A 56,542-nucleotide genomic window follows, 5' to 3' on the forward strand; every position below is an offset into this window, starting at 1 on the left:
CTCCAGTTCCCCCTCGAGTCCCCTCTCCAGTTCCCTCCTCTAGTCCCTCCTTTAGTCCCTCCTCGAGTCCCCTCTCAAGTCTCCTCTCGAGTTTCCTTCTCTAGTTCCTCCTCTAGTCTCTCCTCTAGTCCCCTCTGTAGTCCCTTCCCTAGTCCCTCCTCAGGTCACTTTCCTAGTCCCTTCTCTAGTCCCATCTCAAGTTCCTACCAGAGTCCCCTCTCAAGTCTCCTCTCGAGTCCCCTCTCAAATATCCTCTCGAGTTCCCTCTCCAGTCCCTACTGAAGTGCCGTTGGAGGTTCCGCTTGGGGTCCTACCAACTCCATGTCCTGTGCCGTTGGAGGTCCCGTAGACTACTCTTCTGCCGGGGGTCCTGCCAACCCCATGTCCTGTGCCGTTGGAGGTCCCGCAGACTGCTCTTCTGCCGGGGGTCCTGCCAACCCCATGTCCTGTGCCGTTGGAGGTCCCGCAGACTACTCTTCTGCCGGGGGTCCTGCCAACCCCATGTCCTGTGCCGTTGGAGGTCCCGCAGACTGCTCTTCTGCCGGGGGTCCTGCCAACCCCATGTCCTGTGCCGTTGGAGGTCCCGCGGACTGCTCTTCTGCCGGGGGTCCTGCCAGCTCCAGGTCCTGTGCCGTTGGAGGTCCCGCAGACTACTCTTCTGCCGGGGGTCCTGCCAACTCCATGCCTTGTCCCGTTGGAGGTCCAGCAGACTACTCTTCTGCCGGGGTCCTGCCAACTCCATGTCTTGTCCCGTTGGAGGTCCCGCAGACTGCTCTTCTGCCGGGGGTCCTGCCAACCCCATGTCCTGTCCCGTTGGGGGTCCTGCCAACCCTATGTCCTGTCCCGTTGGAGGTCCCGCCGACTGCGCTCCTGCCGGGGGTCCTGCCAATCCTGTGTCCTGTCCCGTTGGGGGTCCCGCCGACTGCCCTCCTGCCGGGGGTCCTGCCAATCTTGTGTCCTGTCCCGTTGGGGGTCCCGCCGACTGCGCTTCTGCCAGGGGTCCTGCCAATCCTGTGTCCTGTCCTGTTGGAGGTCCCGCCGACTGCGCTCCTGCCGGGGGTCCTGCCAGGGGTCCTGCCAATCCTGTGTCCTGTCCCGTTGGGGGTCCCGCCGACTGCCCTCCTGCCGGGGGTCCTGCCAACTCCTGGTCCTCTTCCGTGGGGAATCTTGCCGACACCTGTCCCACCGGCTCCTGCCCGGCCTCCGGAGCTGTCCGGTCTTCGCCCTCGAGCCCGGCCCCCTGAGAGCCGCGGTCTACGCCCTCGAGCCCGGCCCCCTGAGAGCCACGGTCTTCGCCCTCGAGCCCGGCCCCCTGAGAGCCGCGGTCTTCGCCCTTGAGCCCGGCCCCCTGAGAGCCGCGGTCTTCGCCCTCGAGCCCGGCCGCCTGAGTGCCGCGGTCCTCGCCCTCGGGCCCGGTCCCCTGACTCTTCCTGCCGTTGCCTTCGCCCTCGGGCCCGGCCCCCTGACTCTTCCTGCCGCTGCCTTCGCCCCTCCATGGTCCCCACCTTGGACTCTGTCTTGCCCCCGGGCCGTCCGCCCGAGTCCCCCTTCCTGGTCCTCTGCCTTGCCCCCGGGCCGTCCGTCGGGAATCACATCAAAGATCTTTTAGATAGCTCGGTTAGAGAAAATACTTGAAATACAATGGTTAATTACGAGCATTGATTAGTATGCCATGTAAGATACAGTCTAATTGGATGGCACAATGTAGTACTATTTTTGTTTTTATTTTTGTTTCTGTGCATCGTAATGAAGTCTGTTTGCTAGAAAGGCTGAAATGTTCAAGCAATTTTTATGTTTCAAGAGATCAAAATGGTGGCTTATACAAAAGTGTGTTATACAAGCAGTCATATGATAGGGGGTTGTTCTTATTTGATTAAAAATAAGCTATTGCTATATCCATAAACACTGAATGCAAAATACATTTTGTGATAGAACCGATTAAGATGATGAGGATTAACTGATGTGTCTTAGAGATATTGTTTTGTCAAATGTTGTTAATAAGTCAAAAATGATGTCTGAAGTTTGCAACTGAGAAAATGTAAACAGCAATAAACAGAAATCGGTGGTCAGCTTTAGAAAAAGCAATTATTTGCCTTTTAGGTATGATTGTAATTTGTGATATTACCACAATCTAAAATAAGCCAATGTGAATAATGATGCATCAGTGCTCTTTCGAATAGAACATGCTTTACACAAATATGTATTATAGTTTTGTTTTTATATAGTGGGCGGTGCATGGTGGCGGAGTCCATAGGGACTTGGCAACTGGAAGGTCACCAGTTCAAGTCCCGGAAAGACCAAGTGCTACCGAGGTGTCCCTGGCCTGAGCAAGGCACCGTTCCCTACACTGCTCCCCGGGCGCTGTACATAATGGCAGCCCACTGCACTAGGATGGGTCAAATGCAGAGAAACTGTTTTGTTACATAGTAGGCCTACCTGTACTACGTAATGACAATAAGTTAAATCTTCAATACATGTTTGTTAAGCTACACGAAATAAGGAACCAACAGATGTTCCAATTGGGATGTTAAAATACTGATATACTCTTCCAATTCCTTGGTGCTATTTTGTTCTCTCCTGACAGCCATGTGAAGATCACATAAACAGCCACCTGACTGAATCACTTGTTGTTACTAAGGAGATCTGTGAGACAGAGACAGTGAGACATAATGGAAAATCAGGGTGAACTGATTTCTATAACGAATAACGATCCATATAAATAAGACTGTGTATGGTTACATAAAGGAACACATAGCCACAAAATAACAACAAATATGCTTTATGTAGGCTATGCCGGTATTATATCCTTATTCTTCACATCTGGAAAAAATGACACGTAGCCTATCACTATTTAATAACATGGAAATAACGGTTCTAATGATTCCACCATGTAAAAAAAGACGTGTCAGACAGCATCGTGAAACACGACTTGCACATTCACAACAAAAGGGAAAAAGCAGATGGGAGGGGTGGATGACAAGCTCCAGTGGGGGGAGATTTCAGTGCAGGTATCCTTGGGTTTTTTTCTGACACCTCGGAGACAGGACCCGAACGTAAGTAGCCTAAAACTGTTGCGGAGGAATCAAAGCTGATAAAATAATAAATGTTTGATCTGCCATGAAATCCGAAAGGAGCAGCGAAGGAGAGATATCTGGATGAGAGACCCCCGCTGGGTGAAGACACGCAGCGTATGTTAGCTGAGCCGTGAAAGCTCGCTGCCATTGACTGGAGCTGAGGCTGAAATGGAAGCAAAACGATGAAAACCGAGCACCTATCATCGCATCAGTGATCATACCAAGGTATCAAACATCATTTACAGATTACATATCCGAGATTTTCGCCACTGTCTACTCTGGACATTGTCAGTCGATACTCGATGCTGACAGGTTGAACGGTGGGATTTATGGTCGCTAGGCAAATTCCATTTTTCACTCGGCAGATGTGGTCTGCAAGAAGAAAAGGGCCTGTTTTGTGGATAAAGGGATTAATCACTGATCACGATGAACAGTAAATCAGTGTTGATAATCGCTTGCATTACAGGCTTCTCATGGAGTTTGCTGGACTGTTTACACAGATAACAATGGATGTTATCCACGTAGACGATATGCAAATGTGAATATGTTGAATGTTCCCCCCATGAATTCCACTGAATAAGGAGGAGCTGTTATAACAGTTGAAAGCGAACAAATTGTTGAAAGCAAACAGTGTTATCTATCCTGACATACTGTTAGTCAGAATGGGACTAACCTGACAGTATGTCAACACTCTGCTGGATGTGAGACTATACATGCAAACAATGTCGAGCTCTCAGGCCCCCGATGTGGGCACAAATTTCACAGATTTCCCCTGGGACCCTGGTTTCATCACTTCCAGGCAAAACCTAGTCTGGTCCTCCACATTTAACAGCGTGATGAAGATGGTGTTCATATCTCTCATTGTGTGTGTGTCCTTGTTTGGGAATGTGGTGGTTCTGCTGGTGTTCCAGAGGAAGCCTCAACTCCTTCACGTGGCCAACCGCTTCGTCCTCAACCTCCTCTTGGCAGACCTCCTCCAGACCATATTAGTCATGCCCTTTGCCATTGCAGCCACTGTGCCGGGTGTGTGGCCCCTGGATGCCCGACTGTGCCAGGCTCTTGTGGTGCTCATGCATCTTTTCGCATTTGCTGGAGTTAACACCATTATTGTCGTCTCTGTGGATCGCTACCTGGCCATCATCCACCCTCTGTCCTATCCCACCCGCATGACCCCTCACCTGGGCACCAACCTAATCATCTGTACCTGGGTGCTCAGCTTCCTGCAGAGCACGCCTCCCCTCTACGGCTGGGGGGCCATTGACTTTGACCGCCATCACAACGTGTGCTCAGTGGTGTGGTCCTCTAGCCTGTCCTACTCAGCTGTGGTGTCCACCTTCTCTTTCTGGCTGCCAGTGCTCATCATGCTCGGATGTTATTGGATGGTGTTCAGAGCGGCCCGGAGGCAAAATGCTCTTGTGCACCCCATACAGACACAATCCTACTCTCAGCCCTGCCCACAGGACTCCCAAGGACAGAGCAGTCCACAGCGGCAGGCCCAGCCCCAGCAGGCCGGCTCCCCTGATGGCCCCGACACAGCCCGGGAGTACCCTGTTCGAGTTAGGCACAGACGCTTCCACTACCATTGCAAGGCAGCTCGTGTAGTTTTTGTGATCATGGCCTCCTATATCCTCAGCATGGGGCCTTACAGCATACTAAATACTATATCGATGAATGCCAAAGCAGCTGTACCTCCCTGGCTATCCTCCCTGGCCCTTGTGCTCTTCTTTTTGCAGTGCTGCCTCCACCCCTACATTTACGGATACATGCATCGCAGTGTGAGGAAGGAATTTCTCGCGTTGATTTGCGGTCTGTTCTGCAAAAAGGGCCGTCCCAGACAGAGCTCTGCCGTGGAGAGCTGCCTCACAGCTACAGAGGGACATTTTGGTGCCCAACATCACCTGCCCAGCCTGACTGCTCGGGTCTTCCCTCTGCGTACCTGGGAAGAGTGCACCACATCCTCCTCCCCCACGTTTGAGAGGAAGTCAAGGGACAGCCGCAGAGAGACCACCTGTACCAGCGTCAGCTCTGAGAGGGAGCTCACAGTCCACAGCAAACAAAGCACATAAGCTGCCTTGAGGATTCATCGGAAAGACATTGACATCCTAGTGTGTGCAAATATAAGCTAATATGCCTTCTTGACAACAGGGTAATTCATTCTGAAGATACTAGCATTAGGAATCGTTGTGTTACCTGGTTGGTCATCAACATCATGTTTTGGGTTCAATGTGTAAATGCAAAGGTACCACATTTCAGATAAGTCACAATGTGTGCAGCTGTGATATACTCATTTTTGTTTCATTCTGTAAGCAATTATTGTACTAGTTGCCGTTAAATTAAACGGGCATTTAAACCACATTTAAAAAAGAATCATGGAACCAAATTCAGTTTTGTAGTTTACATTTTTGGCTTTGGGTCTGTCATTTTTGTTTTAGTTTTTTTAACTAAACTTGCCATGTTGAGATCAATATTATGTAGGATCAAAGTGTCTGGTGTTCTGACCAATTGGCCCAAATCATGGAACTTAAATGTATTGACAAGGCACTGTTCTGCAGTATCTGCACAGTATATATCCTTTAAACGTTGTATGTTGTATTCTCTGTGATCCTTCCTAAGGGCACAGGACTTACTGTACTTGTGTTAGTGCAAGCAAGCTTCAACTGCAACTAATGAACTCAGGGTATGCTTGTGGAACAATGTGTAGTGCCCATCTCTGTTTTTGAATCTTGCAGAGCAAGTTAACTTACGTGTGTTTTCATCCTGGTAGCAGTAATGACTTGGTTTCTAAGCGCCTTTTAAGTAAATGAGTATAGTAGTTATTTATTGCTTGCCAATTACAGAACAAACAAAGAGTTGCAACTGAAATGTTATCTTAACTTCTTTGTTTCCTTCAATTCTAGCTCAATCAAGGTCGAAATTCTGAGTGTCACTGCAGTGGACCACTGTATATATTGACTCGGTATTTGTTGCCTTACGTATTGTCGGCCTTTCTCTGAGAAAGCACAATATTTGTGTTGATAAAATGCAGAGCATAGAGTGCAGGGTATGATACAAACATTAGTCTAGTGTACTTGTTAAACCAGTGGTTTAACATAGGCTGCATGCCGCAATATCTTATGTAACAGATTTCTTACATTCCACTGAATACATGTACATTTGTAAAGATACCTCCTGATATAGTATTTGAAATGAAAAAACCGTGTGTGCTGAAAGAGTATGAGTTCTGATAGAAGTGTTATATGATTGCAATGACTCATTTCAGAAAAAGGCAATCCAACTGCGTAGGTGATGTGTTGCCAAAGGATGTCATAAGTGCATTACTACATTATGTGCATTATTTAAAATGTATGTTAAGTCCCAAATGTGTCCAGTTTTTGTAACCTTTTGGGAAGAAAAAAAACATTTAGCCATGAGCTGGTGCACCTGTTGTGTTGTTATAACTGGATTGTAATAGTTTTGTGGGAATCAATTGACAAGTTATAGGACCTGATTTGACTGGCTTAGATATTAGCCTTGGTTTATTAAAAAGGTCACTGTAGAAACGCATACCACAGTATTATACATGACAATCAAACTTGTGTAAGTTTGTTAGTGTTGCTCTTTAAACAAAGGGATAAAGGATGTAATAAAGTAAATGTCAAATAAGAGAAAGTAATGTTTATAAGTGCTTTAAAACTACATATTTTTGTGATTTCTATTGTGCTTTTGTATTATTTCTGGTTTCTTTATTCAACATCAGAAGTCGTCTGTTAAATAAAGGTGAACTTATTGTAACATGTGTAAAGCTTTATATTATCATCTGTTTTTCATATGAATATTCCCCCTATCAACATATGCTTAAGAAATCTAAATATGATGTTTGGACAGTTTTTGATCCTCAACTTAACTAAAGCAAACAGACATTTGAGTTTGGCCAAAGGTTCCTTAACTAGTAGTTTTTGTGCATAATGTTGAAGTGTAAACAATTAGATGTTGAATGTGCCAATGCTTGTTTGTGACCTTTTATAACCACACAGATGTAAAGACTATAATCTACTGAACAATGAATCCAATAGACTCATGTCCGGACAAAAAACATGTGGCCTTTATTTTTGAATGAATTGCATTTATTTGGAAAAAGCGTTATCACCTTGGGTGATGACTCCACACTGTGCAAAGCAAAAGGCAGCAGTGTTTTATGAAGTAACTGTTCAGCAAACTGCTTTTTAAAATCTACAAGTGTGCATCTCAACGGTACATATGTTCTTAATCAGTAAAATCATGATCTGCGTTATGATGACTGCATTAGAATCTCTCCAGTGGCTGAACAAGTCAGGAATATTGGTGAGAGATGATCCTTCAAATTCAACACACTGTAGCTGTAGCATAATCTTCTATGATACAGATGTGCTTCTCAACCAAGTGTACCGTTTGATTCAATGCAAAACTAAATCTAGCCACCAAAAAACAAGAGAATGGACATGTATCATATTAATGTCAGTGTTTTATATAAGTTCTGAACTACAATACAGGCTGATATTTAAAGTATGTATAGCCCCATCTTTACCTTAAAAAAAGAAAAGAAACTTCTACAAATGATCCATTCATGGTGACAATCTTTAAGTAGCATTCTCTTGCTCACTCTCTCTATACATTATATGTACACACACATGTTTATCATTACATTACAGGTAATGAAAAACAAACCATTTAACCATAAGGGAATAGAAAAGCAAAAAATACAGAACATTTAACTTTCTTTAGAAAATTAAAATTATATTGTTTGAGATTTTTCTTCCACCAAAACAAACGCTTCACTATGACAGCTAGATAGATCAATGGAACCCACACTGATTCTCAGGGTGCCACTCAAACATTACTGGTCAACAGTGAAGACAAAATTATATATATATTTTAAAATAAAAATAAAAGACAATAGCAACATAGGTTTAAAGCACAAAAGAGGACGGGCTCTGCTCTTCAGGTCTTTTTTATGATCAGTGATGGTTTCAGTTCAGGACCATTGAGCCCACTTTATAACCCAGCCGGCACTGAGGAGGCCGGCACTGCGACAGGAAGGAATCAGTCTGTCCCTCAGTCCTCTAGTCCACCTTGACCACACTGTAGATCTTATTTACAAACCAGAAGCAGGCGAAGAAGCCAATTGTACCTGAGAAGAAAAGGCAGGTTAGAGGAGGATTTGATCAATGTCTGAAAAAAGATTCAAATCAACTAAAACAAACATCCAAGGGAGAACAGCTGATTTTGGGAATCTGAATGAATGCAGGCAACAAAGGTTTTAAATTAATGTGTGCAAGAAGAACACAAATAAAAATAAAAAGTGTTTTACAGCTAGCTTGATTTCGTAGCAAACCAATTCTGTCAGACCATTTTCTCCCCCAATGTTGAGAATTGGTCAAAATCCTGGATAAATTCAAGTGGGTATGAAAGTCCTAACTGACTGCTCAACAGGGCCTCAGTCCAATCCTGAATACATTTAAATCAAAGTTGAGATGAGGTTAAAAATGTAAAGATGGGGTACGAGAGAGATTAGGATTATTTAGATCAACTGAAAGCAAGGAGGGAAACTGATCATCTTTTCCTTGAGTCCTTGGATTATTTCTTAGTGATAATCTTTTGACATCTCGTCCCCTCGCTACTTACAGCTCTGTGTTAAGATAGTGTCAAGCCGCACTGCCGTGACGAGCAGGGCTACAGGCTAACTTCTTATCTGGCCTAATGACAGTTTAACACCAAAAAAGAAAAAAGTCATAATCTGGCATCATGGTGAGCAGTATATTTCTGGTTGACAGAAAAACGACGCTGTTATCCAGTCCCATATATTATCCTTTTCACCCCTATTGTCATCTGAGTGGGTGTGCAAGAGAGCTGGACAGGGCCGTAGAGTGCGGTTGCCATGTCAACATGCGCCAATCTTTGTCTCCTTTAACATGGAAACAAAAGCAGCAGTAATGTTGTGTTCATCCTATCCTTGTGGTAATGGTGTGGTACATACATCTGCACAACCTTAGTCACACAGCCGGCTGGACTTTATGAGCAGGCATAGAGAAATTCAGCAATGGTCAGGAATCCTGAGTGCATATAGGCTTATTATCAGCCATGGCAATAAGTGAAAGTGGTGACTGTTTCTTTTGATCAACTGAAGAAAAAAAAGAAGCTCGTCGATGAAACTAGGCTCTGCCATCCACAGACAGGTGAAGTGACCCAAATAAATCGACAAAAGTAGATCTGACCCGGAGGGACTTTGAACATTCTACTCAAATATCCAATAGAGTCTGTGAGTTCAACTTTAAACAAAAAGGGACTTAACCATTAGATGCACGAGTGACTGGACCCCACACTCTTCCATAAGTGGGTCATAATGGACCCGTATTAGAATAATATGTGATTTAATGCAATTTGTCATTTTGGTTAAGAAAAATCACTTGTATAATATTTAGTATTATATTTTGGTTCATACTAGAAATATTTTGTATTTAAAGGCAGTGTCCGGACTAACGCGTTACACACGCGTTTTTTTTATATAGTCAACAGCCAGGCGAACAGAGATGAGTACTGTACTTGAGTAAATGTACTTAGATACTTCCTGTGTCACATGCTGAGACGCGCTGTGGGCGTGTTTGTGTTGTTTACTAACAAGACTATCATGGCGGCGGCGGCGGAGCTCAAGTCTAGTTTCTCCACCTGGAGATATTCTCACTATTTCACTTTTGTCGAGCACAAAGAAAATAACGTTTTAGTTAAATGTAAGTTGTGTCTTGGCGGGTCAAAGATCCTATCTACTGCCCAAACCAGTCATTCAAATCTCTTAAAACATCTGCAAAAACAACATGCTGGGACGAAGCTAGTAGCTAAGACCACAGAGACTCAGCCGACGCCACTCCACCTCCACCTAAGCAACAGCGGCTGGATTTTAACCAAGGGACTGCTAGCCAGGGAAAAGTCGATAAAGCCATCGCACGGTATGTTGTAGAACACATGCAGGCTATTGCTACAGTGGAGTCACCCGCTTTCAGGGAGCTAGTTAGCATGATAGCATGTCCGGGCGGCACACGGCATATGGGACGGAAAACTTTTTCCAACTACCTGGAGAAAGAATATACAAAAATGGAAAGCCAGCTAATATCCATGCAATCCAGATTGCATATAATGCATGTCAAGTTGATCAACAGATTGTATTATTCTCCAATGCAATAACAGTACTGAAATGAAGGCTATAAGGGCATTAATGGGAGCCCTTTTTTCAAGTAACTAAAACGTTACTTTTCACAGTAACGCATTACTTTTTTGTGTAAGTAACTAGTAAAGTAACTGAGTTACTTTTGAAATGAAGTAACTAGTAATGGTAACTAGTTACTGGTTTTCAGTAACTAGCACAACACTGTTTAAAGGTGGGGTAGGTAATTTTGGAGAAACCAGCTCGAGTGCGCTAGAATTTGAAAATACACAACCGGAAAAAATCTGCCATTTCCTTACAGAGCCCCTCCTCCAACACACACGAACGCGCACATGACCAATGAGGGCACGAGATAACTTTGTGCACAGATGGAAGGCTGACAGGCAGGTAGGCCATCCAGTTACTTTAGCCGGGCTGGCTAAAATGATTGGTCGTGCTTTTTACAGCACCACGGCTTCCACAGATGACATTTTTTTATGGATTTGTTGTCAAAGCACTTCAGATATTCATTGCTATCGGGATGTTAAGTGCATTCCATGGAATATAACAAAAAGTGTATCTCGAGCCGGTTTCTCAAACTTACTACTACCCCACCTTTAAATGTGTCAGTATTTCTAATTTTAGGAAAAAAAATTACATTTTGAAAAAACCGTTTTGAACATATCGATGCAAAGATCTCCGTTATTCTGAGACCCTCACAGTATTCCAGTCCCTTTTCAAAACTCATCTCTTCTCCTCTCGTCTACTCATAGCCCACTCCCCATTAATCTATGCCGGTTGATCAAGTTTGATAGTCCTATACCCCCCACCCTCACCTTCCCTTATATTGTAAAACGATTTTGAGTCCTTTAAAAGCCCTATACAAATGTATTATTATTATTATTATACTGAGAGGTATCAGATCTTGCTGTGTAAAATAAGAGGTGTCACTTGTGATGTAGTCTGTGTGGTCTACAGTGAATGTATTCCTGACAGCAACAGGTGATAAGAATCAAAGGTTCCCATAGGATCCCATAGGAAATGCATGCAGGTCATTTTTGACCCACTTATGGAAGCTTGGGGTAGTAATACAAAAACTACAATTTCTTAAAATGTATACAATTTAAATAAAAATGTTGAATGGCAGGATATCCAAAACATGTTTCCTGAGGAATAGCTGGAATATGAAATGATAAAAGAAATGTAATTACAAAGATACTCTAAGAAAACCACCTCACTGGGTCAAAAAAGACCCACTTATGCATCTAAGGGTTAAAATCCATGACAGTGTCTAGTCTGCACTGCCTGTATAGAATTCAAAAGAACAAGGCTTTAATTAAATGACAAGGACAGTAAATATTGCACCGTGGGTTTTATTCTCATTGGAACAGGATGGAAGTCCTGAATTGTCACATAGCAGCTCAACTGGCTAACTAAGAAAACGACTAAACGTAACCACACACCTCTTTCTGCCATGCAATAAACCGTTGGAGCTCACAAGTCATAACAAATAAAGATTGGAGTGAAACTAAATATGCAAAAGTGTATATAGATGATTTGTCTTTTATAAATAATGAGCTCCGTAACTAAAGAAACCAATTATTGTGTTATGTATCTAGGAATGATTGCAGGGTGGAAATAATAAATAATCTTGAGTGAATAAAAAGCTCATATATCACTTATCTCAAAGCCTCACCTGTGAAGAGGAAGAAGATGAGGACCATAATCAACGTGTATCCGAAGTAGAGGAAGGTGCTGGCAGCGCCGACAATTTGTAGCTTTGAGAAGAAGTAATGCACAGAGTAGATGAAGAGATAGACTGCTGTGAAGCCGCTGGTGAGGAAGGAACGCCACCACCAGTGGTAGTCCTGCACACACATCACAAATAATAACATGTTAGGATATGTGTACTTGAATTACTATAGGCAAAAAAGTATGAGTATAACATTTATTTTTAACTCATCTTATTCTATTTTACTTGAATATAGTTCACTTAGTCTTGCAACATTCTCTTGCACTATTTCATTTCCACCTGTTTCTTCTTGCACTATTTTTATTGTTGTTTTATGACTTATATATATTTATATTGCATTGTTGGAGGAGCCTGGGTCTTAAGATTTGTATTGCCATAACTACAATGTGGCCACTGTGCAGATGACGATAAAGCCTTTGAACCTTTAGACCTTTAGTCAGGAGAGTGACATTAAATAACATATCTTCAAAGGCAAGATCTAGAGAAGAATACTAACTTAAAATATATGAATATATTCATTTGGATTTCTTTCATTTCTACAACAGTGGGACTATGATATTACAATTATAGTATGATTGAAGTATTTTCAAGTTTCAATTGTTTTTCCAGATTCAAGTTTGTGAACTGAGACAAAGTTCTCTGAACATGTGGGTACCTCAGCACACAGGTGGAAGTAGCAGAGCAGGACTGTGGCCTCGGAGCAAGTGATGAGAAGAATAATAAAAACCAAAAACAGGAACCCGAACATGTAGTACATCTGATGTGACCTGAAAAGAACAGAGGCAAACAACATATTACATGATGTACTGTAACAAAGAGCTCAACCACACCTTCCCTTTCAAATCAGGAAATACAGCATGTCTGTGTTCTTACCAAATGCTGTTGAGAATGAAGAACAGTTGGATGAAAATGCAACCAAAGGGCAGGATCCCGCCCATTACGATACCAGGTACAGGCTTTGTAAAGAAAGACTGCTCAGGAATTTGACGAGGGATTTGATTTGTTCTCACTGGTTGCTCGATTGCCTGCATGGCAGCAGAAAGAGAGGATTTTATAACAAACTCAAGCATATTTGATCAACAATCAATTATTTCAAGATCATTTGATAAACTCGGAGCTCTAACTCACAGCTTTCTTGAATCCAAAGTAGGCGCCGAGGAAGGTGAGGGGCACGGAGATTCCAAACCACAGAGCCAAAATGGCCACCAGAGTGCCGAAGGGGATCGCTGCTGAGGAACCTTCCACCCAAAGGATCAGGTTCATCAGGAAGAAGTCTGCAAACACAATACTAGGGAAGAGAGAGGGACGGAAGACACAGAGAGGGACAATACATGTGAGAATGATAAAAGAAGTGCAAAGGCATTTACAGCACAACATTTCACTCCAGGGCAGAAACAAAGTAGAAAAATGGAAACCTAAGTAAACCTACCCTGGGCACAAGAGGGCTGTCAGCAACACGTTTGTCTTCCACTTCTCACCTCCGAAAGCTAAAAGCAGAAAACAGAGACATTAGAATGAGCAATAACTCTTAAGACTTTTGTGAAACCGTGTGAGGTGTTTTCGCTGGACTCTTACTTTTGTAGAGGCGAGCAGACACATAGCCAGCAGGCGTTCCCAGCAGCACCCAGAGGACCACAGAGCACGTCATGAGGGCCCCTCTGTTGGCCGGCGACAAGAAGCCCAGACAGGCCAGGACTACAGGGGACAAACACTCATCAGTGGGCTCATTCAGCACAACAGTAAACAAATACTTCTACTACTGCTCCTGGTTTTTATACCGTAATACCCCAAACTTGCTTGACGATGTTCTTTTAAAATGTGTCTTCTTGGTGAATCATGTAGTTTAATTGATTGCAGAGGCTCAAGTGGATGTGCTTTAAATCTTGTTCTGAATGTTTTAAGAAGAAATATTTTTCACATGAATTGTTCTACTGCCCTCTCAATCTGTAGGGATGTCCAATACCATGAAGGCAAATTAAAACCTTGCTCAGGGATTGTTTTTGGATTAAATAATGAGTAAGATAAAAATGTATCTGTTTGTCATGTATGTTCAGCATAACACCTGTGTGATTAATGTTGTGTCCTTTGTGTTAAACATTGTTTTATTAACTACATTTTATTTAATATATCTGTGTACATTTAGTTTGCACGTAAACCATTTTTAGTTCATATATAATTAATTTTCTTAAATTGTAACTAAGTTGACTAACAAGGCAGCTGTTTAGTTTAATACACTCCCTGATGTGGTGAACACAAAGATAATTGAAAGTACTGATAGGCAGCCAAATTACTAAGAAGGAAACTATGTATTATAACTGATACAAAACAGTCCTTACAGAGAGTGATGAAGGTCATGATGAAGATCTGGGTGCCCTGTCCAAGGAACACAGACAACAACATTCCTTTCCTGGGGGGCCGGAAAACATCCCCGTGCACCTGCTTCCATCCTGACTCCTCCTGTGCGTCCTCCTGGGAAGAGAGAAAGCAAACAAGCGAGCAACAGTCACTATCAAGGAAGTAATGAATATTTCCATTGATAAAAGTTAAAGGTTAACCCACAACCGAGCAGTGAACACTACCTCACCTGATAGCAGGAAAAACGAGGCAAAGACAGCGAGAACATGGTTTACCAAAAGCTGTAAAATGTGGTTTGAAACTTGTCTATGAATTCACTAAACGTCTTCCTTGAAAGTTGCACAAATATTCACACCACATTTTACATTCTGTTCTAGTGTGCAGGTTTTCTGCAATCACACACCCAAACACCTGATTCAACAACCACAAAAAGGTTCTGCTAAAAGAGCTTCCATTAAGCTTACGTAAGGCACCGAGGATTTTTCCTTGGTCGTTGGAAGCTTTATGAAGTCTGCCTGTGAAATGTAACAAAATATTCATAGTTGTGGGTACTGTGCACCTGGTGTGCTTGGTGGTATTTTACACTGCAGAACTAAAGCATTAGCCATGTCACTGTGATGAACACCACCACACATTTAGCTAGAAGGATATTATGTGTAATGTTACATTTTTCAGCTAAATAGAAAAGTATTATCCATGGGATCAAACACATGTGCAACATTTTAAAGTAACTATTGAAACCCAAATAACATAGCCTCAATAGTGTATGGTCATCAAAGCTTTTAGTATGACTATAATGTTAACGCTAAAATGGTACCATCTCATTTGAATATTTAATGTGCATGGTGGCGACACGTTGCCCTGCAGCACACAAAGAAGACAACAACGAATGAGATTCAAATTGTACACTTTAACAACATAATCTGCATCTTTAAGAAATGTCTATTTGTATGCTAGTGCTTCATATACGTATCTATATCATGTTTTACAATGCCTTTACCTGGTCCACCTGGTTGTATCTGGCAATGTCCTTGTGCAGAGTTCTCAGCATGATCATGGCAACCATGCCAGACAGGAAGAGGACAATGACCAAGGAGTTCATGATGCTGGACAAACACATAAGACATACCATAGCATCAAATAACAAGCATCAAGACCAAGGGAGTTTTAGTGAGACAGAGTTTCTGTGGTGCGCAATGTAGAAAACATCTTCAAACCTAAACCACTGGATGTTGGTGTGAGGCATGGACACCAGGATGTAGTCCCACCTAGAGGCCCACTTGATAGCATTGTTTTCCTGTAAAAGGAATTACATTCAGTGCAACAACAAAAAAACACACATTGTATTTGTCATTCTCCAAGTCATATAGAAAATGTATACATTAGTTATGTACAATACGTTGTACATTACAATTGGTGAGATGGTGGGAGACCTACCTCAAATGTAACCGAGTAGGTGTAGACTATTGACACATCGCTATCGAACGCCCCAGGGACCTCCATCGGGATGGCTCCTTCACAATTTGGGTTTTTTCCATCTGCCTGGTTGATACTGTGCAAAACACACAAAACCTTCCATGTTAGATTATGAATAGATCAAATGATGGTTATGAATGGTGAGATGTCATTCAGTTGCAGCACGTTGAGGTAGATTAGACCTCAATCAAATCATATCATGTAGACGTCATAAGATGTCAAGCTACAATCAAAAACCAGTAACCTCTTTGGCTCCAGAGTGGCAGCAACCAGCCGAGCCCCTCTCCATCCCTCCGCTTCTCCACTGTGGTAAGATATCTTGATGTCCACATGGTTGAAGACGTAGAATGTGTTCTTCTTGTGGAACTCAGCCTAGGAAAAAAATGATTGTATTAATTATCAGGTTCTTTGATTTCTCTGGGTAAGATTTGTATACACTCATCGGTGTGTTAAGTATCTCCAATGCAGTTATCAGCTAATTCATATTCAGGGTTCTTACACCTTTTCCAAAGTCAAATTCAAACACTTTTCAAGCATTTTCAAGGTGCATTTTCCAGCTTTTCAAGCATCTTACAGCTGTTGTAATTACATATTTATATACACATACTCAAATGATTATTTCCCTACCTCACATTAAATCAGATGTTCTTTATGCTATAAACAACCAAATGTGTGTTTCGTGATAGCCTTCTACATGAGGATGAGAAATTAAAGAAAAGAAAACTAACTAACGAGTGATCTGTACGTAGATTAGGCCTCCCATATAACCTGGCTCAGCCAAATAACTTTTCAATACATTATTGATTACTATTTTTTAGGTACTTTTAGGTTGGCAGTGAACATAAGTCAGAGGTAAAAGGTGTACTTTTACTCCACTACATGTATTTAATCCCTTTAGTTACTTCACAGATCAGGATGAATGATGTGAAATCTAATCAAGTGTTGAATCAGACTTTAGTTCCACCTGGAGTAAATCCACCAGCTACCCTGCAGTCTACAAAGTCATTCAAACTAGCTGCACCTTTACCAGCTTTGAGAACACTTTCATGATCAATCATTATAAAACATATCATATATATTATTCTGAAATGGATCAATCTGCACAACGACTACTTTTACTGTCTTTAACTATATTTTGATGAGAATACTTTTCTACTTTCACTTGAGGAACATTTTTGAATACAGGACTTTTACTGTAACAGAGTATTCCTACACTCTGGTACTTCTACTTTTACTAAAGTACACGATCTGAGTACTTATAACTTCACTACAAGATCTGAGTACTTGTACTTTTACTCAAGTACAATATCTGAGTACTTATTCCACCTCTGGTAGCGTATTAGTCTCAATTGTAGCCACAAAATCACGCAGAGCTGCATAAAAATAGACTCATAATGGTAACAAGTGGAAAATAATATTTACAAATGTGTACAATGATTTGTAGGTAATGCTACTCAAGACACCTGACGTATACATGTTCAAAGGAAGACTGTGTTCATTCTACAATTACATGGGATTAAAGCAACATGTAGTTTTACTTGTATTATACTTCAATTTTATATAAAACACAGTTTGTTTTCATGTTTTCAAATAAACAAAGTCTTGGCTTTCAGAATATTAAACTCGTTTCGGCAAATTCAGATGATAAATACAACTTTGAAGCTTCGGCATAATTACAAGCGGAGAACGGAGTAATGTAACATCACAGCAAGCATAACAACAGCCGGTGTTTCTTGTGAGCGTTTCCCCGGTACACACACACACACTCACACACACACACACACACACACACCACACACACACCACACACACACACACACACACACCACACACGACACACCACACACACACACACACACACACACACACACACACAGCAACACACACACACACACACACACAGACACACAGCACACCACACACACACACACACACTCACACACACACCACACACACAACACACACCCACACACACACACACACACACACACACACACACACACACACACACAGCACACACACACACACACACACACCAACACTACACACAACACACACACCCACACCACACACACACACACACACACACACACACACCACACACACATCACCACACACACACACCACACACCACACACACACACACACACTACACACACACAACACACACACACACACACACACACACACACACACACACACACACACACCACACACACACACACACACACACACCACACACACACACACACACACACACACACACACACACACACACACACACACACACGAGCTTCCCCCCAGACCAGTAATACAAACGAAAATGTGGTCTTCGGGTCAATGTGACTGATTTCGATAGAGCAAGTCACATTTGGTTTAGGCACGAAACATACTACCAGTAGAAATACATTGCTTTCAAAATCGCTCTGTGTCGAATCAATAGATTATATTTCGTGACTATAACACGAAATGCCGTGAGTGCTTCATCCTCTGAACGCCACACGATGGCGACTGTAACGCACATAACGTAGGTACGCTCCTCTGAAATGATTGTCCCCTGCAATTATTATTATCCCTCAATCGAGTTCGCTATTCAGCTAGCTAACGTTAGCTTAAACAAACGTAACATGCCACGTTAGCCTAATCTAAAATGCTCTGCTCCGGCGTACCTTTCATGTGGCTCGTCAGCGCAGACTCTCGCATCGTTATTTTTGCAAACTTTGCAGGAGGCTACTCGTGGGCTTGACCCTCGTCTTAGCCATAGCTTGTATTTGTCTTCTGCTAGCCAACGCTCGTTGAAACGGCAACCTCCTGGCACACAGTCATCTATCACTCTCATCAGAAAGCCCAGGTCACACGTAACACAAACACTTGCAGGTCGCGGGAAGGTGCAGCGGAGCTGTTTTATGTAGAAGCGAAGCAATTCTTTTCTTTTAATCTAAAAAGCGAACTATTCAGTCAGACAGCAATTTATTGTAAAAGTAAAGCATTTACATTTTGAAGCACTTTATCTCAATTTCAAGCACCATTCCCAAAATTCAAGCACCCGTACGAACCCTGCATATTATAAAATGACCTGTAAATACACCTTAACATAGAACCTTTAGGTGTACTTTTCTGGCTCGATATGAGCTGGACCCATTCATTTGGCTTACCTTTTTTCTTTAATAATTTATATGAATGATCTACAAATATAATAAAATAATGTTTGCTGGTTTTAATTTAAAGTTAATGTAAATTAGACAACATTTGAATTCTAATTACAATATATTATGCTATAAAAATCACTAAAATAAGCAAATTGATCAAAGTAGGCTCAGGTTCTACCCGTAGGTAGATTTAGTATGCAGATAAAAAGACAAGGGACCCATCCTGACACACATTCTAAGAACAACACAGACAAATCTCTGATAAAAGTACACCCTGCTCTGTCACCTCTAAAAACATTTTTAAAAAACAGTAGTACAATCATGGGCATTGAAAGTTAATAAATAAATAAATAAATAAATAAATAGGCATCTGTGTGACACCGCTACGACTTATTCCTTTGTGCGATAGCTGCCGGAATAAAGCTGGTTTTACACCGCTTTGTTTTACACTTTGGGATAACTAACATCCGGCCCGAAGGAAGAAGCTTAAATTCTGAGTGCAGCGGGTGGGAGTCATCATTCAATAAAGAGCTGGGTAACCGCTGTAACTGCCTGAGGTACAGGGTCTCCAGGTTTAGCTGTGGGTCACCAATCAGTCTGCTAGACCACTTTATGATCTGAGGGCTCTTTAAAGGCAGGTTACCAAACCATGACATTAAAAGGACAGAATTTACTTAGGTAACACATGGGAGATTATTTATAGTTTAGTAAATTACTATATATTTCAGGGAGGCCCCTACCCAAAACAAGCATCCCAGGTAACGTACTATATCATTAAGAGGACAACTCCTCAATCAGATGAGCAATTAGGTCAAACTTAATATAGAGTTCATTTTCGAAAAAATAAATCCAAACTCACATTGATAACGCAAGCATCTTTAGGTTTTCCATCTTGGTTCACAAGGCAGCCAACAGGGAAGCCCGGGTTGCAGTACTTCTGATCATCTTCAACATCATAGCACCATGTCACCGGCATGTTGTCAATTATCCTGAAAAGAAAAATTGGCTTACTTCAACAACTTCTTAACAAATACATTATTTGCTTGCTCGTGTTGGATTGTATTTCTGTTGTTATCCCTTTAACAAACAAAACCTCATGCTATTATTTACATAACATTTCAATGCCGTATTCTTTACAAACCAGTGGTGCTGGTAGTTCAACTGCATTCCCATCTTGAGGAAATCCAGTTTGGTTGCATCCTCTTTGTTCCCCTTTTTGTAAGACTTGGTGCACAAACTCTTACATTTAACATCTTCTGGAAAGTTGACCTGTTAAGGCAAACAACAGTCATTCTTTTCAATTAAAAACATTAAAACAGATGTATGGAATGTGAAATAAGAAACAGTGTAAGAGAAGCAAGCTTAGATGTTTTGGTTGACACCCACCTTGTAGGGAGAAGACTCAATTCGTTCACCAAACAGCACCTGTCCTAGGTTCTCAGAAGGCCTCGTTTCCATTTCATCTTTGCAAAAGTCGAACCTTTTAACATATAATGAGAATATATTAGTGACCTAGAAAACATAGGTATATCAAGATATTGCACAGATGGAATGAAGTAAGGCGTTACTTACATATCATACTCGTAAGGCAGGACTGACTCTACTGAGTCAAGGCGATTGACAAACAGCTGAATCACTGTCTGTAGAAGAAACACACACAATTGTCCGTCAAAAAAAAGGATGTGTTTAACTGAAAAAAACATTGTCTCAATCGAGACAAAGGTATTTGTCCATTTTTTGGTTTCAGTCATACAACAAATGTTAGTAATGAATCTGTCGTAACCAAATAATTGGTTAAGCTGTGATATATCGTTATGATGGTTATTGAATTGTAAAAAAAACAATCCTGTCAGTGCATATAAAAAAACGATATATATGCATCTATACACCTAAGAAAAATGTAAATACATATATATATATATATATACGATAAATGTAGTTCAAATCCCAGTGTTTAAAAACAGACAGGTAGTGAGATTTTTGAGTGAGTTGATCTGATCACTTAATAAATAAAGAAATTCAGCAATAAATGTGTTGATGACAACTTGTAGGCCATTGCAATTAAAAGTTATTCAGTTCAGTATTAGGTCAGTCTCTCAAAAGGTCAATTGATTTGCATAGATCCAACGGCCAACGTGGTATTTGCCAGGTAACTTTAACACAGCAACGCCGAGTCAATACAAGAACAATGATCAATTATAATGTATTATTTCAATACGGGTTGTTGAAAGGAGAGTCCTTTTGAGGGTTGTATCACCATCTCATCTACTACAACAGAGACACACACTGCACTCCTATGGTTTCTGTGTTTCTTGGTGGGCTGGTGAAACTCCCACACGTCAGTTAGTTTAAAAACATCCATGGCAATGACAACGTGTGCCAGCAAAATCAATGTATAAACCCATTGGAATATTATGCTAATGCTCCGGTTCCAGGTAATAGCCGGGGCCTAAAGAGAGTGTTGGCTAGCTAGCAACTTAAGAAGATACCACATTGAAAAGAATATGCAAACTCCAACTGCTACAGACAATGCACTATATTAAATAAGAATTGTGAACATCATACATTCAATATAACGTTACCTGACAATCTTCACCGCCTTTGTCTTTTGCACAAAAACTCACTGGGGCTAAACCCGGAAGATAAAACGCCGAGCACGAATAGAAATACGAGACTAGCGAATAAACCAGCACAAAACCACAGTGTATCCGCCTCTTCATTTTACCACGGACACCTTGTATTCTAAGATTCGGTAAAACTTTTGTCTAAGGAGAGCTTATCCTTTTCTAAAGAAAGTGAATGTTTGCTAGCCGTACACTGTTAGTACGTCTTAGCACTCGGGACGCAGTAGCTGACCTGACTGACTCAAACGGTATTGATGACGAAACACCACAAGATCGGCTCCAGTTAAACGAGTTTCCCTTCAAAATAAATTCATTTAATAAGTTATCTGTGTTGTACGTAACAAATATACATTTATAGCTGGAGTTTACACTGTCATGACATATTTGTAAGGTTCCTTTATGTATGAATTTGAATTTAAACAATTCTATGTGCAATATGAACAACACATACATCGCCAATTATTTTAAGTTGAAAGGGAAAAAAACGGAAGTCACATTTTGTTCGCAGCAGTTTGACAGGCTTGACACCGTGGAAGTACTGACGTTGCTTATCGGTTCCTGCATCAACATCCTTGTTTTCTCGCTACGAACAATCTTGTGCTTTATACTGCAAAAAGGTTGATGAAATAATATATTAAACAAGAATTTGGAGGTAAACAAAGTTGGCAGTATGCACCTTTAAAGTTGTTTGCAATCCGCCAAAAACCGAGAGAAGAAGAAGAAGGTAAACAAAGTATAATGGGAAAGTTAAAGAAAGTTCAGGGTGTATTTACTTATATTTAATTCGGATTGTAGGCAAGTAGGCCTATCTATATGGGATCCGGTAATCCGGTAAATCCGGTACGGGCAGAGTATCCCGCAAACAATACGATTTATATTGCAAACAGACATTTGCATTTACTAGAAGGTACAATTACGAAAGGAAAAATATTGCGCTTATCACTTACTTAACGTTTTTTAATAGCAACAGTGTAGCATACTTCTTGCACCAAATCAATCGAAGTCAATCAAAAATGTATAGCCCAACATTACAAATTGTACTTTTGTCTCAGGGGGCTTTACAGTTTAAAGAACATGAATAGGCCTACGTCGCAAATTCCCGGTGCGGTAGCTTTTACAATATTTTTTAAAGAGAGATGAGTCACTGTGTTTCTCTTTGCACTATGTACAACTTGACACAAAGCTTCCAAATAAAAGTGGGACTGGTCAGAGGAAGTTACATAAAATATGACAGCAACTCAAAGATATTGACACGTGCACTTGTTGAAACGTTCAGAGCAATTGAAAGTACATTAATTTGTTAGAAATGTTGTCGTATTAACAGAATACAAGGCTACCACGCAAAACAACATTGTGTGAAACACGCACAGATACAGAAATTAATAAAAAATAAATGTAGAAATACATTGAAGATATAATGTGTGCTCTTTTTTATTCTCTTTGGTTTATTTAGTGTTGTATTTATTTCCACATTTATTTATTCATTTCTGTATTTATTTATTCTTTCTTGTGTTTATTTATTTCTGTATTTATTTCCACATTCTTTTATTTCTGTTTTTTTCTCACATTAATTAATTTATGTATCGTCTTCTGCTATGCTGATGTTGAATCTGGAGAAATTGTCCCCACCTCTTTTTCTAACAAAGTGATGCCGCGGTGTTCATATCTTCACAAAATCTATATTCCAAAACGTTGTCGTAAAGCCACTGGTCGGATACACTTATTTAGCTGTGGGAGTTGTTAGCTAATTAAAAAAGATATTTAGTTTGTAAAATGCTCAGGTGGAAGTAGTACTCAGAGATCTTAAGATTTGAAAAACAAAGTGTAGGAATACTCTGTTTTAAGTAAAAGTCCGGAATACAAAATGTTAGTCCAGTAAAAGTACAAAAATAATTAGCATCCAAATATACTTAAAGTACCAAACTTAAAAAAACTAATCATGCAGCTTATTTTAGAATAATATATAATTAATTAATGATTATTGAAGTATAAATGATATCAAGCTTGTAAAGGTGGAATCATTTTTGAATTATTATATTCACTGCAGCAGGGTAGCATGCAAATTTAATCCAGGTGTAACTAAAGTCTTATTTAAGTGTTGATCATATTTTTTCATCATTAATCGATCATGTAGTGGAGTAAAAGTACTCTATTTACCTCTGAATTCCTTGAGGAGTAGAAGTAAAGTCACAACAAATTGCAAAGTCTCTCAAATTTGTACTTGAGTAAATGAACTTAGTTACTTTACATTAGAGGTAAAGTGAATAGCGTAATTATTTGTAATGGTTCATTTTTAAAGCAGAAATGCTCAATAATTACTACTCCGTTCTGCCTGTAGGTGGCAGTGTTACTTCTTATGGCGTCTGCTCTGCCGCAAAAAGTGAAGGAGAAGAAGAGTGAAGGAAAGAAAATCGGCGAGGACAAGCTTCTCTTTATACACTCTACACACCCATGAAAACAACCGTACCTACAGAGTACAGTCTGACAACACCTGGCTGCATGTTTGATGATTAATTAACGTGTCTCTATGTTTTCAGCGTAGCGTATTTATATTTGAAAATCTCGACTCGACCGTTAGTAGCTTGCTAGCTAGCGTTATCCAAGTAACTAGCTAAAACAGCTGGCACGTTCATCGCCATTTTGCGCATTCGACCGCTCAAGACTTAAGCAAACAACAAGGTAACTCCACCAGAAATATTCTGAAAGCGAGGATTTAGACGACGTGATATGCTCGTGTGTGTAAATGTTTGCATGACTAAGATTCCGCTTTTGTTTCAGTTGGTGTAGTTTGTAGCATGGCAGAGGCAGACCGACCAGGGAAGCTCTTCATCGGGGGACTGAACACCGAGACCACCGAGAAGGCCCTTGAGCAATACTTCAGCAAATATGGCAGGATTGTTGAAGGTATGTGCTGAACCACTGCTGGACATTTAATTATTTCTTACTTCTTTGCAAAACATATTTAACTTGCATGCAATGCTTTAAGTCATTCGGAAAAACGTGTTCACTTAACTGGCAATTCTAAAGACATTCAGTGTTTGCCTTTTCACACATTTCGTGTTTGTGTAAGTATAATCTTGCAGTTAGTTTCCCGAACTAGTTATGTTATATGTTATACATCTGTGATTTTATTTGTATTTCTTTATATTAAACTACAAGTTGTTTTGTTTTCCTAACTGCTGTCCCCTTTTTCTAAACTTAATAAGACACCTATATTCTCAGTTTAGGACTTAGTGTACTTTTCAGTATGTTACAGATTCATACAGCGGGAAATGCGTGAATAGTAATAAACTTGAGACGAGTCTCAGTTACAGTTAGTACAATTCTATGTTTTGTAATAAGAGCCTCCTGTTGTCAGACTTAAATTGCTCCAAGATGGACTGTTGTTGTGTCTTCATCATACAATTATTGACTCATCTTAACCTATCAATCAAAAAACAAGCTCTCACTTTGAATCACCTCATTTCAGTTCTTTTGATGAAAGACCGGGAGACAAACAAATCAAGAGGCTTTGCTTTTGTTACTTTTGAGAGTCCGGGTGATGCAAAGGATGCAGCACGCGAGATGAATGGAAAGGTAATAACAAGTACAATCTTCAATCAGTCATGCTTTCCAACAAATCTGCTTGAAGTTACGATTTTAATTGTATCTATTTTTTAACAGTCTCTTGATGGCAAGCCTATCAAAGTGGAACAAGCTACAAAGCCTCAATTTGAGAGTGCTGGCAGGCGAGGACCCCCCATGCAATCACGCAGTCGTGGTCCACCCAGAGGGCCCCGTGGTTCCAGGGGTGGTGCTGGTGGTATGAGAAGTCCACCATCCAGAGGTAAATTCTTGATATGATCAGTTGAGTTTCAAACTAATTGAATGTGTGCTCAAGTTTTTGATTGTGTTTTGAATGTTTTTTTGTTGTCTTTTGAGATTAGTGTGTTAATATCTGTATTTCTTGTCTGTGCAAAGACTACTATGATAATTCAGGGAATGTAGAACCCTTCTTTAAAGGGATGTCATCCCGAGGCCCCCCGGCAATGAAAAGAGGACCCCCAGTTCGTAACGGAGGTCCCCCAGCCAAGAGGTCTGCCCCATCTGGTCCCATGAGCAGAAGTAAGTGTGCCTGCTGTGTAGTCTTCAAAAAGATGTCTTTAACCAACAAGGTTTTTCACTTGTCTAGCTTTCACGCAATTACTCAGATGGCCTGTGGGCATCTTATAATTGTTGTCAATACTTTGTGTGTTGCAGCCCCCATGTCAAGAGACCGGGATCCCTATGGTCCACCCCCTCCTCGCAGAGACTCCATGATGTCCAGGAGGGATGATTATCCATCACCAAGAGATGAACATTACAACTCCAAAGATAGGTGGGACATTAGGTTACATTATACAGTGATGTGTTGAAACAAACATGTTTAGCCTGCTTGTTTATAATATCGCTAAAAGGTTTCATTATACACAAACAAAAAAAGGGCAGTTGTGAAGTAATAATTTAAAATATGATCCACATTCAATTTATGCGACTTGAATCTCAATCTATAACATTTTTGTTTTAAAAGAAAGTTGTCTTTAGATCTAAAAATATATAGATTGTTACGTTACTTTAGTCTTGTCTATAAAACATAACTGTGTAGATCTTTGGCAAAAAAAACGAAGAATATTCTGCACATCAGGGTTTCAGATTTAGTTATTTTTTCCATGTTTCACCGCTACTCCAGTCGGGATTATAATTCGAGAGACTCAAGGGACTACGGACCTCCTCAAAGAGATGATTCATGCAGAGAATATTCCAACTCCAGTTCCCGAGACGACTATGGCTCGATGTCAAGAGGATACAGGTAAGACTTCTGGTTAATACAAAGGGTAAAAAAACTGAGGTTTTGAGGCTCACGTTTTTTTTTTAAAATAACAATTGTTCCTGTCATGTAGTGATCGCGATGGCTATGGGGGAGGCCGAGAACCCAGAAATTACATGGACCGTTCAAGTGGTGGCTCCTACAGAGATTCATATGATGGTTACGGTAAGACATGACTCCATGATTGTAATGACGACAGATACCTACTGTGGGACAAAGAAGAGCTGCACCAATAACCAACCAAATCAAACCATTGACTACCAGTCTCCAGCCACAAGCCCCTGCACTTTTTTCCCCCTCACCAGAGAAAACCGAATTTCAGGCAGCCTCTTTAAACTTTTTTCTTCCCCTTTGCCACAACCCTGACTTGCACTCCAAGTTGCGTATTTTCATGCTATTCAAAATATGACCATTGGCTTTTCAACAAAAAACTAAATTATAGCTAAAGCATTAGTCCACATATGACAGTCCATGTTACCACTGCATTCAACAAAGATTCAGTGTTTGTGACAATGTCATGCAGAAATAACACTTTTAATGTGCCCCAGAGAGCGTCATACCGTAAGGAGTCCCAAAAAGTCCTTGGAAACGACCGTTGACCACTCCGTATGTGTTGCCTAGCAAAGCTCTCCCTCAAGGAGTAACGTTCAGAAAAAAACATCAAGACGACTCTGAAAACTTCATCCCTCCGCAGTTCTAACACTTGGAGCTCTAAAAGGAAAAATGGCTTCTCAAATCAATGGCATGCTAGAAATGGGTAACACCACCCATCTATTCCCAGTGCTTGGATATGTGAAAGGCCATATCGACTTAAAGTCCATGATACATTTAAGATTGATTACATGATGGGGCATTTAAACATGTCCTCAATTAATTACACATTTTTAGATAATTCATCTAATCAAAAAAAGAAAAATAGCACTTCACAGTGCATGGAAATGTATAAGTTGAACCGTGCCAATTACCTGACCCATTGACCCTGCAGGTAACTCTCGCAGCACCCCAACTTCACGGGGCCCCCCACCATCCTATGGTGGGAGCAGTGGAAGCAGTCGTTACGATGACTATGGCAGCAGTTCCCGAGATGGCTATGGCAGTCGTGACAGTTACCCCAGCAGTCGGAGTGAGCCATATCCACCTAGTCGTGGCGAGCGAATGGGCAGGCAGGAGAGGGGCCCAGCTCCCCCTGTTGAGAGAGGCTACCCTCCTCGTGATTCGTACAGCAGCTCAAGCCGTGGAGGGGCCACGCGGTGGCCGCGGTGGCAATCGACCCGATAGAGGAATGGCTCGCAGCAGATACTGAACTGGACTTGGAAATCACATTAAAGCAAACGTTAGTCAACGTGCACAGTTACAAGTGTTTTGGAAGAAATCTAACAAGACAAACTAGCCATGTCTAAATATGTGGAAAGTGAGGCTTAGCTTTGACCTGTACCTTGAATTTTCCAGTTTTTTTTATGTGTAAAAGTATTTTTTTGTTTTTTTTAGTGTTTCTCTTGTACATGTAACAGTACAGTTACAAAGTTAGTGTTAGTTTTTGTACATCAGTGCTGTTGGAAACTGCAATGCCCTATCCGTCTGGCTTTCCTACTCTAATAAAGCTTTTAGTTGTACCTTGACCACTGCTCATCGATTTTTCAAATGAACAACCAGAGACCGTAACAAGAATGTTGAGTTAAAACATGATCTCCTTTGAAATATTCTCTGCAAGCATAGGTGAGTCTCTGCAAATGCTCTATAAATAGTCAAGTGACTTGAGTTCTTGTTAACACAAATGTGCCAACAACTGGACGCTACTGTTTTCAAGGGTTTGGCAAATGTTACTGTCAAAATGTTCCAATGTAATCTCCTTGGAAATGGATCCATCACCCTAGAGTCATTTGATGGCATGCAACGACAAAACCAAAGGCAACAACAACCAAATGCAACTCGACTGGTAAGCAAAGCAAACCTCTTTGTTTCTCATCAGTAAATGAGTTTCTCATTGTCCTGTATTGCAATCTCCCCTCAAAGAGTGGTACCCAAGACAGCTTTTGCCTCGGGGAACAAAAGAAAAAAAAGTTCAACTGAATGAGCCTTTTTCGATGTAGTCCGGTTTCATCAGCTAACATTGTGAAAAGTGCAGCAACATCCCAAGAAGTTTCGTCCTTTTTCAGCAATGAACGTGTAACCGCCATTTTGAAAACTGAGCCCTTAAATGACCATTTTTGCCAAAGAAATTATCCGACCTCAGTTAAATGATTGGCAACAGGTCATTTTTAAATCAAAAATAAAGATTTCTTAAGTACTTGTAAGAACTTTTTGGAAAAAGAACATTTTTAAATTTTAAGGAAAATGTCTCGGTTTCAAAACTTTAACCACAAGCATGCCATTTCAAACAACGGAGACCTCTGGAAGAACGCCATCGTCCCTACTGCCAAACTGGAAACAATTGCTGAAGCCAATTCGCAGTCGGACCAAGGACTATATATAATCATTTTCAGATGCTTTTGAAATACAAGCTGAAGATAAGGGCAACGTGTTAATTGTGTGTTCTAATTGCAGGATGAACCCTCCTCCAAGGCAACTGCCCTTGCAACTATCCTGAATTGTGTCCTCAAGTTGTTGGACCAATAAACCAAAGCGCACCAGTGCAGGTATGTCTACTTGAAAAATGTATGTACTGCAAAGTATGCATACAATACGTTCTTGCTAAGTAAATCTACATCTCTTGCACTAAAAACGTTGTGAAACTCTACTTTTGAAATGTTGACAACGATTGAGTGTATTAATACTGCTGTAAAATAAAACTGTTATGTAATTGGCTTTTCTCTTTTTTTTTATGTTTACTGCTCCTCAGCTGCTGGCACAGGCTTCCCTTGAGAGTGCTGGTGGAATCTTCAAGTGGAAATGTGCATTGAAAGTGGGACGAACAGAGGCGGAGGATTGGCTCGAATTAAAGTGTTTCTGCTGTTTTTAAATAAAGACTTTAAAATGACCTTTTTGTTCACTCAGTTTTGTAAATTTGTTCTGATTGTTTACAATCGTCAAATATAGTTGTTAATGATACTGAGGTGTGTGGCAGTTGTGCTACTTGTAACAATTGTTTGTTTTTAGTTTTTTATTCTAGATTGATTGATATTAAACTGGCATTTAACATGGTCAGCTTTTATCTTCCTCATCATTTAAATGTATTGGGACTTCCTATTTCCTGCTTCAAATTCTTCATACATTGGTTATAGCAATAGTCACACAGCTTGTATTATCAGAAACTTCCACATGACTCAATTTGCATGTTGACCAACAAGGTTTTACTTGGTGAGGAGGACGCTATGGCTTTCAACGGCAATGAAAACATAATTTTGACTATTTACATGTTGGGCCTAAGGAGTGCATCACCTCATTCCTACAGTGTAAAATGGTACATTTTTGTTTTGCAAAAAATGCTGATGTATTTCAAATATAAATTCCCTGGAGGTATTTCCTAATCATTGCTGCATTTTAACTTGTTACATGATATTGGAGAAAGTGCCCTCTGCCAGCATGTGCTACTTTGCAGAGGAAAACGACTCCTGTCCATTGTTGAGGTGCCTATTTGCCAGTAGGGGTGATCATCAGTTTTGCGTGTAGAAACAGCGTCGTCCTTCCCCCACCGCCTCTTTTTTTTTTAACTTCTAGCAGAAGTGCGGATGTGAGTTGCATATTGATACGGAACAGGCCGCCACTTTATTTCTTTTATAGCAATGCGTGCCTAGGCAATGATCATTTCGTGGAGCTATGAATCCAGAGGAGCAGACCGTAACGTGGTTGATATCACTCGGAGTGCTCAGCTCGCCTAAAAAGAACATAGCGGACCCGGAGGAGTTTTTGAAAACCTCGCTGAAGGATGGGGTCGTCCTGTGCAAGCTCACGGAGAGACTTATACCTGGCTTTACTCCCAAGGTGAGTTGTTGATCTAAGTTTACTAAGTCAACAAACGATAAATGATCGACGGCTGCTGGTGAAAGAAAGGGAGGGGTTTGATGAAAATGATACCGACATAAAACTTCTTCCTGCAGCAGGCCTTTAATTTCTGTAGCTCTCACTTCTTGAGCCGTGAAGTTTTAGTAGCCGCCTGTGTGTTCAGTATGATGCCTCGTGAATCAAAATACAGCCGCATTTGTTTAGTTTTAAGATATGAGATTACAATATATGGTTTCCTGTGAAGCAAGCAAAAATGTTCCGCATTCTTGACATGAGTGAGTCGGTGTGAACACCCACCAAAACAGGACACATTATTCGGTAGGAAGAGTGCGTGAAACATTGGACACAGAGCCATATTGGAGACAGTGAGCTGGGGGTCATACAGGACTCGGTTTTAAACAACTTTTTCGACGTGATAAACCAACCATAATTACACGCTTAGTTGTTGAGATGACAAAGTTGATAATGACAAATAACAGTTGCAAAGACAGTTCGTCACTTCCTCCTGAAGGCTCTTCCCTGTACGACCTCCCCCTTTGAAAAAAGGCATCAATACAGCTGAAGCAGAGAATAAAACCGGAAGTAGTAACTTCTCTCTTTTCACATTTACTATCGCCTTTTGTTTGTTGCTGTTGACCTTGTTTGGTTGTCAGACAATCCCCTATAAAAGAACATTGTGATTTATACTTAATAAAAAGTCCAGATTGTTCCCCTCATTAAATGTTTTAACGTTGCAATGCGGTCTTTAAACATCACTTTATTTTGAAAATTTGACAAGTGAGCGGATGTTTTCCCTAAATGTGTCTACTTTGACATTTCTATGGTGTAATGGTTTTGTATGCATGAAAGAGACCCAGAAAGAATCCACAGTTATTTTGTTAACTGTATTTTAACCGGATTTACTTAACTGTAACTGTATGCGCTTTTATGTGTACCTAAATGAAATATCACGTCGGTGTCAGGCTTGTGTCAGATGTGTGTCTGCCTTACTAAGCCGTAGTTTGTGTTTATATATTTATTTCGTCTGTGTGCTCAGTATTGCCAGGATCCGAGAACTGAAGCCGACTGCATTACCAACATCAAGGAGTTTTTAAGAGGATGCTCGTCTTTGAAAGTGGAGGTAAGTGTTCGTCAAGTTTAAGTGTATAAAAAGTGCAATGTTACTTATGACATGGGCTGACCCCTCTTTCATGATCTCTTTACTTAGCCTCCTGAGCCCACTGCAGTTTATAGACAAGACTTAAACACACTCTTGCTTGTGTTGTGATCTGCTTAAAACCCTGCTGGCATATATTTTTCTCTCACATCCATGCTGTCAGTCACTCCCACTGACCAGACAGGAAGGGACCTGTCCTGTTGTTTTGAAATGGCCACAACTTAGTTTTCAACACTGTTTACTTCCTTTTAAATTCCCTTTCTCTTTCATACTGCAGGGACATTTATATGTATTGCTTCAAATACTGGGCAATACACGGCATGGCTGTGTTGCTAAAGAGATGTTCTAATATTAGAAAGGGGCAAATCATTCACAGATGTTGGGAGTTTTCCCTGTCTCTGTACCAGCCTGTTTGTGAACGCCACACTGGACAGTAATGTGTCCTCTAGCTTTATAAATATTCCTTTCTGGTCTTGAGTCACCTCAGTTGGTTTCTTTAAACAGCTAATTGACTCAGCAAGCTGGCTCTCTGCAGAGTCAAGTGGTTTGGCACTCCTGCCCAGCTGGCTTGTTATGTCTGGGAGGGTACCTTTGCTTTTATCCACCAACCCAGCCTTAACCCATAATTAGACCTTTTGCGGCCCGCCAGTAGCTCATGGGCTGTCGTTTTTGGAGAGCCTCTGTCAAGTGGATCGGTCAGGGGATGTCTGTAGCGCAACGGCGAGCCATACCCTTCATTTTGGTCAGTGATGTGATCATGCTTGTATGTCACAATCAGCTGTCTTAGGAAGTCATCCTTGCATCCCCCCCCCATTATGTTTTGTTTAGTTGTTTGTTGTTAAGTGTTTTGTTGTTTTTTCTGTTATCTGGAGCAATGTCTGTTTTATTTTATAACTGAAAAATATATATATATAACAAAAAAATGCTTAGAGAACCTGTTTTTGCCATAGCATATGGTGCCTGTTTGTCCTGTGACTGCACAAAGGGAGCAGTCATTCTGCTTTCACTTCTGCACTGAGATGAAGAAAGAGGAAGCTCCAATTACCGCTCAAATATATTTAGCTTGGTTATTAACTGCATGAAATTATTTATTTGTTCTGGTTTTATACACTTACTGTAGTAATTTAATTTAACATGACATGAATCATAGAAACTACTGGCGCTGACAATGGTCAAGACGTCAATACTGGCAACAGTTATTACTGATCAATACTGTGATGTAAGACCTATCTACTCCATTTTGTTGTATTATTGTGTATGGGGTTTTCCATTTTTTTTCTACTTTCAAATAACAAGTACAAAATCATTTTGTACGACACTGTGTTTAACCCCCTTTTTAACACGATGAAAAGTGAGAAAAGTAAATCTTAGTAGTGATGTCGACCCTCAGGCCGATCCCACCTTACAGAGATCTAACAGTCACACTTTACCTCTAGGTGAGGTTGTACGCAACTCATGACCAAGCCTGGACTGCTCAAACTCTACTGTATATTTAAGATGTTTTATTTAAAATGGGAAACTTTATCTGCTGGAGGAAAGAAGATAGCTGTTTGAGATCGAGTGATCAAGCAGTGTTTATGTGGCGAGCATCAGTGTGTGCGCGCAAGTGCATAGCGAATTGCAAATGAGACCGGCACTGTCTGTTTTATTACAAACCACTAAGTCACAAAATATGGGTCATGCTCAACATGTCAGATTTTATCTCTGTCTTGTTATAAGCTTATTCAAATCCCTGTGTTTCATTGTGGGTGTGTGCATGTGTGTGTATTGTTTGTTTTGCTGGATCCTCTCTGAGTCTGTGTAAATGTAAGCCTTACTGCTCGGATTTGTGTAGAACTTCGAATTTTAACTTGCTCTTCTTCATCTTCTCTGTTCCCTTCTTTCCAGGGGTTTGAACCAGAGTGCTTATACACTGGTGAGAATTTTGGCAAGGTGCTGACCACTTTGATGGCAGTCAACTTTGCCACACAAGGTAAGAGCTTTGCCGTCTGTCTGTACCTGGGTAAAAAAACATTTGAATTCTATAAAAGGTGGCACATTAGGCTAAATACTGCAGATAATGCTTCTTTGGTGTTCATCAGTGAAGCTTTACGTGTGTCCGTACTAGATGCAAATATTCGAATGAAATGCTTGAGTGGTTAAAAACTGAACAAGTATCGACATGTTAGCAGTTAGTTGCCAGATGATTCTTTATGATCCTCTACACATTTGTGCTATGATGGTGGTCATTTTCACAGACGTTGTCCATGCAGCCCTTGTTAATCATGTTGAGTGTGTTTCCCATGGGCAGCTGGCATGGCAGTGTGTGTTTGGATCATGCTGAGTGCCATATTTACTCATGTGCATCCAAAGCTTGATACACCATGAATTTGATCCTCTTTTGCTCATTTGATGTTGATTAAACTCAAAATACATAGTGACTTAATATCACTTTTAGACACACACATACACGTCCTTCTCAAGTGCATTTCTTCAATAAGGACACAGCTGAAAGTGTTTCGCAGTGCAGCAGCCCCACAGCAATTTGTGGCTAATTACTTTGCTCGAGATTCCTCGTTTGAGGGCATTGGAGAGGTAATACCAGTCTGCCTGTAGTTTCCAGCTCACAGCTGCCACAAAACCAGCAGCCTTACAATTATTAAGTCAGCAATTTTGGATAAATGTGCCCCCTCTGGATGCTCTCTGACAAATGCACAATGCTCCAATCTGTTTGTGTTATTCCTGTGTAAATGGCAGTGAAGATTGAGATTACAACTAATGATTATTTTCATTTATCAATTATTTATTCTATAAAAGTCAGAAATTTTTTTAATTGATCTTTGCAATTTCCAAGACCCCAATTTCATTGGAATTAAAATTGCTTGTTTTATTTGACTAAAAGTAAAAAAAATTAAAAAAAGGTATTCAATCTAAATTGGTGTTCAGCACAAATGCACCCCATCTTCACCTTATCCTCACTTTAGTAGCAGCAACTATTTGGCATGTTTGCTTGAGAAATGACTAAAATGATTAATTATCGTAATAGTATTTGGTCTTGTAATTAATCGGCTAAGTGTTTCAACACTACATGATATTACTCTCCTTTGGTGATGTGGTACATGTGCTATGACTAAATGTACAGGAGGCATGCCACAGTGTGAAATGTAGACCACAAGCATCTGTCCGTAGTACTCTCTTTTTGATATTCAAATCTTTGATATAGGCTGGCTATGCCCAGCAGCTGCTCTCTCATCTCTCAAAGTCAACTCGATTTAAAGTGGATTAGTCACAAGTTAGTTGATATGATCTAACAGAAGAGGCCTCCATCTTTTAACTTGTGATTCTCTTCCAAGTCTGACTTAGCTCCTGACTCAGTGTTTAGAGTAAAAGTTTGTTTTTAGGGGGATATGATCTTCAACATAGCCTGCACACAAAAATAACTTTGGTAACCTTAGAGCTGACAGAAGGGCTTGTTAGTCTTCTCTGTGTGTGTTGGGAGGGGCCTGTGGATCCATGAGCCCCACCTGCAGTTCATGTGGACTCTCCCGCTGCCTTTAGTGTCCTTCTCATCAGTTCGGCCTCCCTGACATCTCAGCATATGGAAAGCAGTAGGGAATCTCCAGCCTTTACCTTACATAACATAGGTTACAGATGATCTCCTGATGAAACAAGATCACAAAAAAGTGTTATCGTAGCGCATTTCACTGTAAATGAAAGTGCAAGGAAGCATTTGTCAGTTTTATAGGATCCAAGTTGAACACCTCATTGGATCTGAATTAGAGGTGGCTAAGACTAATGGTGCACTCTTTGTATTGTATTTATTCTTCTTAGATATACAGTGAACCTGGCATGCATCCAGTTTGCATTTAATAGGCAGTCCTCAGTGAGGGTGTTTCTGTTTGTTAGTGTAAGAGGTTGCAGGGTTGTCATGTGTCATTTTTCAAGTGAGTACCAGCTACAGAATTGATCCCTCTGTCAGCTCACCTCAAGGACTGCACTTACACTGCAGGACAGCTGGCAGCTCCTGGCACTAAATCACGGTTCCTCTGCTGCAGCGGCACAGTGATGACACTGTCGAGGGAATGAGTGTCGGTGTCATAAATGTGTTGTTTTTTTCACCGAACTGCAGGGATAACAGACAGTGTTGGTGGGAAATGTAGCTAAATATGTGTCAAGTAGCTATATAAAGTATGAGTGATTACTGAAACATATTTATATTTTAGTCTAAAGACTGCATGCTGAATTCCTTCTTACAGCTGCTTTATCTAATGTGGTTGCAGTGTGCCAGCTTTGGTTAAATCAGATGATTCTATCAGGCATTGTTAATGTGTAGCGTGTGTTTTTTGTGCTGGGGCTGTGCAGAGCAATGGACCATACTTGCATGAATTATCATCAAGTTGCCAGCCCCTTCAAGTATGTGTACCTGCGTCAACTGTGATAATGTTCTTTACCAGATAAGAACAAACCATGTGTACACATCTAAATAAAATAGGCTCTGTATTTCCTCTGTGTCCGTAGACTGTGCTGCTGAGAGATGTTCGCAGTCCGGTGCCCACTCTCCTAGTCAGTCGACATCTTCACACACATTCTCCTCTGCCAAAACCAAAGGCTCTCTGCGTAGACAATCCAAATCAGTGGTATGCTACTTCTTTATACACTACATATCGACTTTCTGTTTTTCTATGTCTCTACTAATTTCACTAAATTATGTTAAATGTATCAGTTAATTTATTTATTGTTAACCTCAAATGACTACACATTGCATTTCCCTGCCCCATGACAAGCTAAATATATAAAGAGAAGCCCAAATTATTTCTTAAAAAGCCTAATTTATAAGCTTAATGTGCAGTTTAAAGATATGGTGAATGTTTTTATTTATTTTACAATTCTTTATTTAGTTATATGTGCATCTTATACAATGTTCATGAACTTTATACAATAACAGAAGGGATGTTTTGTAACAGAGGCATAATTGACCTAGTGAGGGACCATCCTGCAGGTGTAATAACAGTCAAACAAACAATAAATTACAATATTTTGGTAATTAGACCAAGCACCCTTTTTCTTTTGGTGATAGAAGTGGTTATCAGCTCATCAGTAGTTTGTTCATTCTATGAAATGTGGCCGTGTCTGGCGAATAAAGGAAACCCAATCCTACCATAGCTCAGTAGGTGAATGTTGTTTTATAATGCACGCTGTGTAAATAGAGCTAATACTGATGATACATTTGTTTGTGTTGTTGACCGTCTCTCTATCAGGAGATGTCTGAGAACGGTGGAGGTGGGCAGCTGATGGTGAAGGCTCGCTTCAACTTCAAGCAGAACAATGAGGATGAGCTGTCCTTCAATAAAGGCGACTTGATCCATGTGATGCGGCAGGAGGAGGGGGGGTGGTGGGAGGGCTCCCTCAACACCAAGACGGGCTGGTTTCCCAGCAACTACGTCCGGGAGATCAAACCCTGCGGTGAGTCTGGCCACACAAACAAGATCATGAATTCCTGAGTATAATAGGGACTGTAGGTTTCATAAAGTTTCATTCTAAATGTTGCCACACTTTCATGGTCATTTAAATGATACACTTAATTTCGAAAGGGAAATTACAACATTAGAGGCTGATGATGCAGTAACATTATGCTGTTTAAAAAAAAGGCTATGATAAACAACAGTTATGTTATAAAATAGCAACTTGTTTAGCCTCGTTCTATCGTTATTTGTTCCAACACTTTTTGAGACTTAAAACTAAATAAAACTATTTGCATAAGAGAATCGAGATACAATGACAATGTCTTATCATCATCTGAAATTATTTTCTTTAGTGAATTGGTTGTTTAAAATCTCCAACAGATTTTCTGAGAAGGTCATTATTTTCTGAATATTCTGTTAACATTTTTATTTTTCAAACATTCTGATATTTTGGTTGAAAAAGCTTTTAACAATTGTCCTATCCCTATCTATGTCGTCTACAGAGAAGCCTGTGTCTCCTAAAGGAACTCAGCTGACCAAGAACTACTACAGTGTGGTGAGTCAAAAATGATGCAGGGCATGGCAAATGTTTGATTCTTTTTGTCATACCACTTTAGAAATCAGAAATTAGTAAATGTAAAAATGTTTCTCATCTTAGCTGTCTATTTGGGTTTATCAAAATGTAGCGTTTCCTTGCTACTGCTTCTGTCCTGATGAAAAAGAAGAAAACAATGATCTAACAGTAAATGAGTTAAGTTAAAGAGTTTATCAGCTCATACAACATAGGATCAGTGTGTCTGCTTGTCATTTAATGTCTCTTCACTATGATCCGTTTTTCGGAAGTAATCTTGTTCTTAGCTTCTAAAAATACAACAAGTAGCTTCTCCGTTTTGAAACTGCACTCGATCAGCAAAACTTCACTTCGTTTTTTCACATTTTGAGTGGACTAAACATAACCACAGTGATCAAATATTGTTGACTAATAAAGACAAAATCATCTAGATTATCGAGCAGTTTAACCTGAGATTTTAACTTGAAGGAAAAACTGTTTCCCTGGAATCTGTTTATGTAATATATTCAGATTTCTGTGCTGTTTTCCAGGTTGTACAAGACATCTTGGAACATGAGCGGGAATTTGTCAAAGAACTACAAACAGTGCTGAGCTGTTATCTACGACCCCTGCAAGCCAGCGACAAGTAAGAGCATGACAATTTGTGAAATAAGTGTTTAGATATGAGTCAATATTCTTGAATTGACTGAAATTGTAATCAAAGATGATGATTACTGTACTTTCATGTTTATTGCATGTTGTAGGACAGTTCCTATAGTCTCCTCTTATGCTAAATATGTGTATATCCAGGCTGAGCAGTGCAGACAGCGCCACCCTGTGTGGAAACCTGGAGGAGATACTCACCTTCCAGCAGGGACTGTGTGCGGCTTTGGAGGACTGTACCAAGTAAGTCATGCTTTACACGGACCTCCATGAAATATGTGGTAGTTTGCTCAGTAAATTCAACATCTAATTGAACTTATATCAGAGGAGATCAATATGTGTACACCCCGTTGTGCTTGTATTGCAAGCCATAATGAAATGCCTTTCAGAAGACTTTTCTAGTTTTCATTTATGTTTTATAGTCATGTTCTCCACTGCAAGCATACTATACATTACTGCCAAGTGTTCCGCAAAGCATATCATACTTCATTATATTTTCGCAATCACTTCCTTCCTCCCTGACATCTCTATTATAGTCACTTCTTCATGGTACAAATATAAACTTGCAAAAACATGTTTTAAATAGCTAATCCATCCTTGTCCCTTTGCCTCATACATTATTCTTAATGTTTATTCCGCATTCATTCATTTGGTGCATTCAAGGTTCTTTATTTAGTCATACGAACATAGCTACAGAGTAGTTATGCCGATGAAAATCTTGTGTCACAGGCTTCTCCAACAGTGCAACACAAAACACAGATAAACAGAAAAATATAGTGCAAGTAAATAGTAATACAAAAAGAAAATTAGTTTTTTTTAAAAGTGAAATTGTGCAATAAGAGTCTACATGCAAGTTGTTGAAATATGATAGGTAAATAGATACATAATTTAAAAATATTTTTTAAGTAGCAGCCAGATGAATATTAAGGATGTTGTTTCAACTGTTCAGGTGTTTAGCAGATGTTACACTGGTGTGGAAACTCTGACCAGCTACTTCAAACTAAGACAAATGTTTTCACTAGCTTTGAACGCCATTTGAAATGTCTGCCTTGGGGCAAAATGCATTCATACGTACAAGGTATGGTATGCTTTGGAAAATGGCCGCTAGGAATGTGAAGAATCTACAATTGTTAGAATATAGTAAACTACATTATTTTAGGTTGAGCCTTGGAATGTCTTCAATGTGTCTGAAATACAGTAGAGATGTTATGATTCTGTGGTGCTCTGTTGATTGGAAGTGAAATCAGGTGAGTGTTTAAGACCTGTATTCTGCCAGGTTTCAAAACTGCAAGCCCAGTCTTGTATTTGAACTGTCAGTAAAAACATTTGGATCAAGCCCTAAACAATGGCAGCTTTTGAGATATTTTCACTGCACTCCTCTTATCTCTTACCATATCTTTCTTTTCCCCCAACTGTTTCTCTTTTCATTTGTAACCCCCCTCTCACCTTGTTTCTGTGTTACTTTGCAGAGTCTCTGAAGGCCAGCAGCGAGTGGCGGGCTGCTATTTAAACCTGATGTTTCAGATCAAGACTCTGTATCTGGCTTATTGTTCCAGCCATCCTTCAGCTGTTTGCATCCTCACTGATCACAGGTCAGTCCTGCACACAACACAGCACAACACTGACAAAATAAGTCTGATACCGACTGAGTCATATCGAGAATTTGGATGAACAGTGCAGAAGTAAAGTGTTACAGTCAGATGAAAACTGTGGTAAAGGGGACGTGCATTTGGGTATCCAAAATGATTACCAACCAACACATGGGGAAATGACACAGTTTTTGTGGTTTGCCTTTTTTAGAAAACTTTTAACAAGCCCCTCATATTTGGCTGCCCTCCCTACGTCCCATGTAGGCATATTAGAAATGGCCGCTCCCCGTCTGAGTATCTCCACCTGAATTTTGAGAAATATTGTGACCATTTTTTCACGAGACAAATAAAGCAGACTGCGGCCTGAAGAGACATGTGCTAAAACAGATCGTGGATAAATGTATATTTTCAGATTATCCAAAATAATGTTTTACCTTTTTAAAAGCCCTTAATGTGCTATTCGGGACCCAAATAAGAGTATGAACCCAAAACGTAGCATCATATAGATGCTTTAAATCATTAAGCATCACTTTTAGATTTTTTTACGGTTTTGATATAAACCAGCAGGGGTCACAAGATGAATGAAAGGAGTTATTATTAGGAGTTATTATTACATTATTTTCTGGGTAGGAAATGTTAAACTGTTTAACACAAATGTAGTAGTTTTATTCCTATGTGTCCAAAAAAGTATTCATATAAGGGATAATAATTAAGAAGGGATAGTACATGTTTCACTGAACCTTTCTTAAGGCATATACCCTGTAATGTGCAATGAGGTGAAAGGCAAACATGTGGAAACCATCAGTATGACCAACCAAATGACCAAGACTTGCTTACCTTATCCTTTTTCACCCTACTTTTGAGGCAAGTCTACATGGGTCTTGGTAGTCGTGTCCTTTTGTGAACTACTGCATGTTGTTATCTGTCGATGAGCTGCAGTTTAGCAATACACCGCACGGTGTCAGGCTTCCCTTCTGTAAACGTCTAAGAGGCTAAACTAAGTCTGATCGTTACAGTGAGATCTTCATATGCATTTTTCCCATTAAGTAGGACCTGTGGAAATCTATTGCATTGATCAGTCACTGTGAAATGGCAGAATAAAGAATTTAAATGATTGAATCTTGGCTTATGTAGAAGTGGTGTTTCATATTATACGATGTGAACTGCACACTAAGTTGAATATCACACAGGAAGCAGACCGTTGACAGGATACATCGAAATGTGGTGTTGTTGACAGGTAACCGAGACACTTTTTCACAGTAAGCAGATTTTCGTCTCACTTGCAAAAGCCTCTTTTGTGACCTTTACATTTACTCAAAGTTACCTGTGAGTGTTGCAACTGGGTATCGTGTCAGTCTTAGACTATAGAAACTCATGAATGGTGTTACTTTCAAGTCATGTTTTCAGTTTGGCTGTGAAGATGCAAAGGAGAAAAACTAAAACTATGACCTCATTTGTTCTGCCTTTAACACCATTACAGTCAGTTGTGAGCCATTCTAACACGCACCCCAGATGGGACATACTGTATGTTTTTCATCATTGCGTTACAAATAAATGGAAACCTTTAGTGGTTACATAAGTGTTGCCCCCTTTCCTGTCCTCATTAGAAAGTGTGATGTTCTCAGAGAACGTTTTATAATGCATGTATTGTATAGTTTAAGTGTGTCTCGATGCATTTATGTTTATTTTTGTCCCTGTATGTAAATGCATCTTCGTTGGGGAGGCACACATGATGGACTGTGGACACACATTTTCCATTTGTGCACATTAAACTCAAGCTCTATCTTTTTTTCCACTTAACCTACACAGTCTGCATAATCTATAAGAAATGATTCTCTTGCAGTAATAGCAATATTTTATTAGATGGTAAAACCTTTATGTATCATACATTTTATATTAATATAAAGCCTAAATGTAACGTTATGGAATTAGCACCAAAGAAAATCTCAATCTTTATTTTTATTTATTTATATATATATATTATTAAAATGTTGTTTTATATTTGATTGTATGGTCTTTCAAGTTCTCATCATCAGAAATTGGCATCTTTGTAATGTTTTCTAACCTGTTTAGTCAGTTATTCTAAATCTTACAATCTAAAAACCTTAACTGTGCATTACAAGTGTTTTCTTTGTGTGTTCAACAGCGAGGAACTAGACAAGTTCATGGAGAGCCAGGGAGCCAGCGCTCCGGGGATCCTGGCTCTGACCACCAGCCTCAGTAAGCCCTTCATGAGGCTCGACAAATACCCCACGCTGCTGCAGGAGCTGGAGAGACATGTGGAGGTACAGGAGAAAATAAACATAGTATAGTATATATACAGTATATGTCTGACAATGTACCTTATCTCTTTTGATCTCTGAATTTCTTGGTATATTACAGAATATTCAGGCTGCCATGTTTGCTGATGTTTTGTTTATTTCCTCCACAGGAAGCTCACCCAGACTATGCTGACATTGTGAAGGCAACAGCAACATGCAGGAGCTTAGTGGTAAGTGTGGGACATCCCGGGGTTCTACATGCTCAAATGATATAGATAATATATAGTAATCCATATCATTTTTTTGAATCTCCATTTTCTTTTCTTTTTTTTTACAAAAGCGGGCTTAAAGTTAAACAACCTATGATTGTTACATCATCCGCCATGAAGGCTACTGGGTATAGCTACTGCAAAAAACTTGCTCTTTGGTAACTGGCAATAGCTACAAATAGCTACCATGAAAAACAAAAGCACTACCCTCTTCAGTTTTGGTCGTGCAATGTTTGACGCACTTACTTTGTTGTTTGACTTAATTTTCCTGTGAGATTGAACTCGGGCCAGTTGTTGCAAATTAAAACAAAATTAGGAGAAACAAACTAAACAAAGATGATGTCATTATTTTCATAATTATAATTAAAAGCTTTTCAAAGGTATGCTATTATTTTATGTTATTAACTGACTAAAACACTTAAATTAAATCAGTCTTGTGTTGGTTATTGTGAAGTTGTTATGACTTCACCTCTGTCAGATGGGCTACACACTAATGACATGGCAACGTTACAAAGCACTTCAAAATAAACCAAGCACAGGTTGGCAGAGAGGCAAACAATAATGGAAGTTTGTGCTGCATGTTGAGTGATGTTCCTACAGTGGGTGCAAACTGAAATGCCATTTTAGAAGGGATGGATTAGAAGCGAGTTACCGCAATGTACCTCAGTGAAGATCACTCTGAGACACAGTTTCCTCTGTAAAGCTCTGAGTTCCTAGTAAGAATAGATGAGGTGACTCACACATGTCTGTTCAGCAGAGCTGCACAGCAATGCGGGAAAAAAAATCATCACACAACAGTGAATGTTGTAATTTGCAAGTCTCAGTTTGTTCTGTGTGGTTGGGTAGGCAGGCGTTTAAGGAAAGCTAGTTACAACCTCTGTAGTGCACAGAACATCATTCTTGTGTGCTGTGGAAAATGAAAGCAGTTGCATTGTCATTTTTCCTGTTTGAACAGGGAGCGCCCCTGCCTAGCACCTGAAGTTATTCTACGTTATGTTGCAGGTTACTCCATATACTTCTGGAAAATACGTAAATAAAAAATCTGAGTAAACGGGTACATTTTCTAAAGCAGGAAAAAAAACCTGCTGCACATTACTCAGTGTTTCTAAAAATCAGGAAACCACCTTTTCTTTATGTGAGTTTATGTAACATAATTTGGATTTAAATCCAGAAATCAGGAAAATATTTGAATAGCAGCTTTGCCTTGATGTGACATATTTGGTTTCCAAATCTATCCAAAGTGACTCTTTATGTCTCATGGTAAATTATGAATTATGTAACACAATGTTTGTTGATGTGTAATATATATTTGTACTTTGTCTGCCTGTGTGTCTGTGTGTTTAGACACAATGCCAGGAATTGCGAAAGCGTAGGAACCTGGAGCTCCAGATCTTGTCAGAGCCGGTGCGGGGCTGGGAGGGAGACAGCATGAAGAGCCTCGGTCACGTGGCCTACATGTCCCAGGTCCACGTCAAAAATGGGTCCAGTGAGGTAAGATACTTCGGCTTTGATGCAGCCGAGGACTGAAAGAAGTTGGGATCAATTGTCCCTTTTTGATCTAATTGTTAGAATTTGTATGGTGAAAGCTTCAGATTGGTTCCATTCAGTGAAAGAAGATAAAAGCACAACATGTGAAATGCTCTAGATTTGTTTGACCCATGCCAAGTCTCACGATTACTAGTAACCAGAAGTGTGTCAATCATTTAACTTAAGCTATGTGCGTTATAGGGTTCCCAATGTTAAAGAATCGTGTAGGCAAAAATCAATTGTCCATTTTTTGGAAATATCCCGCTGGTGTCAAAACAGAAACCTATGTAGGCCATAAGCATTCTGAAAACCATCTCTTCTTTCTCGTGTGGTTTCTGAGCAGGGGTTTACTTTGAAATAGTGGTTGGAAGAAAAGCCTTATATAGAGACGTCTGAGTGCCCTATCTTTTAATCGCTGCCAACCACTTTCCAACCACCATATTATATTAAGCCTTCTCGGGAGCTAGTGTTAATTTCGTTGACTAAAACTATGACGAAATATGTTTGTCAACGACCTTTTTTTCCATGACGAAAACGAGACGATGACGAGACGATGACGAGACGGCACCGATGGCAGTAAACAATAACTGTAACGAAATCATCATGCAATATCGTCGACGAAAAGTGACGAGACGAAAATGTAGTTTACTAAATAAAAACTATGCCAAAATCTCTCTTTACTTTCGTTGACGAAAAAGGAGGAGACGAAATATTATCAAAGATAACGTTACATCTCTGATAGTCAGTTTTTCTCCCAGCAGTTCCATTTCCGGTGCTGCGGCAGGGCAGCAGCTGTGTGTCTGTGCTGCGCGCGGCGGTAGATTTGAATTACACCGGGCAGCGGCACACTGTGAACTGTCAGGAAGACTCGGGTCTAACTCATGGTCTAACTAACCTTATTTAACAGAAAAGAAAATGGCAACAACAGGGCTTGGGAGCAGTGGTCGCACTCGCGTTAACCGAATACCCCCCCGTCAGCGCGAGTGATTGATAAATTATGCACTCGACGGATAATAATGGATTATGACGGAAATGTTACGATCCTGTCCGTCAAAATGACTGACAACGAAAAAGTCTAAAGCCACCACTGCTTAGGACTGGGAGAAAGAAACAACGTGATATTTGGGCCCATTTTCGCTACAATGAGGCGGAGAAAAAAAGCGAATGCATTGTTTTATCAGAAGGGAAGCAATGTGGCCATAACACAGCTGGTAAAAACACCACAAACCTGATCAGATACTCTCTGCAAAGCTTCTTAATCATTCAACCTGTGTTTTTCATCAAATAAGGAAAAGATATAATCTTATTTATTTATATACTAAAATGACAAATTATTGGTTTTGGCTAGACTAGTTTGACTGAAATGTTCTATATAATCTGATGACTAAAAAAGACTCAACAGTTTAAATAGACTAAAATAATTAGTTTTCTTTGACTAAAATAAGACTAAAATGCTGAGACTTTTAGTCGACTAAATCTTGACTAAAATGTTTACTGTTTTAGTCGACTAAAATAAGACTAAAATGCTCAGACTTTTAGTCGACTAAAACTTGACTAAATAAAAACAGGATGAAGGTGACTAAATATGACTAAAACTAAAAAGAAAATTTAACACAGGACTAAGACTAAAACTAAATAATAAAATAGCTGACGAAATTAACACTATCGGCAGCTCATCTAATTTTCCATCTGTATTAAAAACAACAGACCAGCCAAATTGTATTAAGTATATGTATAAAGGATTAATCAAAAAATAATTACACAAACTTGAACTACTCACTTAATTTATGCTTTACAGATTAGCAAAGTGGTTCAAATTCAACTAGAGTATTCTGAGAAAATGTAGGATGTGAATGAATTGTCATATAATCTCTATTGCTATAAGCACTCATTCCTACCTATGTCGATTAAGCTAGTTAACATTCACATGAAATTAAATGTAGTCAAATGTAATGAAATGTACTTTTTAAATGTTGGCCATGAGGGTAGTGCAATAGGTCGCCATTGTCAGTCTGTGTATTGTGTTTGTTCAAACGGTGTATGACTGATGATATGTGTATGTCTCTTAATGTCCACTATGTTTGTATATGTACATGTATGTGGAACTGCAGGACGGAGTCCAGAACAAATTTCCTTACAGGGACAATAAAGTATATCGTATCGTATCGTATCGTATCTATGCAACATCCACAGACAATGCAACACTTTTAATTGTCGTTTCATAATCTATAAACAGTTGCAATGTTACAAAAAACTAGCAGGATCAGCTAAAGCCACCTTCCTTTAACTGTTTAAATGTATTTGTTCCTACATTACAACTACCGGTACATTGTTTTCTCTCTTTCTTGCAGGAAAAAGAGGAGCGCTATCTAATGCTTTTCCCTAACATGCTAGTCATGCTTTCCGCCAGTCCCCGGATGAGTGGCTTTATTTATCAGGTGAGGACTGTCCCCTAAATCAATCATTCATGACCTTTTTTGTTATCTTTATGCATTTGTATTTATTGGGCACACCATTTTAGTACTTTCAGGAGTCTCTTATCTACAATATCTTTGCCTTATTTCACCTTTCCTTTTGTTTGTCCCCTTCAGGGAAGACTGCCGCTGACCGGCACCACAGTCACAAGACAAGCAGAGGATGCAGACAACGCCCACTATGCCTTGGACATCACAGGTTTGCATCTGAGTTATCGAACATAATGATGACTAATCTTCTTTAGTTTAGTCGAAGATTTAGCAGTCACTCAGCATACAGAATCCTAGATAAAGCCTCATTGAACAGCCGCAGGATTGTGTATTCAAAACTCTTAAAGTATGTAAAGATGTCAATCCATCCCAGGGAACTAATTAATATGAGATTACTCTAAACATAAAAAGTCATCCCCTTTTCCCTGTGAAATATACTTGCTGGTGTCCAAGCAGTCAATACAAATATATCAGTCGCCCTACTGTTGCAGTTGGTAGTTGCAACACACGTGAATATGGATAACACATTTGATTCAGATAATCTCTTGATTTGCAAAGTAAGAAATTCCCTCTCATGATAGACCAAAACATATTGCTTCGCCATATCTATTCGTTTATGGCATCTTTGTTAAGAGGTTTGACATACATTTTGTGTTTAATCATGTATACTTATTGTCACAGTGCATGAATGACTATTTCTTGCAGAGATATTTAAAGTAGACCTAGATCTTCTATGATGCCTGCATTTCCTCAATAGGAGTTTCTACTTGTGGTTGTAGCGTGTGTTGACTTTTGTGCAGCCATAAGTAACTCTCACTAAAGTGTGTGTGTGTGTGTGTGTGTGTGTGTGTGTGTGTGTGTGTGTGTGTGTGTGTGTGTGTGTGTGTGTGTGTGTGTGTGTGTGTGTGTGTGTGTGTGTGTGTGTGTGTGTGTGTGTGTGTGTGTGTGTGTGTGTGTGTGTGTGTGTGTGTGTGTGTGTGTGGTGTGTGTGTGTGTGTGTGTGTGTGTGTGTGTGTGTGTGTGTGTGTGTGTGTGTGTGTGTGTGTGTGTGTGTGTGTGTGTGTGTGGTGTGTGTGTGTGTGTGTGTGTGTGTGTGTGTGTGTGTGTGTGTGTGTGTGTGTGTGTGTGTGTGTGTGTGTGTGTGTGTGTGTGTGTTGCAGGAAGTGTGATCGATCGTGTCACAGTGTTCTGCAGTAGTTCCCAGGAGTTACAAGAATGGCTCGATCAGCTTCAGCCCTTCACCAAAGGGGGCAGCCCTGCAGGCACAATCTTGAAGGTTAGTATGCACACAAACACATACAGTAAACACTCAACGCATTACCAAGGGTGAATCCTGCAACAAACCGAGGTGTGAACATTAGACTCATCTCTTATTGCACGTACATTTCCCACACTCATGCTTTTATTGTCCCATGCAGACTGTCGAAGGCAAGCCACTGAGCATGGTCGGCCCCCCCACTCACCTGTCCCACCTGGGCAGCCTCAGCGCCGTCAGCCGTGGTCCCCTGGAGCCCCCAAAGATCAGCAAGCCCTGGTCCCTCAGCTGTCTGCGCCCCGCACCCCCCCTCAAACCCTCTGCTGCTCTGGGGTACAAAGAGGTAGGAGGTTTAGCGCTACACAAACAAACCCACACACACTTATTATGCATCTCCTATAAGCAGTCATACATTGTTAGTCAGAAACCACAAGACATCTACCTCATCTACCACCTCTCTGTTTCCCCTTATATTTATTCAGATCTCCACTGACCTGTTTTACACAAAAATATGCAAGCATGCAAAAAAATACACAAGTGATGTTGACCTACATACCTTTAAAGTTTTAATTAGAGACTCATTTATAGTATGTTTAATTATTAGACATACTATAAATTGACACATATTCAACAATGAAATACATTCATACTCCGACTTTACAGAATATATATTTGTGTAAATATTCTCTGAAACGCTGGATTACCTGTAGACATAATTTGTTAGATGCCTGTCATTTACTTTTGTACCAAAGTAGCTTTCAGTGTGTAGAGTTATTCACATTGAATCACTTTGAGTGCTTTTCATCAAAGTGATCAAATATGTATTACTATTCCTTAGTAACGTTTAAACGTGTACTAAAACTTAGACTACCTATGCTCTAAAAACATTTGACTGTGGCGTGATGACAACAGGAAAACCCATTTATAGATCAATTCTTTGCACGTCATTTATGCTAATTAAAAAACATGGTCACTGTTAAGCAGCAACAACTATTATTGTTACAATAATTTATGCATATAGTGGAACAAATTAAAAACCACTTTGGGGGTGTCTAAGTCACAACAAGAGATGATTATGTCCTGAGGACGGCCCTTTCACAGCAGCGTCCCTGAATGGAACAGGGCCATGAACAATGACATTAATAAGACATGTGTTTACCCTGTGATGAAATGGCTGCCGAGAAAATTAGCTGTTCTGGTGAATTCAGCATGATCACCAACTCTGTCGGGCATTGAGTCTACCGGTATTTTGAGCTATGAGTGGTATGGTTGTCACTTGGTGGTTGATGTGGGAGGTAGAAGCTTTACAGTGATCGTCAGTACTTTTAAAGTTTCAGTAAGCATGGACAGTCTAGTCATTGGTTGAATATATGTCTACACTAAACATGCATTAAGTTTGATAAGCTGTAATTGAACAAATATTGCCACAAACATTTACTTCTAAACTGAATATTGTCCACCTATCTATGAGAAAATAACCAAGCATGCGTGTAGCAAATGGCTCTTATTTTCTTGCATGCATCAAAACTTTCTTTTTTCTACAGGAAGTAATCACCCTATTTTGCTTATACAAAAGAATAGGTGAATGGCAGATGGGGGTGTCAAAATGATCACTATTAACTCTCTATCACACCCTTCTCTCGTTGTATTTTTCATGCACATTTCCCCTTTTTCTCTTTCTCCATCCTGCCTTCTGTAGAGGATGTCTTATATCATGAAGGTAAGGTTAGAACTCACTCTGTTTCTATCTGTGTGTGTGGGTAAGGATGTGGTTTGGGTGGGGGGGGGGGGTGAATGGGGTTGCCTGTGTGTGTTGAGCTGGCATGCCTTTGCTCTGTTTGCTTCACTCTTCTCTCATTGTCATCTGTTTGATTCCTGTTTTCTGTTTTCTGTGGCCCTGCGTGTCTGCTCTTTTTTTTTCTTTCTCTGTATCGAGTCAAGGTGTCTCTGACCATGAATTGTATCAGTTTAAAAAAGTCAACCTTCCTCAGGTGACTTGTACGTTTTATGGCTACAAAAAAGTCCCAGTGGTGCATTTCATCCCACTACTCTCTTTCCCTGCATCTCCTCTATCTCTCAAACATCACTATGACATATCAAGATATTAAAGTGTTATAGAGGATTAATTACATTTTTTTGGAGAAACTTGTAGGAGCTACAACGTTTTCCAAGTGCAATGATGTGCCATTGTATTACAATGATCTACGTTCATTATTGGCAAAGCGTTTTTTAAACGTAACTCCAAATGAATGATTCTCTGTGTCTTCTGGATAGGTAGGCAGCAGATGTTTAACATGCTGGACAATCAGCTTTAATAAGCAATAATATGACAAGCCCTTGTGTCGGTCAGCTTATTTTGAAGGTCATCTGCTGCCAAGTGGCTGTAAACCCTAAATTGCGGGTTTAAAGTGACATGGCTATTACAGAGCTGAGCACCGAGCGTTATGTACTCCATTAAGGTCACCAAACGCTGCTAATCTCGGCACGGAAATGAATTACACGGCAACCTATTTAACCTCCCACTGTTGAACACGATGAGTGCACATACACGTCAGTAAAATGCCCGAGCGCCTGTGTTCATGTGAATCTCTGAGTCCCTAAACAGGTTTTGAGAAACATGATTATGACATCTCAATTACTAATCTTGAATTTGGTGAGCAGTCTGTGGAGTTCCAGGATGCCCTATAAATGACCAAAGCAGGCAATTGCTTAATATCTAGTTCGTCTTGACTAAATCGCTCCATTCCAGCGAAAGACATGGGGATAAATGACGTAATGAATGGTGTTAATATAAGATAAGAACATGCTATTCATATGCTACAAATAACAACACATCTGCGTTGCTAAGGAGTCATGCTGATGTGGCGTTGCTCAGACTTAATTTAGGGATTTATTTAATCACACCTCAGCTTTTAGTGTGCTCATGGGAGGCAACAGGCATTGCACCAGTCTTCAAACACTCAAATTAACCCAGCAACAGCAGCAAAAAAAAACATTATTGTTGTTTGTAGCAAATAATGTAAACAAATCTCAGCTTTCTTGGCTTTGTGAACACTGTATCCCAAAGGTAAAGCATTTGTGACAGTAATCGGTGTTGGGTAACAATGTTACAATTATTAAACAAAGACATATGTATAAAATATTCCTTTATGCTTCATTAGGAGGATTGATTTTAGCATAGATAGATTACTTAGCTGGCTTTGTCCCAGACCAAATGCTTGCTGCCTTGTTTGTTGATGGAATTTAGTTTTTCTAATGTTCTGTGTTCATAAGGGATGCGCGTCCCTGTAAGCTTGCATTCTGTTTTGGTTTGGAGCCTTGGCTTTACAGGTGTGTGTGTGTGTGTGTGTGTGTGTGTGTGTGTGTGTGTGTGTGTGTGTGTGTGTGTGTGTGTGTGTGTTGTGTGTGTGTGTGGTGTGTGTGTGTGTGTGTGTGTGTGTGTGTGTGTGTGTGTGTGTGTGTGTGTGTGTGTGTGTGTGGTGTGTGTGTGTGTGTGTGTGTGTGTGTGTGTGTGTGTGTGTGTGTGGTGTGTGTGTGTGTGTGTGTGTGTGTGTGTGTGTGTGTGTGTGTGTGTGTGTGGTGTGTGTGTGTGTGTGTGTGTGTGTGTGTGTGTGTGTGTGTGTGTGTGTGTGTGTGTGTGTGTGTGTGTGTGTGTGTGTGTGTGTGTGTGTGTGTGTGTGTGTGTGTGTGTGTGTGTGTGTGTGTGTGTGTGTGTGTTGTGGTGTAGAGAGAGAGATATGTACTGAATTTGTATTTCTCTCCTCCAGGACTCCAGTAAGAGTCCGCGGCCAATGAAAAAGTTCCTGCCTGGCAACAGGAAGAAAGAGCGGAAGCCGTCTGATGATGAGGTTCACACGAGGAAAAGTATGAGTTTTATCATTATTTAATATAATAGTGTGTTTGTGTGTGTTAGTTCATTGCATGTCTGTGTATATTTGTTCTCGATGTAGTGCCCATTCCCAGCCCTTAAATAAAAAATAGAAGAGACATTTGTGTGTCACCGCCTGCTGAATTAAAGTCTTACGTGTATATTTATCCTATTTGATTTCATATGAAATTATTGTTATTTACAATATTAATTTGCATGTATATGATTGAATCTCTAGGCACAGTGGCGCTGGAGGAGGACGCTCAGATTCTGAGGGTGATCGAGGCGTACTGCACCGGAGCCAGCCTGCTTCAGACAACCACGGGTGCTCGCTTATGTAAGGAAATGGATTCCTTAATGCCTTCTTAGATTGCACATCTCGAATGGCAGATAGAGCCATAAATCAAGCTTTTTCCATTAATTTCTGTGTGTGTGTGTGTGTGTGTGCGCGCAGCGGTGCGGAAAGAGTGCGTCCCTCAGGTGCTCCTGCCAGAGGAAGAGAAGATCATTGTGGAGGAGATGAAGAGCAATGGGCAGACCGTTATTGAGGAAAAGTAAGCATATGATCACCTCTAAAAATACATTTTCATTTGTTGGCAGAGACTTTTCATTATTTTTATTTGGATCCTGATTTTCTCTGTAATCAGAAAGATGATATTGATACTATTTATGCTGTTGGGACATGAATCATCTTGGGGTTGAAAACCGCCAGTAAAACCTTGATATCCAAATAGAGTTTTTACCCGGTCAAGGGAAAAATAGATATTGATATCGTCCAGCAGTACTTACTTTTCTCTATTTGTTTCAGGAGCCTGGTCGATGCTGTGTACGCTTTAAAGGATGAGGTTCATGAACTGAAAAAGGTTTGTGTGCATTTAGTTTGACTAATGTTCTGAAGTTGTTGAGTGTACTAGAGTCGCAGCAATTTTAGTTTTAACACTGACATAAATTAAACAAATCTAATGACAAATTAATGGGATTTCATCCTTTCTTTTAGTTTATTAAGAAATGTTTTATTTAGAATTGTTCCTTTTTATTTTTCAACCGCATATACATAATAATATGGCAAAACATAACAGATAATACAAATAATTTAAAAAAATTAACAAAAGAAAAGTGTTTTAATGGAAATAAAAACACTATTTCTATGTTAGCACTAATTGATAAAAATGAGTTAAGTATACAGAAAAAATCCACAAATAAAACACTTATAGGGCATCATTGAATAGCATGCCAACATACATGCACTTTATTGTTTTGTCCATTTATTGAACATGTCAGAAACAAAACATACAGCAATAATATTAACATATATATTTTCTTTATTTGTTATAGTAATAATTATAACAAAGAGAAAAAAGAAAACGTTCAAGGTACAAAGAAAAAGAAAATTAATTCTCAAATAGTCTCTGTCATGTTCAACAGGGGCAAGAAGAAGCTTAAAAAAACGTTTCTGGTCCTTCCCCCTCTAGCGTACATTTTTCTTCAAAATAAAAGAAGTCATCAGCGTCATGTTGTAAACAATCAACAAGAAACAACTTACAATTTCAAGAAACAACAAGTATGAGTTTACAGGTCCTCCTCATAACCATTCAGATTTGGCTTCTAAATAATAGTTTTAGTTTTAGATAAACTTTTACAATATTACTGTTATTCCACAGATCACTTCACTTGTCATGATCTTAGATCAGCCAACAATGCCTGCCTTCTGAAGTTTCCCAGCTGTCTGTAGTGTACACTTTGCAAGCTATAGCCATTAAATGCTTCCATTGCCCGTGTGTTTCACAGGAGAATAAGTGGATGAAGCAGTTTCTGGAGGAGGAGCAGAAATCTCGCAAGGAGCTGGAGAGAGTGGTTCGAAAACTGGCCAAGCAGAAGAACGATTGTGCTTGGGACGACGGCGCCCACTGAACGCATTCACACACTCATCCTCATCCCAGTGTGTGTGTGTGTGTGTACATTTATGTAAGCGTGCTTGTGGAGGGTCAGGTGTGCGCGTGTGTTTCTCTCTATGTCGCATCTCCCATTTCACAGCAGTGAGTTTAAACCCCCCCCCCACCCACTCAAGACAATGCTTGGAGTTGTTTTTGCTTCAAGTTCTGCTGGAGCTTGATTTGACATTTACAATGAAATCTGTCTTCCTGATCTAGCCGCAGTACATGAGACCACAGATATGCTTCTGCTTCTTCATAAAGCAGCTCAGCTAAACAAAGACTGGCAGGGCGGGGTGTTTCAAACATACTGCCTCTTGTCAACTGGCACTGTGAACCCCGACAAATGGAACCATTTTGGACAAGGACAAAAAGTACTTCTGCTGCTTCCTTTGCTTCAGTCTGAAAAAGAAAAGGAGTTCAGAGCCATCAAGCCCAATAGGAGTTCACTTGCATGCACAAGGACTGTTTTTATTCTCCTCATACCACAACTTATTTTGTCTTTGTCACAAGGACAAGCAGGAAAATTGATTGATTGATTTTTCAAAAGAATGTGCGATTGTTATTTTTGTACATTTACATTGACAATTTCCAGGCCTTTTTGGAGGTGTTTAAGCAATTCAAACAGGTTAGATCATTATGCTACATTCAGGTTTTTATCCAGAATGCAGCCTTCAACTGTTCATTTAAAAACTGCATGTGGTTCTACAGTTTAAATTCTGCATCAGAAATGTGATAATCATGATATTCAGATATATAGTCCAAAGCTATCATGGATGCAGCTTCATATTATATAATAGAAAAGGCTTCACTATGTATCATTTATATACAAGAGTACACAAATATTGACAGATGCCACCCTTGCTCTCTTTAATAAAATATATTCAAGTATAATTTGAACATAATTACATAACCTTGCTTTATTTTAAAGAGTATTTATTTTTCACCCAAGCATTTAATTGTGGTGTTAGCCTTATAGATAAAGTGTTGCTGCCTTTACACCCGTTTGGAATTTTATTAAACTTAATTGATACGTAAATGCAGGAAAAATAACACTTGTTTTGGCCAAGGGAAATGGTCATTTTTCATCACAAAAAAGGAAAAATGACAAAAAATGACTAATAATGAGTCTGACCGTGGATTTCAGAGAGCAGCCTGTTTGTGGCCTGTTAACATAGAGCTGATAACAACAGGAAATACAAAGAGAGATTTATTTGTGGGTGTAGAGCTCAACTGTTTAAGTGCCTCCCGAAGGGGTCCATAAACTAAAGTTTAGGACCAGACTGGGACTAAATGCATGATTTATATTGAAAGTGTCACAGGTGGTTTGTTGTAATATTTCAATAAGAATGTCTGAAGCTTAATGGGAATATATTGGGTCTGAAAAACATGCAGGGCTTTGCATGCTTTTTTGAGATACAGCATCTTCACAAAGACCCACAGCGGTACATTTCCTCATGAGTTTGAGTGTGTGCTCTGTTATCTTCTCTCGCTGCAGTGGATGCTAAAGATGCAATAAGTGACTGCTTTACTGACCGACCTCTGGGTAAGTGCCAGCATGGTAGGCCAGATTTGGAGAAATTGCAATAACAATGAATGAATTAACCCAATTTATTAACCAAAAAGAGCCAGACTGTGTTGTTAAGCCACCACACAGGTAGGCGTTCATTATCTGCCTTTATTTAATCAAGTCTGTTGGTATTGATGATTGTTTTTTTGCTCATGTCCAGGTCCCAATTTTTATCCCCAATGATCCAAAATGTAATAATATTGTAATACTGTACAATCCCTGTTGGGAAGTGCCGAGCTGGGAGGTCAGAGCAGTGTGTAGGGTACCAGGCAGCCCCTCTTACATCTGCAGCACAGTCAGTGTTTTGCTCAAGGGCACTTTCCTCAGCAAGGGAAAAAAGCTGATCTTGAATAGTTGTTCTCAATAGGAAGCCCAGTTGGCAGCCAGATTCTCTCCAGCGTTACGGAGACTCTGCTTCCTGTAGAGATGTTTGCCCGTCTTATATGTTCACTTTTATGATTAACATTGCTGTTCTGCACCCTAAATAGTTTTCGTCAAGTACCACATACTGTCTTTTTTTCAATTCCCAAAAGCCTCAGCGAGCACTTACTGGTGGTAGGGGGTTGAACTTCGGTTTCATCTTGTTAATCTCCAGACCATTGTGTGTATTGTTTTTTTAAAGGTTCTATGCAATCATTGTTGTTGCAAGTATTGTTATGTTTTTTTTCTAGACACTCTGTACTTTGTGTTTGGTATGGTCATTCTTTTATTAAAATTGTAATATAATACATGGAGTTTGACATTCATTTCGCCAAGTAGGAACAGTCAAACATTTCTTAACCTCACAGCATGAGTTGCATGTTCATTCATTCTGGAAAATCCACTGAGCCGGTTTTTCTCATGTAGCATTTTTCATTTCTGTGGTTCAGGAATTTGTAGGTTTTTCAGATTTTGACAGAAAGAAACCCTTTACAGGATGGAAGGAGTGACTAGAATAGACGACATCCTGTGAGAGCGTGCCGCCTCTGCAATGATACACACCTCCATAGAGATTCACACTTTCCATGCTGTTCCACTCCTTTGCACAGCTTTTGCTTTTGATGGGTAAAGGGGTACAACCATTTTTTACATTTCTCACCAAATCTCATATTAGTCATCAGGCTGGTTACAGTTACATGGAACTCATACATGTAGGCTTTTATGTATCCGTTTAATTAATTAATAAAAAAGTTCTCAAACGTACATGTGCATTTTAACAGGACATTAACATGTTCGTGTTTTAGCCTATTTACTGCTAGTTATGAATACCTGACATTATTGATACTTTCAAACCAGGTTGCATTTTCTCCTGCTTTTTGGCCGAAAGGTCGAAAATCAATTTTATGCAGTTTAAAATCAAATAGCCCTCTTGAGTTGTGTAATCAATCATAATGAATGTAAAGTCCATATTCATTATTATCATTGTGAGGGAGTGTCTATATTCTGCATGTAAAATGTATCACCACATGATAGAGAACATAAATGAAACCTGTGGGTTTAATGTGAATGGATTTCCAAACTCAAACAAGTTTCATAAGTTTGGTTATTGACTCGCATAGCACATGGAAATGAATGGGAACCAATGGCTGTCAGGAAAGAAAGATATATTCAAAAGTGGAAAGTCTGTAGCTTTCTTTGGAAAATGT

General features: G+C 40.0%; 4 protein-coding genes across 8 annotated transcripts; 3 read left to right on the plus strand and 1 right to left on the minus strand.

Moving 5' to 3' along the window:
- Positions 1-2,832: 2,832 nt before the first annotated feature.
- gpr101 (G protein-coupled receptor 101) lies at positions 2,833-6,845 on the plus strand. The gene has a single exon (XM_034202873.1). It carries the CDS (start codon positions 3,788-3,790, stop codon positions 5,138-5,140), a length of 1,353 nt encoding a protein of 450 aa, XP_034058764.1. The 5' UTR covers positions 2,833-3,787; the 3' UTR covers positions 5,141-6,845.
- Positions 6,846-7,133: 288 nt separating this feature from the next.
- Positions 7,134-21,829, minus strand: LOC117537607 (transmembrane 9 superfamily member 2). Of its 2 annotated transcripts, XM_034202871.1 has the most exons (18): positions 21,543-21,829; positions 20,533-20,600; positions 20,347-20,440; positions 20,102-20,229; positions 19,820-19,949; positions 16,056-16,183; positions 15,773-15,887; positions 15,553-15,632; positions 15,336-15,441; positions 14,800-14,850; positions 14,317-14,449; positions 13,556-13,675; positions 13,410-13,467; positions 13,109-13,268; positions 12,854-13,005; positions 12,636-12,747; positions 11,924-12,095; positions 7,134-8,220 (listed from the first exon to the last, which is right to left on the minus strand). In XM_034202871.1, exons 1-18 carry the CDS (start codon positions 21,678-21,680, stop codon positions 8,153-8,155), a joined length of 2,013 nt encoding a protein of 670 aa, XP_034058762.1. In that variant the 5' UTR covers positions 21,681-21,829; the 3' UTR covers positions 7,134-8,152. The 2 variants fall into 2 exon arrangements, with proteins under 2 accessions (XP_034058762.1, XP_034058763.1); XM_034202872.1 differs by lacking the exon at positions 14,800-14,850.
- Positions 21,830-23,951: 2,122 nt separating this feature from the next.
- On the plus strand, positions 23,952-29,407 carry rbmx (RNA binding motif protein X-linked). 3 transcript variants are annotated; one of them, XR_004567753.1, is made up of 10 exons: positions 23,952-24,263; positions 24,363-24,488; positions 25,054-25,160; positions 25,248-25,410; positions 25,545-25,688; positions 25,824-25,941; positions 26,293-26,412; positions 26,504-26,595; positions 28,975-29,066; positions 29,270-29,407. XR_004567753.1 is itself a non-coding variant. In XM_034202910.1 (9 exons), the coding sequence occupies exons 2-9, from the start codon at positions 24,380-24,382 to the stop codon at positions 27,706-27,708; spliced, it is 1,146 nt and encodes a 381-aa protein (XP_034058801.1). In that variant the 5' UTR covers positions 23,952-24,263; positions 24,363-24,379; the 3' UTR covers positions 27,709-28,049. The 3 variants fall into 3 exon arrangements, 2 of the variants coding, with proteins under 2 accessions (XP_034058801.1, XP_034058802.1); XM_034202910.1 differs by lacking the exons at positions 28,975-29,066; positions 29,270-29,407 and adding an exon at positions 27,416-28,049; XM_034202911.1 differs by lacking the exons at positions 28,975-29,066; positions 29,270-29,407 and adding an exon at positions 27,416-28,049 and having other exon boundaries at positions 25,572-25,688.
- A 675-nt stretch (positions 29,408-30,082) lies between these two features.
- arhgef6 (Rac/Cdc42 guanine nucleotide exchange factor (GEF) 6) lies at positions 30,083-55,645 on the plus strand. Of its 2 annotated transcripts, XM_034202842.1 has the most exons (22): positions 30,083-30,351; positions 31,409-31,492; positions 33,416-33,500; positions 36,026-36,144; positions 36,766-36,970; positions 37,473-37,525; positions 38,071-38,165; positions 38,330-38,425; positions 39,652-39,774; positions 41,918-42,056; positions 42,203-42,262; positions 43,646-43,792; positions 46,180-46,266; positions 46,420-46,501; positions 47,454-47,569; positions 47,712-47,891; positions 49,248-49,268; positions 51,316-51,412; positions 51,655-51,753; positions 51,871-51,970; positions 52,225-52,279; positions 53,205-55,645. In XM_034202842.1, exons 1-22 carry the CDS (start codon positions 30,187-30,189, stop codon positions 53,325-53,327), a joined length of 2,331 nt encoding a protein of 776 aa, XP_034058733.1. In that variant the 5' UTR covers positions 30,083-30,186; the 3' UTR covers positions 53,328-55,645. The 2 variants fall into 2 exon arrangements, with proteins under 2 accessions (XP_034058733.1, XP_034058734.1); XM_034202843.1 differs by lacking the exon at positions 49,248-49,268.
- The last annotated feature ends 897 nt before the right edge of the window (positions 55,646-56,542 follow it).

The sequence above is a fragment of the Gymnodraco acuticeps genome, unplaced genomic scaffold, assembly GCF_902827175.1.
Source record: "Gymnodraco acuticeps unplaced genomic scaffold, fGymAcu1.1, whole genome shotgun sequence".
NCBI classification, from domain to species: domain Eukaryota; kingdom Metazoa; phylum Chordata; class Actinopteri; order Perciformes; family Bathydraconidae; genus Gymnodraco; species Gymnodraco acuticeps.

What these genes read in the sequence shown, in the direction of transcription:
- arhgef6 (XM_034202842.1), top strand. Translation starts at nt 30,187, where the DNA reads ATGAATCCAGAGGAGCAGACCGTAACGTGGTTGATATCACTCGGAGTG. An exon ending in CCGGGAGATCAAACCCTGCG is followed by an intron (nt 36,971 to 37,472) that starts GTGAGTCTGGCC and finishes TGTCGTCTACAG; the next exon opens with AGAAGCCTGTGTCTCCTAAA. An exon ending in CCCCTGCAAGCCAGCGACAA is followed by an intron (nt 38,166 to 38,329) that starts GTAAGAGCATGA and finishes GTGTATATCCAG; the next exon opens with GCTGAGCAGTGCAGACAGCG.
- gpr101 (XM_034202873.1), top strand. Translation starts at nt 3,788, where the DNA reads ATGCAAACAATGTCGAGCTCTCAGGCCCCCGATGTGGGCACAAATTTC.
- rbmx (XM_034202910.1), top strand. Translation starts at nt 24,380, where the DNA reads ATGGCAGAGGCAGACCGACCAGGGAAGCTCTTCATCGGGGGACTGAAC. An exon ending in GAGAAGTCCACCATCCAGAG is followed by an intron (nt 25,411 to 25,544) that starts GTAAATTCTTGA and finishes GTCTGTGCAAAG; the next exon opens with ACTACTATGATAATTCAGGG. An exon ending in TCGATGTCAAGAGGATACAG is followed by an intron (nt 26,413 to 26,503) that starts GTAAGACTTCTG and finishes CCTGTCATGTAG; the next exon opens with TGATCGCGATGGCTATGGGG.
- LOC117537607 (XM_034202871.1), bottom strand. Translation starts at nt 21,680, where the DNA reads ATGAAGAGGCGGATACACTGTGGTTTTGTGCTGGTTTATTCGCTAGTC. An exon ending in AAGATGCTTGCGTTATCAAT is followed by an intron (nt 16,184 to 19,819) that starts GTGAGTTTGGAT and finishes TTTTTTTCCTAG; the next exon opens with GCTGAGTTCCACAAGAAGAA. An exon ending in CATCTTCTTCCTCTTCACAG is followed by an intron (nt 8,221 to 11,923) that starts GTGAGGCTTTGA and finishes TTTTCTTCTCAG; the next exon opens with GTACAATTGGCTTCTTCGCC.